A 60,948-nucleotide genomic window follows, 5' to 3' on the forward strand; every position below is an offset into this window, starting at 1 on the left:
AAGCCAGAGTCAACATAAAGTCAGCAAGATGCAGTGGTTAAGGTCTTTGGAGTTAGTTTGAATGGGTTGGAACTATGGTGCCACTAGATATAAATACCATGGGAGTCAGGCATGGTGGCCAATATCTATATTCCTAGAACTAAGGATGCTGAGGCAACAGGATTGGGAGTTCAAAACCTGTGCTGCATTGTAAGATTTTCATCTCAAAGCCAAAACACAATATAAATAAAAATGAATATGGAAGCTTTGAGCACACCAGTTTTTCCTACATGATACTGGAATAAAAACAGTAACTTAGGCTGGGAGGAGATAGTGCAGTAAGATTGCTTGCTGCCAAGCATAAGAACCTGAATTTGATCCCTAGCACCCACATAAAAAAACAGAAATGGCCACACATGCCTGTAACTAAGGGGGCAGACACAAAAGGGTCTCTGGGGCTTACTAGTGAGACAATTTAACCAAAGAATAGCAAGCTCCATGTTCTGTGGGTTATTTTATCTCAAGGAAATAATGTGTAAGATAAATAAAGGATTTTATGGTTTTAATGTAAACTGTCCTCTATGGGTTCATGTTCAGCTGATGGTGCCTTTTGGGAAGGTTAGGGAACCTTTAGAAGGTGGAGCTTTGCTTTAGAAAGTAGGTTACTGGGAGGTAGGCCTTGAGGTTTTGTACCCCAGCCACACATCCTGTTCTTCCTCTCTGCCTATCGGCAATGTGAACAGGTCTGCTCTTGTTCCTGCCTTCCCCCACCATGATGGACTGTATCCCCTCAGAACTGCAAGCTAGAATACATCCTTTCCTTCCTTAAGTTGCTTCCTATAAGGTATTTATTCCTAGAAACTAATACAGAGGAAACTACCTGATGACCTCCTTTAGACTCTGCTGATATACATTCAGTACATGTGCATCTTCACCTACATGTATACACACACACACACACCAAAAATATTCATTGAAAATCTGCTACAATGATTATATTACAAATATAAATTTATATTGCATAAAAATAACACAGTGCCTGACATTGACCCATTATTATTATTGTATAATCCTTAAAATATTCTATATCTTTTATTCAAGAAATAATCTTGCTTGACTAATGCTTCTTCAAGCTGGAAATCTATAAATTAGAGGGATCAAAGGAAATAGCAGCCAAACCAAGGATCCAGCTTTTGCTCCTCCACTCCTAGAACAAAACGGTGAGAGATGCATAGAAACCATGCTTTCCAGAACAAAATCTATCCCAGGAAGCTTCTTCTGGGGCAGTAAGTCCCAAGCATTTTCTTTGTCCTATTTCCAAAATAATTTTTAAATAATGAAAATCCAAACTCTGCCCAATCAGTCCTGGAAGGATGAAAAATAGGCAAAGAAAACTAATAATCATGAAGACTATAAGGCACCTTTCATTACAAGCTTCATAGACTAGATGAAGCCTCTTAAAAATGTGCAGAAGAGCATCAATGTCATGATAAATAAGTTCAACCTGCAATGTATTTCTGCAGTAATAAGTAGCATAGAGCCACTGCCTATTTTACAAAACCTTGGGATTTATGTCCAGTCTGGCTGCCTCAAAACTAGAGAATTAACTCATAATACTCATACATCAATACATGCAGAAAAGGGAATCACAGTATAGAAATGAAAGTTGCATGATATTAGTTAGCTGTAGGGCATAAATAGAGCTTACTGTCATTTTCCTGCATCTTCTATATCAAATATCTTTGGAGAACTCACCAAGCTTGGACTGCAGTTGATGGCCCCCATGATTTATTTCAACATTTTCTATACTAGGTAGGTTGTTTGCAAAGTCCTTCAGATCTCCTTAAGACAAATCAGGAAATAAAGATAATTCCTCAAGAAAAGAATATGATCATAGGAAGACACTGCTTATATAGAATACCCACAATATGTCACTGAAGCATCCAGATCAGTGCGCAGCTGTGTGTATTAATCCACCACAACAAAGATCTGACACCATTCTAATGAATTTTTGGCACGTTTGGAAATTCTGACAGTTGTTGCACTAGGAGCCACTTAAATCATACCCCTCCCTTTTACTGCAGTTGTCTTCTCACAGTTTTATCACAATGAGAAATGGATTACATGATCCATAGTAACTACTTTGTACAAGTACATCTCATACTATTGATGTGTATTGCATAGTGCATGAATTATAAGTGATCTACAAGATGGGTGCCAGATAATTTAAACATGAAACTGGTGATGTGTGGGACTTGTGGGAATAAAGGCAAAAGTCAAGGCCATGGGTAGGAGAAACTGGTATTTGTGGCTAACCACACAAATTTATTAGTAAGGTATACTGTGTAAGAAGATTACTATTTTACTACTAAGGTGGTGATTTTTTGTTTCTCTTTTTTTATTATTGTTTTTATACTGCTCTCTTGTCCTGTCATTCCTGCTTCTTCCCTTCGACAAGTTTTAAGAGGATATTGCAAGCAAATATGACTTAGCTCCATAAAGTCTTGCTGTGTGTCTAAGATGAAGGAAGATTATGAATTTAACTTTCTGAACACAGAGATGCACAGTGAGGAGTAAAGGACTAGGGTCTAGGGTAAATATTATTACCCACTCACTATGGGAATGGGGCAACATCATTTGATTCATGCATTAGTTCCTTTGTTGGAACTGTGACAAAAATATGTGAAAAACAACTTAAAAGGATGAAAGGTTGATTTTTGTGCATGGTTTAAGTCCTTGGATTCATTAATTCTAGGCCCAGAGACAGAACACCATGGCACCCTTGAAGGGGCAGAAGAGATTATTCATCCCATGGTGGTCAAAAACCAGAAAGCAAGAAAGTAACTGTGGACCAGTTGTAACTTTCAAAGGCTTCCCTAGTAACATACTTTCCTCACTTGCCACCCCAGTAAGGTTTCCAGAACTTCCCAAATTAACACCCTACTTTAGGTTGCAAGTGTTTAACCCAAATGTTAAAGGAACAGTCATATTCAAATCTTAAAATTAAGACTACCTTCAAGGGCTTATGTACATCTCATAATAACAAATGTATTCAGTCAACTACCAAAATTCCTAAAAGTCTTCACAGTTCCAACTTGTTCAAAAGTCTAAACTCAACAAACTTCTAAAAAATCAAAGACAAATTACGTTTTTCAAAGACACAGTGACACAATGTATCATTCCCATTCCAAAAGCAGAGAACTAGGGCATAGAAAGGCAGGATGAGATCAAAGCAAGATTTAAAGCCAGCAGGGAAAATATTAAATCTGTAAAATCTGTAATTCAAGTCCAGCATCTGGGCACATAAACTTATGAACTCAAGTGAGAGTGAGCAGCTTGACCCCTATGTACTTGTTATTTGCAATCAACATAGTCTCTTTCTTGTCCTGACTCCTCTTGTCTATGGCATTCCTTGTGAGATATACTACTTTGTAGACATTTCCAACATCTAGCCATGTCCATAATAGCTTAGGCTTCATCCTCACAATTTCATAAATCACCCCTCTTGGGCTTCCGGCAGGTACCCTGACCCTAGCACATATTGCCTGGTTTTCCAGTCATTCTCTTGAAATAAGTATGGAAGTTTCACTGACCCTGTAACTCTGGAATTCTGCATTATAGCAAAGCCAACATATGTATGACATCAAGGCCTGATACCAGTTGAAACAGTAACTGGACACTGCCCAAAAAGGCTTGCAAAGACTTCTGGGTACATGGGCAGTTGAGTACTGGGAAATGAATCTCTGAGAATTTATAGACAACCCTTTTCAGCAAAATGGATGCCCTAGAGGCTCTTTCTTATTTTCTTCTCAAGAGAAAGTCTTGAGTCTTCAATTGGTGCAGTCTGGCCCATTACTTAGATGCAGAGTGTCTTTCCTATTGCCCCAGTACAAAGTAACTAGTCTTTCAGCTCTGCTTCTTGCTTATGATTCTATCTGCAAGCCTGGCTAAAAGCATCTAGTGATAACCATGCCAAAGTCTGAAAAGTGGGTTACATTAAGTTCATATCATCTAGATTAATTAGGATGTCATCTTTTAAATTAGTCACATTCAGTGTCTGAGGGCATGAAAAATCATAGGCAAATTATTTGCCAGAATGTAATGGAAATAGATTGTAGTCCAATTCCCAAAATAGTATTCAATGCCAATGAATCTAAATGACCTTGGTTTTCACTGTGTGAATTCCTATAAGCATTCTGGTCTTCTGAGCTTCCATCAGAATCATAAGCCCTGCTAGGGTTTCTGCAGCCTGCATCCCAGAACTTTGCCAAATTTCTCGGCAAAACAGTCCCAAAAGCTTACAAATCATATGGCGAGGTTTAGTCATGCAATGGTCCCACTTTCTCTGGTACCACATAAATTTTATTTATTTATTTATTTATTTACTCATTTATTTATTTATTTATTTACTTATTTATTTATTTATTTACAGAGAGAGAGAGCATAAGTGGACTAGGGCCTTCTCCAGATGCATGCTCCACTACATGTCTGGCTTTACATGGATATGGGAAATCAAATCCAAGCTTTGCAAGCAAGTGCCTTTAGCCACTGAACTATCTTTCCAACCCCCCCCCCCATACTACTTTCTAATGTTACTTTGTGAAGGTATGACCAGAATAGCTTAGGCAACAACTTAAGTGGAGAGAGTAATTTTAGGTCATAGAATTCAAAATTTCACTCCATTGTCCTTGGCTCCTTTGGTTCTGGTATAATAACTGGAAGATGGGGTTGAAGGGGAGAAAAGGCTGTTCACCTCACGGTAAAATCAAGGGTGGACCATGGATTAGGAATAAACTTTAAAGGCCTGCTACTAGTAATCTACTTCCTCCAACTCACCCCTTACCTCAATGTTTCCAGAATCTCCCAAAACATGCTATGAGAACATCAGGAGTCAAGGGAGCAAGATCCCTTATAGTAAATCTTGAATGCCTTGTACTTGATGGTACCTCGGGCTTCCTGAAGAACTAATTTAATTCAGAAGATAGGGAGACCACGAAGAATCTCAATATTTGAAAATAGGTTGACTCCTAGCATTCTTTTCTAAATCATTATTGTCTTTAATATCATTTTAAAAATATTAGCCTATATTAATTAATTATACATAATACAGAGTTTCATTATGACATTTTCATACATGTATATATTTTGTTCAAATTCACTACCCAAAAAACTTTTCTTATTCCCTACCATTCCTGCTGATCTCCATTTTCATATCTTTCTTTCCTGTGGTGACAATGAGTTTTAGGGTTGCTTACAGGAGGATATTTTCATAATTGATGTAGCTACTAGTAAGGTGCAAGTGCTTACTAGTAGCTACATCAATTATGAAAATGTCTCTCCCTCCCAGCAAATATTAATGGCAGACAGAGCCTCCAGGAATGGTGGCTTCCTCTTCATGGCATGATGTTGGTGGACCCACTCTTGTGCAGGTCATGTCCTTATAATATAAGCTTCCCTGAGTTCATGGGTTCAACAGCCATGTCACAACAAAAAGAGAGAGTTTCACAATATTGTACATCTCCCTATCAATCTTACATTATTACTGTACTCTCTTCTGCAATAAATCTCATTTTTAAATTCTCTGAATTTTATATTATTTATACAATTTGTATAATGTTTTTATAATTGTAATTTTTTAGTATTTCTTATATGCCTGGCACCATATGAGTATAGTTACTTATTTTAACTTCTAGAATTCTCCCTTATGTAATTACTATGGTTGTCTTCATTTTATATATGGATAAATATGGGAAGATAGAGAATAAAAGTTGCCTGCACTCATGTAGTGATTAGCACAACCAGGATTTGAACCCAAGAAGTCTAGTGCTGTAGCTCCATCTAACAAGGCTAGTTTTATCCATTCATTCTGCTATGGGAATAGCAAGATAGCTCTTTTCCTCTTGGTAACACCTTTCTGATGAGGTAAACATACATAAATAAGCTGGTTTTTTATCTTTTGTGATGCTGGGGATTGAACTCAAGACCTTATGCATGCAAGGCAAGCCACTCTACCAACAATACTATATCCTCAGTACTAAATATTTTCAAACTAAAAAAATATTATGTGTAAAATATTCTTATTAAATAAAGATTTCAAAAACATTAAATATACTTTGGCTCTATGCAGTTTTGCAGACAAAAAATGTTAATTATCACCACTGTACCTCTTTCAAAGGATGTATAAATTATTTAATTTTTTTGGCCTACAGTGGCAGAATGGTCAATTAGAAAGTTATAAATTTTGGGCTGGAGAGATGGCTTAGCAGTTAAGCGCTTGCCTGTGAAGCCAAAGGACCCTGGTTCGAGGCTCCACTTCCCAGAACCCACGTTATCCAGATGCACAAGGGGGCGCACGCATCTGCAGTTTGTTTGCAGTGGCTAGAGGCCCTGGCGCGCCCATTCTCTCTCTATCTGCTTCTTTCTTTCTCTGTCACTCTCAAATAAATAAATAAAGATAATTAAAAAAAAAAGAAAGTTATAAATTTTTATGAAAAGCAAATGTGAAGGCCCTAAAATACCAATTCACACTGCTTTGTGTCTTTGGATTTTGCAAACTCTTCAATGACCAATGTAAAGGGATGTCAGAAACAGTCATAATTGAGTTAAAATTTATACTAATTCTAGGTAAAACACCACAATTTGTAAGATTCTTTTGTTGTTATTTGTTGTTCATTAGTTTATGGGTTGTTTGGTCCTGGGTATCACATTCAAATACTTATGTATACTGTGTATTTGCTCAACCAGAAAACTGGAGCCCTTGCCCCTTCTTGCAGTTCTTGAGCTTTATTTACAATTCTAAAATACACACAGACATAAGATAAATGCTTGAGAAGGGAACAGATTGTCAATCACCCTCCATAAGCAAGGCACCATTTTAAACTCCCAGATGCATAATGATTCCAAAGTATCCTGTGTGCTTTTTCTGTGAACCATAAGAACAAACTTGGAAACTAAATGTGACTACCTGCTCCAAAATCTTTTGTAATATCACATAGTATAGGAAGAAGTCAATAGTTGTATCCATTGACACTATATGGCCTACCAGCAAGTAGCAGGTATTTATGGCTCACGTGTGGTGGCTTACATATGTAATCCCAGCACTAGGGAGGCTGAAGCAGGGCTAACACAAGTTCAATGTTAGCCTGGATTACATGTTAAGTTCATAAAAGTTCAAGACTGGCATGGGCTGTAGAATGAGAGCCTGTCTCAACAAAGGGGGAGGAGGCTTGTGTATTTGTAGCCTGTTAATATGAATCAGGTGAGAATTTATCCATGTATTTTATTTTTCAAAAGGCCTCATAAGGATGAGAAAAGGGCCCTACTTATAAATAGCAATCTCTGAACTTATTTTTATCATTAAATAAAACATTGGTTCTATTTCTGGGGATTTTTGCATGTATACTTTTTACAAAAGAACATAAGTTGCTCTATAATGTTGATTTCCATCCTTCTAAAGTTGTTCAAGGTCACTGTGGCACCATACCAATCAATCATGTGTGCCTCGCAGATTTCTTCTGTCAGCAATACATTATCAGGATGATTAATGGTTCGTGCTCATATTTAGGAATCTGACTGGATAACTATCATTTTATTTGTTGTATTGCATAATTTAAGAAATCACTGACAAAGTTAGCCAGGAAAAGAGAATGATGTAAGTCAGTTTTTCTTATTATGAAACAAATCTTGGAAGTTTATATAGGCTCTAATCCAGTGTACACCGTAGGGTCTGAGCTGTGTGCAAGAAAGGGGCATTCATCAACCCCACAGCATAAAGTAGTAATGCTATCATGAGAAGACTGAATATCAGCCAGGAATGAAGGCTTCTGCTCTGTAAGAATCACAGTCTAGGGCTGGACAGATGGCTTAGCGGTTAAGCGCTCGCCTGTGAAGCCTAAGGACCCTGGTTCGAGGCTAGATTCCCACATTAGCCAGATGCGCAAGGGAGCGCACACGTCTGGAGTTCATTTGCAGTGGCTGGCGTGCCCATTTTCTCTCTCTCTCTCTCTCTCTCTGCCTCTTTCTTTCTCTGTCACTCTCAAATAAATAAAAAAATATATATAAAAAAAAAGAATCACAGTCCATGAGCTACTGATTAAGACTCTGCTTCTAATCTGTCTCTAGCAAGTATCATTTTCTTATTATAAAAGTACTGGTTCATTATTAGGTACTAACTTATTTACATATCTAAAGAGATTATTATTTTTATAAGAACAATAGTAGCTTATTATTAAAAATAAAATAGGGAACATCAAATAAGTCCTTCAAAATTCTCTCAAGTCGGGCTGGAGGGATGACTTAGAGGTTAAGGCATTTGCCTGCAAGGCCAAAAGACCCAGGTTCGATTCCCCAGGACCCATGTTAGCCAGATGCACAAGGGAGCACACACCTCTAAAGTTGAGTTCATTTGCAGTGGCTGGAGGTCCTTGCATGCCCATTCTCTCACTCTCTGTCCCTTTTTCTCTGTTTAAATATCAGAATAAAGCTAGGCATGGTAAGCCCATGACTTTAATTCCAGCACTCATAATGCTGAGGTAGAACCATCTATATGAGTTCAAGGCCAGCCTTGGTTATATACAGAGTGAGTAAGAAAAATTCAAACAAACTTAAGGTTTCTTGAAATTTAGCAAACAGTAAACAGTGCATTTCAAGTTAGGAAACATTTCGGAGTTTTGCTTTTCAGTAAATTTTGTTTATATAGCTGGGTACTACTTAGGAGCTTTGCATAAATTTCAAACACATGGAAGATTTTTTTAAATTTAATTATAAAGTAATGATAAATATTAGTGTTTTAACTTTTATTTTTAAAGGTCTTTGTAAATGTTTCAGAAACCCAGAAATTTAAAAGTAGGGTGAGAGTTAAATTTAGCTGAATAAAATTTAAAAGATTTAGTATAAATAAGTACAAATCTTCTAAAGACAAAATATGAATAAATCATATGCAATTACAAGAGAAAATGGGAAGAAATGACCACGTACAAAAATTGTAATAATCTTGAAGTATTTGCTTAATTAAAAATTATAGAAATGACAATAGGAGAATGTACAAAGATTATTTTTTCATAAGAAAAATATCTATTTTATTAGTGATGAAAGTATCAGTACTACTTCTCTCATATTTAAAGAATCTATAACATGTATTTATTATTGTTGTAAGTAATTACAATACAATAAGCAGAAGAAAAGGATTTTATTATCTATGACACTCAAGTTTCATGTTTTTAGTTTAGGTGAAGTTCAGCCTGCAAGTGGTCTTGCAGGGACAGGATATGACTATTAGTACCCCACATGATGCTGTATACAAATCCAAACATCTTAGAATGTTTTTAAATGTCATTTATAAGAGACAACAAGTTATCCATATTATGGTAAGCATTTTTATTTAATATGTAAATATATGATCAATAATTGTTCAAAATATGATTTTTGGATACTCTTGTGATTCATGCCTCAATCACCATGAAACTCAGACTGTTATTAAAAAGAACCTTCCCCTCTTTCTTCACACTAAATTCTGGCTCTTGGAGGTCTTTCATAATTTCTGCTTTGAGATCTGGTGGGGCTGTTTTGCAAAAGTTGCAGGTTTCTGTCAAAAAATCCCAAAGCAGGGCTCCATTTTCGTTGCCATTAATAAAACAGTCAGTAATGTCCATGGTGGACAGGAGGTCATAGCACTCATACTTAATCCCCAGGTTTTCCAGCATCTGAGTGAGATCAGACGATGTGACATACTGGCAGAGGTCATCCCGGGGTAGGCGCGATCCATACTTTTCCCATAGCTTCTTCCAGCTGCTACTTCCTGTGCAATAAAACAAAGTTCAGACTATTATTTACTCTTGTTTCACTTACTTTCCACCAGATGTTTGGGAAAGAGCAATGAACAAAATATTCTTACTCTTGGTGGCACTCAGCTCAAGGAGCACAGGCAGAGGTAAGATGATTAAATAAGTGAACATGATGTAAGTGACAAGCTAATCAGAGCACACGAGAGGAAGAGTCAACATGTTTGAAGCACTGCTGTCTTGTCTACAATTATAGAGTCTGTTTAATAAGGTGACCCTGGGCACAGATCTGACAGCAACCATGTAGCTATCAGAGGGAAGATTTTTCCATATGGGCAGAAGAGCAACTACAAAGAGTTTGGATGGTGTAAGAGTGACAAGGGAAATAAATCAAGTACCACATCACTTAAGGCCAGGTTGGAAACCTTGACAATGCTTTCCAATGGAAGTTTCTGAACTGACAGACCTGTTTTATACTTGCACTAATATGGTAGTACCCACTCACTACTTGTGGTTGTGGAACACTTAAAATGTAACTAAAGAACTTATTTCATATTAAATTTCAATGTCAACCTTATAAGCAAAGTGATGTTACTTTCATATTGGATAGGACAACTCTAAGGTCAATTAGTTTCTATTTTAATAAGGCTACCCTGGTCATCTAGGGTGTAACAGTAAAAGCAGGGTAAACAGCAAGACTTTTGCAATAAGCTGGGTGATATGTGCTGGTAACCTAGGCCTGCAAGGTAACACATACAAGGAAATGCTTGTATGTATGGCTTGTTTGTCTGTTTATTTGGGGGTTTTGAGACAGAGTCTTTTGTATCCCAGGTTGACCTGGGACTTGCTATGCAGCTAAAGATAACCTTGAACTTCTGATCCACTTGACTCCACCTCCTGAATACTGGGATTACAAGTAGCTGCTACCATGCCTATTCTTATGAGGTGTTGGGCACCAAACTCCAGGTTTCACACAATTAAGTAAACATCTACCTACTAACTGAGCTCTTCTATATTATGTTACTAGGTACAATGTGATGCCAACAACTTAGATATGGAGAATAGGGAAAGATAAGAGTCAAATTTCTGCTGGAGCACTTCAAACAAAAGTGTTATTATTGGAGATGGAAAGAAACATTCTTAAATATATAACAGCAATCTGGTTTGGGACATGTAAATACAAGACAACTATTGGTCATTGAGGCAGTGGTGCTACAAGTAAGGCAATGGTCTGCAGTTAAATAGTGAGGTTCCAAGAGTAAAGAATCAAATGGAAAGAAAATGCCTAGAAAATCCATGATTTATTCCAATCATATGGGTGACTCATATCTACAAACAACTTACAGTATGGCTCCTTGGACTGCCAATAATTAAATTTGACTTCTACACATTTTGTCTCATACTACAGAAGATAATTTGGCAGTATTTTACTGTATTTAATTAAAAATTCAACCCTCGGAGCTGGAGAGATGGCTTATTGATTAAGGTGCTTGCTTACGAAGCCTAAGGATTCAGGTTCTGTTCCCCGTGACCCACATAAGCCAGATGCACAAGGTGGTGCATGCATCTGTTTGCAGTGGCTGAAGGCCATGGTGCACCCATTGTCTCCCTGCCTCTTCCTCCCCCCCCCAACCTCTCTCAAATAAATAAATAAAACTATTTTTTTAATTCAACCCACCATAGAAGTTTAAAAAGACATTTAGGTTAAGATAAAGTTCCCAGATGTAGCTCAACCCAGGAGATTATCCAAAACAGGAAACGGTAAACAATAAATAGCCTACATAATTGATGTTCTGCTAATAATTCAACAGATGGTGAGAGGACTTCAATATTTACTCTAGGAAAAGGCAAAATTAGACTGAGGTAGAAAATATTACATAATCAATTGAATTAAAAAATGAGCCTTGTGAACATGTATTTTAAAATCTTTCATTTCAATCAGTGAGTTATCTTCCCAAGACAGGCCCTGTTAAACATCATCATTATTTTTAACCTGCCAGAAAAAAAAAAGAACCAAACACTAACTTCAGAAAATTTGCTGGTGTCCATGCTATGACTCAGTGTGATTTCTGAAATGAGCAGCTACACACTTTCTGACTGATGCATTACCATAATGACTCCCAGTAAGTGCAACATATGGTATCACTTTGGCTTTCAATGTGATATAAACCAGATTCTTTTTTTCCTCACTATATTACAAAGAAGCCATCATGTAGGTTAAGAATACGACAGACAGAAAACTGAGTGAATTTCTGTCCCATTTCCTTTTATTTGTTAGACTGCCTTTCCTTTAGCAACTCCCTCAACCAATGCCTGGCTATGACATTTGCAGCAATACACACCACATATTTTAGTTAGGATACTCATCATCTACAATACAATTCAAATACTTTGTTAGTATTACTGTTCCTTCCCATCACCAAATCAAATGTTTCGTTTTCATAATCAGTAACTTCTAAGTGAATATCTATGGAGTTGGACCAGTTCTATAATGGATGCTTAAAGAACACAGAAAAAAGTTTACTTTCCCCTTAACAGGATACATTCCAATACACTGACCATTGAATGTCTTCATTTAATTCTCATTTCAAATTCTTGTTCTAATTAGCTTGTCTGGCTATCACTATATGCAACAGGCACATGTATGTGCATATGTGTGTGCATTTTTAAATTTTATTTTTAGTTTGGAGGGATGGTTCTAGGTAGAGCATCACTCTAACCCAGGCTGACCTGGAAATCACTCTGTAGTTCCAGGCTGGTCTTAAACTCACAGTAATCCTCCTATCTCTGCTTTCTGAGTGCTGGGATTAAAGGCATCACTCAGCACCCCACACCTGATAATGTTTTTTTTTTTTTTTTAATATTGTATTTATTTGCAAGCAGAGAGAGAGGAGACAGAGGGAGTATACTCACCAAGGCTTGCTTTCCACTACAAACTCAAGATGCATGCAACACATTGTGCATCTGGTTTTACGTGGGTATGAGGGAATCAAACCCAGATTGTTAGGCTTTGCAGGCAAGCACCTTAACTGGTAACCCATCTCTCCAGCCCCAAGAATGTGTTTTTTATTGAAACATTTATTCTACTTTATTAAACCCATATGTAAATATTCAGAAGTTTGTGTAGTCTTAATTTTGAATCTGCATGTATCCATTCTTATGTGAAAAATATTCTCTTTCTTTTTTGGGGGGGGTAGACTTTTAAAGCTCATGATTCCTCAAGGTAGAAATAAACAACTATTCAATTTAGTTCGAGTATGTTTTGAGCATTTTCTATGTACCAAGGGCTTCATAAATGTCTATGAATAGACTGAGAGGCAAAGACCTTGCTCTCTGTGTTCCCTGGCAACTCTTCTGAGTGCCCTATGTGCCTCCAACGGAGAATATCAGGGGTCCTCATGAGTAAAGAAGTGTTGGGAGGTGGTATTAACCAAGTTTCTTGGATGAAGGCTGAGTCATTTGCTCTATGTTTTTAATTGTTACTGTGAGACAGAAAAAGTAAGGAATCTAGAAACATTTCAGGTAAACACTAAATTGACACTGAAAAACATATTTAACGGTACTATTTCCCTTTTCAGATAGCATATCTTTTTAAAAAAAATATTTGCAAGCAAAAACAGAAAGAGAGAATAGGCATGTCAGGACATAATTCTACTGCAAATGAGCTCCAGACATATGCACCACTTTGTGAATCTGGCTTTACATGGGTGCTAGGGAATCAAACCCAGGCTGTTAGGCTCCGCAAGCAAGTGCCTTTAACCAATGAGACATCTCTAACCCCTAGCATATCATTTTTAACTGCAAAGTAAGCTACGTCGAGAAAAGTGCTTTATTTTTATACTTTAAATTATGTTTAATTAATCTATTTCTGATGAATAAAAGCAAAAAACTGATTTTATTTATTTATTTATTTTTATTTATTTATTTATTTATTTTGTGAGATGCAGAGATGGCTTAGCATTTAAGGTCCCACATAAGCCAGGCCCACAAAATAATACAAGTATGCAAGGTTGCACATGCACACAAGGGGAATCACACATCTGGAGTTCAATTGCAGTGGCTGGAGACCCTAGGATGCCAATTCTGTCTCTCTCTGTGTGTCTCATAAAAAGGGCCAGTCTGTTGAGCTTGCCTCAAAGAAAAAAAAAAAGAAAAACTGAAACTTTTAAAATCTTAGTAGAAAGTATAAAATATAAATTAAAGTATCTATTTTCTCCTTTTACTCAGCGTTTTTTTTTTAAGAAGAAATGGGCGTAATATTTTTTCTACAGTGATAAAAACCTTTTGTAATATGTAATGACTGATAATAGAAAGAGGTTATCTGAGTATCAAGTTTAACAAATTGACCACAATTAATTCTGTTACTATTTCTAGGAACAATACTGTAAAAATGTTTTCCTCTTTATGACAGCAGCCTCCTGTGGTATAATTAGTTGGGAAAACTTAGGAACGGTCTACCTTAAAAGTGAATAAAATAATTCTACCATCTAAAATAAATTGAATAACTTTTGGCCCAAAATACATGTTTTTAGAAAGCTACTGGGGGCTGGGGAGACAGTTCCATGGGCCAAGTGCAGGTGGCGCAAGCATGAGGACCACGTTTGGACACCAGCACACACACAATGTGAGACATGATAGTGTTGAATTCCAGTGCTGGGCAGTAGAACAGGGAGTCCCTGAGCCTCAAGGGCTGGTGAGTCTACATAAAATGGTGAGCCCCAATGTCAGGAAGAGGACTTTGTCTCAAAAAATAAGGTGAAGAGTGACTGAAGAAATAGGGCCAACATCACCCGCTAGCCCCCAAATACAAGTGCACCCCCACACATATACATGCACACAGCACATACAAAACTTTTTTTTTTTAATAAAATATACCTGAGGCTCAGAAACAAAGTTCACACAGGACAGAAGTGCTATAGCAGCCATATATTCTGGGTCATCATACCTCTTCATTGGGTCTATTTTGGTTTTCACATTTATTGATGCCAATAAGCCAAGGACTGAATTAACTCTTCATTAAGCATCACCAGAAAACTATCTATAAGGAAATGTTTTTTCTGAAACTTAGGCTGATTTTTTTTCTTTTTTTTTTTTTTTTTTTTTGGCAGACTTGCAGAATACTGTCTTTGGCACTCAAGTATTTAACTTTTGAAAATGTCTGATTCATTCTCCAGTAAGAACATAGATCTGATGTTGACATGAAACATATCTCTTTGGATGAATTTCTTTGTGGAATACTTTTTCTGATTTATTGATGTAGACCATCAAGAGCAGATTTCCCACACTGTGGACAGTTAACTTTGCTTTTGTATGTCTAATGCAAAGTGCTTTTGCCACATGTCCTGAAACATAGGTTAATAGAAACCATCTGGTTTATATAATCCCTTCCAAATGGAAAGTCAGATCTTTCCCACTTAGGTAAGTACTTCTGACTAACTAGAGATTAAAATAGTGAGCAGAAGGTTCTCACGGGTGAGTGAGTTGTGTGCAGGAGCTCCCTGTGACCAAATCCTCACATGAAGTCAAGTATAAGGTTAAAGGCCACAACAGCACTTTCCAGTTTTAAAGCTATTCCTTATATTTGAGAATAAATTCATTTCATGACATATGGTTTTATAGTATGGTGTCTATAATTTTGTAAGGGTTATAAAAGCTGTGTATTTAGAACCAACCCATCCATAAAAGGTGAAACATCTATAATAAGTCTAAATTAAAGGGGTGCTATAGAGCTGGGCATGCATAGTGACACATACCTGTAAGCCCTCAGAAGACTGAAGCAGAACAATCATGAACCTTGAAGGCAGTCTGAGCTACACAGTTGCATTATATCTCAAAGAGAAAAAGAAAGAAAGAAAGAGGAAAGAAAGAAGGAGCAAGAAAGAAGAGGGAGGAAGGAAGAAGGGGAAGAGGGAGGAAAAGGAAGAAAGAAAAAGAGAGAGAGGGAGGGAGGGGAGGAAGGAGGGTAAGGAAGAAAATAAATATAAAATAAATAAATAAATAAAATAAATAAAAAAAATAAATAAAGATAGAAGAAAGAAACAGAGAGAGAGAAAGGAAGGAAGGAAGGAAGGAAGGAAGGAAGGAAGGAAGGAAGGAAGGAAGGAAGGAAGGAAGGCAGGAAGGCAGGGAAAAAGTGCCCTAATGAATGAATGGCCTTAATAATGTCAGTGCTTCATTTGCTAAAATTAATGCTTCCTATATGGCATTTACTATAACTCTGGATGCAACTTACAATAATCAAATGCTTTCTTTGAAAACTAAGATACCACAAATCATTTATTTACATGGACCATTTTTAATAGATATTTGAGAAAAGCTATTAATGAACAATTGTGTTAATGGATTTAGAAATGCAAATTAATGAAATATTATGGCATCACAAATATTTAAATTTTTATTTGCTTATTAGTAAATAATGACATCAAGTTCTTGATGTAGTCCATCAATTCACTGTTTACTTGCATTTTAGAGTTATTATCACTTGGATTTTTTATTCTACAAAAGAATGCATATATAAAGGACAAGGTCTTTTCTGGAGAAAAAAGTAAATACATGTATTCCACTAGAACCCTAAGCTAAGAACTGTTGTAACATTTCTAATAGTGTAAAAATTAATTGAAGATTAATTTCAATAACTTCATAAGAGAGACAAGAACATATTAGCTTTCTCTAAATACATGAGTCCATGCATACATGCACAATGTCTGTTTCAAAATTCAGGCTGAATGAAATAGCTTACCTGACACAAGAATAATGAGAATCTTAGCATTAGTAGCTAAGAGACTATGGAAGAATTTCACAGTAGCTGGGATGTCTTTTACATAATACAGCATCTAGATGGGAGGGAAAGAAAAATGAATACTCCCTGTAGAATCTTTGTTGTTTGGACTAGATGCTCACTGGAAAGTCTGATTTTCAAATTGAGTAAATTTTTATCAAAGAAAACAATTTTCTCTACTGCTAGAAATGAATAGAAAACTGGGGCTTTTTGCTTCCTAGTCAAGTGTTCTGCCACTGAACTATCCCTGCTCTAGAGCCAAATACCTTTATATTTACCTTCTGGTTTCTCTAATACAGGTGACAAACATTTATAGCTGGAAACATTTAAATTCCATTCCACAATAGGACATTGAGCCTATATGCAATTCTATATTGTGTGAGTTTTAGTGCTCCTAGAAGAAAACGGGGCTAGCATCACAAAAATAGGCCCTATTTCATGGGATGCTGCATTAAAATTAAGCCTTTTGCATGAGTTTCTCCATATGTTCACATATACTCCCCCCCCCTTTTAATCACAGAAAATGTGATAGGCTATGGTGTTGACAGAGTCTCCAGGAAATTGGGCAGGATAGTGTATGAAGTTTTGTGCTTACTCACAGGATAATAGGGGTCAGCTTTCCCAGTTTTAATAATTCCAGCCCAACCCTTGGTGAAGTGCATGCTTTCTACCCAGCATGGAGCTTGAATGCCTTGAAAGGGAGAGATTTCTCCTAATGATATACAACCTAAAGCAGCTAGAGAAACTATCCAGCAGATACATATTGATCACTGTTGAGCAAGAACTCAACATTCTGCAGGGTAACAAAATTCACTGCATAAAGTTCAAACAATTTAAGCTATGAATTTCATATGAATGAATGAAAGAAAATACCCCTGCATATGACCCATGTCACCTCAGAAACCAAGTTTAGTACCAGGTTATACCACAGGTACCTCAATACAGTTAATCCACAGAATAGCAAATAATCTAAGGCACAACCAGAGGAAAATGAGGCAATGGGCTGTAGCAGATGCCTGAACTTCTATCTAAGACACACTGAGATCTCCTGTTAATAATGAATACTAAGCTGAAAAAAAATGTCATGAGAATGTTAAGATTATAAACAGCAATGAAGAGACATAGCTTAGAAAAATACAGAGTAGATAAGGAAGGAGAGAAGGGTGAAGTGGTAGTAGAGAAGGAAGCAGTATTGTAAGAAAGAAAAGAATGAATGTGGAAGTCCTGAGAGACATCAGAAAAAGAAGTAGATATCACAGGGTATGGTGGCACATGCCTTTAATCCCAGCTCTTAGGAGGCAGAGGTAGGAGGATCACTGTGAGTTTGAGGCCAGCCTGGGAAAACAGAGCAAGTTCCAGATCAGGCTAGGCTAGAGTAAGACCTTACCTCAGGAGGGGAAAAAAATAAGAAAAACGAAAAAAAATAAAGTTTATCTTTAGGGCCATAATGTTTTATAGAAGGAGGAAGAATGGGATCCAGGAAATAAGTGAAGAAAATGACCTTTGGTAAGCAGCTTTTGTAACAAGATGAAAGGCGAGAGAAGTGCAGCAGCTATGTTTGCAAGTTTAGGGGGTAAAAGATGAATTTTCACTGGATGATTTCTTCCCTATGAAATGTATGAAGTGAAATCTTCAGTTAGGAAGGAATGATGAGAAGCAGAATACAAGAGAACTAAGGACAGGGGGACCAGGAAATAGATGTATGAGAAGAGAAAATGTCTAATACAGAAATATCCTGGGTTTTCTGGGCAATGTGAACTATTTGCCCATACACTTGTTGGCCAGGGAGGTCCCTGATGCCCCCAAAACATTATAGGTCATTGCCAAGGCCCTTGGTTTCCCACCAGGAATAAATGGTAAGACCCTATGATGAAGACTCCACATACTTGGGCTGCAAGGCCACTGAGAAATCCCATTGGAACTGAGCTGATAACCTCCTCCGTGTAGACCAGCTGACAGAAAGCTGGAAGAAGCCATTCTGCATGCAGTTCAATAGGAGAAAGAGAAATCACCAGTAAAGATACTCAACAGTGGACACTGCAAGCCTTATATTTGGCTAGACAGGCCAAATGAGCCAATGGGTGCAAAAGTGGCACGTCTATCATGGTGGAAACTAAATACCCTCTAATGGGACTGGAGGCCCGCTCCATGGGAGGGAATATATCCCTGATACTGAAAACTCAAAACAGGGATAGTAGTGAGCCCTAGGGGTATAAAGTCTGCTGCTGTCTGGCTAAATGTATATACTATGCTTATCAAACTGCCCAGTAAGCACTTCTCTTAATGTTCATACCCCTATAGTAATGCTACTCTCACTTTTGGTAGAGAATCTTCTCTTTTCAGATGACAGTGACCTTGGGATGACTCAGAAGGCATCATGGTGCTGGATAGAAGTGACCGGAGTGCTCGGCACTACTCTATCACACCTTACAAGGCTCAGGGTCTAATGCAGTAGAGATAAGGATTGCCTACATGTATCAACCTTGAAGCCACTTCCTCCTTTGGCATCGCATGAGCTTATCCTATAGGGTGACCATGGTTATGGACTACATGAAAGAAGGAGGGTCTTGTTGCTAATCAACTGCTATATCCAAAATAAGCACATCACAGATCATAGCCAATGTCTAAAACTTCTAGAGTCATTGCTACCCAGAACTCTCAGGGCTACCTGTAGCTCATTATATACAATTGTTATCACTGGCCAATCTGTTGGTGCTGAGCTAGCCATGAAAATAAAATCCTTCTGCATGACTGACTGATATAAGTAACACTTTACTGATTAAAGGAATCTGTCACATACACACTAGCTAAGCTATCAAAGGAACCAGAAGGAGGATTCAGAGTAACTCTGGGACAGTGAACCTTCCATATCATCAGAGCCACTGAGAGCTCACTAGGATATCTTGTCATTTTACTGTTTTCAAACCTATGCATGAAGTTTCCATTGCAGAAAACCAATTAAACTAACACTGAAAAAAGTTATGATGTAAAATAAAGATAGCTAGTGTTTGAATATTAAAGAGAATTAGTATTATCAACACATATTTGGACAAAGTTGCTTATAAAATTAGAAAACAGAATATATTTATTTTTAAAAATTAAAACACTATGTATTCTTCATATATATATTTCTGAAAACTCTTTATTGCTATATATTTCTTACCTGAATCATATGAATAAAGTCCCACTTTTGAATCTCTTTCTTGTCCATCATTCTATTTTGATATTCAGATGATGTCTCCTTATGCCAAGCAAACTTTATGTTCTCAAGGTTTGATGTGTTGGCTACAAGCTCTAAAATACAGAGAAGAGGAAGCACACCATCAATTTTAGTTGCAAATGTGGAACCTACTTCCATTTTGAATTTTAATGCAATCAGTGCTATGTAAAAAAACAGATATTCTTTCTTATGTGGATCAAGAAACCAGAGGGTGTTGGACCTTGAAAGGCCTGGACACAAGACCTAGTGGAATTTCCTGAGCCTAGCTAAAGTTTGGCAATCTGCTCTGGCCAGCTATGACTCAGCAAGATGCCTAATGGCCTCTGGCCTGTTACTTCTGCATAGGAGTTGGAATTCCTGCACGCGCTTGCACTTAGAACAATCATTTCAAAAGTCGTGGTATACTATCAGCCCTTACCTCCCCCCCCCCATCCTAGAATCCCCACCTTCATTTTCAACACTTTATAGGCAACCACCTGTAACAACAAAGTGAAGTCCTGCTTTGACAAGACTCCCAGCTTGGTGGTGTGTTCCTGGCCATCGACACTCATCCTCCACCTCAACCTCTTGGGAGGAACCAGTGGGCCTGGTCCTTCCTCAGCACTACCTGCTGGGGGAGCTTGGCAGTCTGGCGCCTGGCATGGGGTTACAGGAACCCAGCAGACTGGTGCCCCATGTGAGGCATCCTCATTGAGGAGGTTAAGCGGTATGTGTATGCAGGTGAGTGTACCCTCATAAATTATGAGGCAACCTTCATATTTAATGCGCTAAACTTTGCTTCTATAACCTGTACTTGCTTGCCAACCTCTCTTCGTTCCCTTTCTCTTTCCTTTCACTTTTGGTTTGCCGGCAAGCTGCACCTGCGGCTTTTGTACTTCTGAATGGGTCATACGTCCCTAGTGGACACACCATGTGGGCAGACCTGGAGAAGACTCAAGGCATATGACCCCTCATTTGAGTGAGGGCTCCATCCCAGAAGATGAAGCAAATATGCTGGGGAGACCTACCCCCATCTGCACCGTGTTTGGTATCATTGAGCCGTCCCCTAAGGACACAGACTCATCTGGCCATTACAAATCTAAAGCTGAACTTAATTCTACAGCATGTTTACCTATCTTTTGGGTCCTTGTGGTTGTATTGTACTCGTGTGTCTGTGGGTTGCTATTGCCCTAATTTTACGGACATTTCTCTCTCAACTTTACAATATGGGACAGTCTACCTCTAAATCCAATCCTGCCTTAAAATCTCTCAGGACACTCCTAAAGAGAAGAGGGCCTAATTTGACTGATAATCAGGCTCGACAAACCTGGGATTGCCTTCTTAAGCTGGTGCTATGGCTGCCGGAAGGAAACATCTTTGATTTGGACACTTGGGATAGGGTAGAGGCCCTTGTTCGTTGGGCACATGTGCAAAAGGGTCAGATACCCCCCTTAGGGGTCCTCCCTATGATCTTGGCCCTTAAGGGCTGCTTCCCTCCAAGGCCAACCAAACAAAAACAAAAGACAGAGGAAAAAGAAAAAGATAGTATACAGCCTGATCCAGCTACTCCTCCTGGAGATACAGCTTTAAAAACCCCAGAAAAGGATGGATCCTTATACCCCTCACTCGATCCCTTTGGGAGTGCTCCCTGGCCTTCCGGGGGACCTCCCCCACCTCCTCCATTGACTTATCCTTTCTAGACCCCCTTGGCCCCTCCTTCATATTTGGCTGCCAAGCTGCCAGAAATTAAAGCTACTTTTTTATTTATTTATTTGAGAGCGACAGACACAGAGAGAAAGACAGATAGAGGGAGAGAGAGAGAATGGGTATGCCAGGGCTTCCAGCCTCTGCAAACGAACTCCAGACACATACACCCCCTTGTGCATCTGGCTAACGTGGGACCTGGGGAACCGAGCCTCAAACCGGGGTCCTTAGGCTTCACAGGCAAGCACTTAACTGCTAAGCCATCTCTCTAGCCCAAAGCTACTTTTTATTTCCTATCAATCTAAATCCTGGGGGCAATCGCCCTGCTGCTTGGTATCCATGGGAAGCTCAGGACCTTAAGGACCTTAAGGAGCTTAAAAAGGCAGTCTCGGAGGATGGACCTAACTCTCCTTGGGCTGAGACCCATCAACCTTGTACAACCCAAGATTGGAAAAATCTAGTCAGGGCTTTCTTGTCAAGTCCCCTATACATTAAGTGCTGTGCCTTTTTTAAAGATGAGTGCCATACACAGGCAGAACAAAACCAAAGTAAACAGCCCCCTGTGCCGATAACTTTTGGGATGCCCTCTGGTACCTCTGATCAATATGCTACAGGCACTTAACAGGTGGCTATGCCTGATCTGTATAGGGACCAGGTCAGGACACTGGGCTTAACAGCATGGAAAAAGCTTGATGAGGGACCCTCTGAAACCCCCCTTATGGGTATTACTCAGAAACCATCTGAGGACTTGGCTACATTTATAGATAGGGTTGAAAAAAGTCTTAAAAAAAAAAAAATTCCCCCCAGGGCCATTACAGGATTAGTTTACTAGAATGTTAGTTCAGGAAGGGATGACAGCCAATTATCGCCTCACCTGTGCAGGTCTCAAGGACAACTTCACGATATATATGGATTTTAGCCACCAAGGACTTGGCACTATCTCCCATTAGGCTAGAGCTATGGCTGCCACCCTTCAGGAAAATAGACAAAGAGATTTGGCTACTATGATCTGTGCATTAAATCCTAAAAAACTAACATGTTTTGGGTGTGGGGGAGAGGGCCATTTTAAAACCCAACAAGACAAAGCCTCCCCCACCCTCTGGGGGAATGACCAACGCTCTTCACACCCGCTGCCCTAAAGGCAAGAAGGCGTTTCATTGGGCTAGGGAGTGTCGGTCAAAGTTTGACATACAGGGAAAGCCTTTAAACTCCTCCCAGGGCTCCCCCTAGCCCCATTAAATAAGGGAAAAGAGACCATCAAAGCCCATTGGACCGTCCCTCTGGTCCCCGGCCTCAGACCCAAAATTATTTAAATATTGGCAATAAAAGATTCAAACTTCTCATTGACACTGGAGCGGACCAAACAGTCCTGAGAAAGGAGGAAGTGACCCCCTCCTGGCAGCTTGTGCCCCCCCCCCCACTACTGGGAGTAGGCAGGCAGTCCACCTCCTGGGAGACTGCCATGTGGCTCCCTTGGACTGACCGAGGTGGGGGCAGGGGAGAAGTCTGCCCTCTAGTGGTGACTAGGCTCACTGCTAACTTACTGGGGCAAGACATCCTTGGAGATGCGGTTACCATCAACTGCCATTATGGCCCTCATAATTGGATGAGCGCTTTTTCCAGGTTGGAGTGGAGACCCCCCAGGATTTTCCTACCTCAACCCAACCCTGACTTCCTCACTGCCTTTACAGATGGGGGACGCCTGGGAGCTTCCCTGGTTGTGTATCCCACCTTTAAATTGGGATCAAACCTGAGCCCATCAAATTTATCTCTCAGGAAATAGAAGGATCAGCACAGTACAAAGAGCTTTTTGCAGTTTTTCTGACTCTACATACTATTCAATAGCCATTCAACTTATTTTCTGACAGCCTCTATGTGGTAAACCTACTGCCCAATCTTATTGAAGCTCACATTAGACTTGATTCCAACCCTATACCCCCTTAATGTTCCAGGCTCGCACCCTACTCAAACAAAGAGTCCACCCTATCTTCATACAACATCTTCGAGGCCATCAGAATTTACCAGGCTTCCTGTCTGAACAAAACAGCTTGGCCAATCAATTGGCCTCTGTGGCTCACTGTCACACTGTCTCAGAGGCTATCCAATTTCATTCTCTAACCCACACCAACTGGAGAGACCTTAAACAAAGATTCCCCCAAATACCAAATAAAAATCTTAAAAAGATTATTAGGACATGCAAGTCTTGCCAAACCTTCTTCCAGGTTCCCCCCCTCCAAACTTCTGGGAGTAACCCTCAGGGCCTTTGCCCCAACCATCTTTGGCAAATAGATGTTACTCATTATTCCCCCTTTGGAAAACTTAAATATATCTTCTTATCAGTTGATACTTTCTCCCATGCCTGTTGGGCATCTGCACATGCTAGGGAGAAATCTGAACATGCCATTAGTCATATGCTTCAATGTTTTGCCACTCTTGGGCTGCCTGATCAAGTAAAATCAGATAATGGTCCCTGCTTTGTAAGTAAAAACTTTACAAGTTTCCTCTAGCCATGGCAAATTACACATGCCACAGGCATTCCATATAACCCTCGAGGCCAAGCCATTGTGAAAAGATATAACCAAACACTTAAATCACAATTACAAAAACAAAAGGGGGAATCACTACCCTCCCATGATCAGCTAAAGAAAGCATTATCCACCTTAAATATTTTAAATTTTTCTAGAAATGGAAAAATGTCTCCATTCCAAAAACACTGGTCATCCTCTGTCACATACAGCTCGATTAAGGTCAGATGGAGAGACTCATTGACTGGGGCCTGGAGAGGACCAGACCCACTCCTCACAGCAGGGAGAGGGTTTGGATGTGTCTTTCCTCAAGATGAAAAAAGACCCATTTGGATACCAGTGAGGGACCAAAAATATTTACCCCAAGGGGACACTTATAATCACCCCTCTAGGGAGTGTTTCACCCCTGAGAATTTTCCTCTGTTTTTTCCACAGAAATGACTGGAGATGTGGATGCTACCACACTTCTTGATGCTGGCGATGTTCACTCTGCCCAGTGATGAAGGGTTTGGAAACCCACATGACACCAGAGTTATCTTGGCCAAACAGATGGGAAAACCTTGTGAATGTCGGGGAGGAACACATAAAACACTTCCTTTTAATGGATGCTGTTTCTACGCCAATGGATCAGGAATCATTCAAGACAAAATCAAAAGACTTCAAGAAAATCTGGAGAAGATATGGCGGGACCTCCAGGACAACCCACTATGGACAGGCCTACATGGCTTCTTACGTTACCTCCTCCCTCTACTCAGGCCCCTCCTTTTCCTTCTTCTTATCCTCACTGTCGGGCCTTGTGTAATTAACAAAATTACACAGTTCATTCACCAGCGGCTAGAGGCAATAAAAATCCATCAGGTTGAGATACATTACCACAGGCTGGCAACTCAGGAATTAAGTTCCTCAGATGACCCACTGCCACCTCCTCTGCCCTCCATGTGACCAATGATGGGTAAGATCTCAGACTTACTGAGATAACCTAAGACAGGACATGGAGTGGGTTCTCAGCAAGCTAAACACATGGTACCCAGTGACAGGTAAGATCCCCAGAGGGGGACAACCTAAGACAGGGGCCATGGTGACTAATACTCCTATAAAAACAAAAGGGGGAGATGTTGGGCCTTGAAAGGCTCAGATGAGAGGCCTAGTAGAACTTCCTGAGCCTCGCTAAAGTTTGGCAATCTGCCTCTGGCCAGCTATGACTCAGCAAGACACCTAATGGCCTCTGGCCTGTTACTTCTGCTTAGGAGTTGGAATCCCTACATGCGCACTTAGAACCAATCATTTCAAAAGTAATGGTATACTACTGGCCCTTACCTCTCCCCCCATGCTAGAATCCCCACCTTCATTCTCAACACTATATAGGCAACCGCCTGTAACAATAAAGTGAGTTCCTGCTTCAACAAGACTCCTGGCTTGGTGGTGTGTTCCTAGCCATCGACACCCACCCTCCTCCTCAACCCCTTGGGAGGAACCAGTGGGCCTGGTCCTTCCTCAGCACTACCTGCCAGGGGAGCCCAGCAAGAGGGTTCATCATAATTTTTATCTAGGATTAAACAAAATTAGGCATGAAAGTAGTTAGTAAGTAAATTTAGGGACCTGAATTGACATAGGTTATATTATCTTAGTATTAATAGGGAATAAAGGTGAATTTTATTAATGGAAAGCAAATGTGAAACAGGTGATAAGATTGTGTGACCAAAGAGTAAACAAACTATGGCCCACAACCTATTTTGCATGGAATGTTGACTTAAAATATATACTATTCTACTTTCTGACTTTGTTTCTGTCATTCATGTGTCATCCCATTACATTAAGTAGTTGAAAAAAATCAAAATGAGGTTAATATTTGTAAAGAGTGATATGAAATTCAACTGTTGATATTTAGACATAAATTTTTTTAGAGCACACTCATGCTCAGTTTACATAGTGCCTATGACTGCTTTTGTGCCACAAAAGTCAGCCATAACAGATTGTGACCTTCTAAATCTAAGACATTTATTTGAACCTTTTCAGAGAGGTGGATGATTCCAACTGTAACCGATTACACATAAGTCCTTTAATGGCACATGTGCTAATGTTTTTGAGTGAATAAATGAATGTGTCCCTAAAAATAAACATTAGTAACAATAGATAAATTATGAAGAGTCAAGAAAAGAATATAAAATGTACACAGTCCCAAACATTCATTCATGTCTGCCAAGAGTTAATTATGTTTTTCTCCCAGTAAATGTACCAAGAGCATACTACAGTCAATCTACTGTTAATTATTCAAGGTAAGAATGAGATGATCAGCTTTTGGAGACAGGATTCAGAATGTACCTTTGTACTTGGCAATTTGTTCAGCACTTGGTTCAACAATTTCGTTGTTGATACAAACACCTGGGAATTGAGCTTGGACTTTGGAAAGGATTTGAAGATCAATTTCACCTAGAAGACAAACACATAGAACAGGCTGCATCAAGTGTGATTAGAACAAGGTGAACTGATTTATTTTCTGCGCTACATTTATAAAGGCTAGCATAAAGATTAACACTCACATGTAGCTCTGGCAAAGTCCTGTGATGCCTAAAAGCTAGGCTTTAAGTAGAAAAATAAATTGATTTGAGGAGGAATATAAATGCTATTCATTCATTTTTATAATCTTTATGTAATATCAGTCACTGTATTTCACCAAGTAAAAGATGTCATTGACTGTGGGAAGTATTCAATCTTTAGTTTTGTTTCAGTTAAAAAAAATTTTAAAAGCCGGGGATGGTGGTATGTGCCTTTAATCTCAGCACTCGGGAGGCAGAGATAGGAGGATCACTGTGAGTTCAAGGCCACCCTATGACAAATTCCAAGTCAGTCTGAGCTAGAATGAGACCCTACCTCAAAAAGAAAAAAAACTTTAGCCAGGCATGGTGGCACATGCCTTTAATCCCAGCACTCAGGATACAGAGGTAGGAGGATCGCCATGAGTTCGAGGCCACCCTGAGACTCCTTAGTGAATTCCAGGTCAGCTTGGGCTACAGTGAGACCCTACCTCAAAAAAACAAAAAAAAAATTCTTTAATATTTTTTATCTTAGATATATCTTAGATCAGAGATATCAAGATATAATAAAATATATATTAGAGCTGATTAACTAGTCAAAAGGATAGAAAAAAAGATTTTAAAAATGCAAACATGTTTGGTAAAAGTTACAGGACACAAAAATATATCAGATATCTTTCATCACAGTCATGGTTGTCTAGTGGAAGGGACACACCAGGAAACAAGCCTGCTGTGGTGGGCCAGGGGAGGATGAGAGGAGTAAACATGAAGGAAAGGACAGGAGAGGAGGCCAAGGTAATCCAAAGCTTTGTAGAAAGAGGTCACTCTCCAGCTCTGCCTTTTTAGAAAAGGAGCATGGCCCAAACGGACTTCAGGCCAGTGAAGGGGTACAGACTGTGTGACAGAAGCACAACGTGAGAACATAAAGTATGTACATGGCTGTACTCGCAGTTCAGAGTCTCAGAGTGTGGGTCAAGATAGGACATGAATTCCAAACCTATTTTAACATATGTATGATACATATGATCTTGGTCAATTTTCTTACCTGTCCAAACTTGGATTTCCTCATAAGAAAATACAAGGGAGGGAATTACCATGGGATATTTTTTTATAATTATGGAAAATGCTAATAAAAATTAAATTAAAAAAGAAGAAAAAAAAGAAAATAATAATATCTAACTTATGAGAATAAATGAGGACATGTATAGAAAGTACAGTGCAAAGTAAAGTTGCCAGTGAATAAATGTTAGTTATATATTAATGCTATCTTTGAGCCTCTCTCTTTAAAAATGTTCCCTCTCTCCCCATTGCCAATGCTTCCAAATTAAGTTTCACACTTTTATTCAATTAAGTTACAATGACGACCTTCATTAAAATGGAAATGCCTCTTGGCAAAATTAGCATATGAAAATTATGTTAGTCTTTAACATTTTTGGTACAAATGACATTAAAAGAACCTTTCCAAGGTTAGACATGGCAAACAGCAAACACATATATCATAAGACTGGGAGATGTTGGAGGAAAAAGATGAGCCAGGCATAGAAGATGCCAGGCTAGAAAAGAAGACAGCCAGTGCCATGAAGCCTCTAATAGTATTAATGGGACTTGGACTGGGACTTGGACTGAGACCATGTGTGGATGGTTAAAATATGAATGGAAGTAAATATGAAGTGGGAGAGGAAGGAGCTTATTTCTCTAAAACTGACACTATCTATATGAAACATTGTTTTCTTTCCCTAAAAAAAAAAAAAAATCTAGAACTATAATTTATTTACCACTTATTATTTGCAAAACACTCAGCTAGGCATTTTCCCTAAAACTTCTAACTAGCTTTTGGGAGCAAGCTTGACCATATTATCCCCTAGCAGATAAGATGATTTGAAAACATGGACACTTGGGATATGGACACGCCCAGTTTAAGACACACCTGTCTAAATCTAGTGTCTAAATTAATTCTTCTAACTAGGTCATACTAAGCTATCAAATACTTAAAGGTCATCAAAAATATTTTCTTCTCTATAACAAATGTTTTTTGAATACAAGTAAAAAAGAAGATAAAAAGCTAACTAGAGGAACTGGGGGCTAGTGAAAAAGAGAGATACCAGCTTTCCCCAAAGGACTAGAAGATGAAAGTTTGGTTCTTACCTCTCTCAATCAAGTTATTACCTTACATTTTAAAAGGTCATCAATTTGGAGAAATAAATGACTGATATACAATCCTCTCCCCTCTGAGCCATAATGAATCTTCTCTCAGATGTTCCTGGGCATTTTGTGGTTATTCTAATGACAGATCATATCTAGGCATATTCAGAGCCAGAGAGTCCCTCTTCCTGGGCCTCTGAGAGAGAATATATTTCTTGAACTACAGCTACAACACGGAGACCTGGAACACTGGACAGCACTGTCTGTTGTGAGCCCAAGTATGTCTGATCCCTTGCAAAAATGAATCCATAACAAGAGTAGACAATGCATCTGTTTCTTTAGGAGTAAGCACAAAGAATTTATCTCTGTCTTTACAATTAGATCAATTAGATGACTATACTCTCTACTTGCCGAGGACACTGTAACTTTTTGCCTTGTTCTATTGTCTCATCTGTCAACTTGTTTTTCTTATCACAAGTTTTTCATTTTTAACAAAATAATATAGTTTTATTTTTGATAATAGTTTTTTTTATTTTTAAATTTTTTATTTATTTATTTGAGAGCGACAGACACAGAGAGAAAGACAGATAGAGAGAGAGAGAATGGGCACGCCAGGGCTTCCAGCCTCTGCAAACGAACTCCAGACGTGTGCGCCCCCTTGTGCATCTGGCTAACGTGGGACCTGGGGAACCGAGCCTTGAACCGGGGTCTTTAGGCTTCACAGGCAAGCACCTAACCGCTAAGCCATCTCTCCAGCCCGATAATAGTTTTCTTAAAAAGAGCCTGTTGCAGTCCGGTTCACATTGCTGGTAGAAATCACCCAACCAAGAGCAGCTTCTGGGATAAAGAGATTTATTTTGGCTTACAGGCTCGAGGGGAAGCTCCACGATGGCAGGGGAAAATGATGGCATGAGCAGAAAGTGGACTCCACCCACTGGCCAACAGAAGGTGGACCACAGCAACAGGAGGGTGTGCCAAACACTGGCATGGGGAAACTGGCTATAAAGCCCATAAGCCCGCCCCCAACAATACACTCCCTCCAGGAGGCATTAATTCCCAAATATCCATCAGCTGTGAACCTAGCATTCAGAACACCTAGGTTTATGGGGGACACCTGAATCAAACCACCACAGAGCTACTTCATAAATTGACCAATCTAATAAAAATTAAACAGTTGAAAACACACTAAGATTTCAAAAATTATATTTCAATTGTCATCTATTTTCTCTACCACTCAATATCAAAACTACCTTATTTTGGACAATAAATAATACGAGAACCTGGTTCCTCAGAGATGGTATCATTTAGGTGTTGTCATAAATTGGTAGGGGATATCTAGCTCCCTGGAGCCCTTTTAAAAGGTCACTAATCCCCTAAAGACCTATTTTTTTTTCTGCCACTTGTTGGGATGGAACCCAAGACCTTGAGCATACTAGGCAAGTTACTTATCACTGAGCTTCTTGTAGTCTTCTTGCATTAAGGATTAGGTTTCAGCATAAACTTTGAAGGAATACAAACAATTAAACTATGTCAGAAAGAGTGAACCTGAATGTAAACCATCGATACCTATAATGTGTCAATAAAGGATGATGAATTTTTAACAAATGTATAACTTTGTTGTTTGCATTAACTAAAGTCATGTTAAGAAATGATATTGTTTTCTCCTTAAAAAAAAAAAAAAAAAACCTCCAGTGCTGAAAAAAGACAGTGGATCACTGGAGCTCCCTGGTTAGCCAGTCTAATAAGCAGGGAGCTCTAGGTTCAATGAAAGAGTTTGTATCAAGGAAATAAGATTGAGGAATGACAAAGGAAGACACCTGGTATTATCATCAAGGTTTTGCACATGTATGCATTGGGGGGGCACATCTGCACACACTGCACATACACACACACCAATTCTACAAAATCTCTCGTGATAAATGGAGATAATTAAGCAGCTATGTATAAATATATCAAACTTTTCTATTCTTTTTTTCCTCTATTTGTGAACAGCAAAGCAAACTAATGATTTTGTAGTCTAGCCAAATGTTATGATGACTTAAGAAATGATTTTTTTCTATTGATCAATCTGTGAGATTTGAGTAGTTAAGCAAATCCAAGCATGTGTCAGTATAAATCAATGAGTTGTAGAGAACTTCCTATCAATACAAAGTGTTTACAGATATGCACTGAATTACAACCAGTGGTTATCTCTGGCTACTGGCTCTTTATATTAAGGAGAATTTAAAATGTCCCCACAAAAAATTTAAATTCTTTTTGAAGTGTTATTCCCAATTTTTAAAAAAGGGGAAAACAACTTGATGATTAATTATATATATCAACTCTACCAGAAAATTGGGTGTCGAAAAATTATCAAATGATATTCTAGGTGTGGCCATGAGAATGTATCTGGATGAGATAAACATTTGAATCATTAACTTGGTAAAGCATGTTGCTTATTCACATTCAACAACATGCAGGTTCAAAAAGAAAACTCCAAGCTGGGACATGGGGGTTTTCAGGCCTTTTGTGGTTCTCCGCATTGCCAGCTGGAAATTATAACCAAAGCTACCCTGGGTTCCTAGAGCCTGTAGACCACAGGTCTTGGACTTTCTGTCTTTGTCATCCTGCAACCCATTTTTTTTTAATATTTATTTTATTTATTTATTTATTTATTTATTTATTTATTTATTTATTTATTTAAAAAAGAGAGAGAGAGATAGGAAGAGTCAGAGAGGAAGACAATGGGAGTGTCAAGGCCTCCAGCCACTGCAAACAAACTCCAGATGCATGTGCCCCCTTGTGCATCTGGCTTATGTGGGTCCTGGGGAATCAAACCAGGGTCCTTAGGCTTCACAGGCAAACGCCTTAACTGCTAAGCCATTTCCCCAGACCCCTGCAATCCATTATTATTGTGCATACATATATTACTGGTTCTATTTGTCTAGAGAACCCTATTGTACTTTCTTATCATCATCTCACCCAAAAAAGAAACCCCCTCTTTGATAAAAGAGGTACATGTCTGAATTGATTATGTTTATTATTTTATATGCATATGACTATCCTAAGGTAGATAAAACTAAGTATGGAATAGCTTACATTAGCAACAATTTAGCATGTAGTTTAATGCCACTATTTATGTCTTTATAGTAATTACATTTTAACATTATCATTGCCTTTATTACTAAGCTTTTAATTAACCATTTTAAATAAGGATACTTTATAATGTATTAATTTTTCTCTCACATATTTGATGCATATTTGATTTTATAAAAATACAAAAATTATGGCTAGAGAGATTGTTCAATGGTTAAAGGTGCTTGCTTGCAATGCATGATGGCCCAGGTTCAAGGTTCAATTCCACAGTACCCATATAAAACTAGATACACAAGAGTTTGTTTGCAGTGGCAAGAGGCCCTGGCATGCGCCCTCTCTCTCTCTCTCTCTCTCTCTCTCTCTCTCTCTCTCTCTCTCTCTCACTGTACTCACTGTATATCTTCCTTTCCTTCTCTATCTCAAATAAATAGCTTTTATAAGGTATGGCTATATCATAATAAATGCTAATACATGAAAGAAGTGGATATCCCTTATATCATACACGATCTTTAAGTAGTAAATCAGCATATGTATTTTGTTTTTGTTTTTGTTTGGTTTGGTTTTTTGAAGTAGGGTCTCACTCTAGCCCAGGCTGACCTAGAATTCACTATGGAATCTCAGAGTGGCCTTGAACTCATGGTGATCCTCCTACCTCTGCCTCCTGAGTGCTGGGATTAAAGGTGTGTGTCACCATGCCTGGCTATGTCTTTTGAGTTAGAGTCTTTCTGTTTTGGATGATTATACTGGTAAAGGATGCTATAAAGTTGAATATTGACCACTATAAAATATAAGTAATTTGTTAGCCGATTAGGTAGATGTGTAAACAGTCTGACAGCTGATAGATGCCATATGGATGATTAGAGAAAAGAAAGTAGTTGAGAGATAAATTACAAATTGGAAAAAGATTTCCTAAGTACTATGGCCAAAAGGAAAAACTAATATTTAAATGATGAAAATAAGTCTCTTCTTGACTGACACCCTGTGTGACATCCTACTCTTAGCTAAAACCTTTAAGTTGAATATACACTTCCACTTACATCATGGATGGCCACATGTCTTGGCTCTCTGGGATTCCAGACAAGGGTGGAATGTAGAGTGATTTCATAAATTCCTATGGTGCTACATCTAGTCAAGCACATACCCACTGTGTCTAAGCACATTGTACACAGATAATGAAAGGGTGAGAGGCATACCCATTGTTTCTTCTATCTTCAACTATGCTCTTTGTTCCTGTAAAATGATAACTGCTACTGATTTGGAAATAGACAGGAACTTCATAACCTAATTGCTGAAATAGCACCTCCTCCATCCTGTAATGGCTATGATTAACTCATGATAATGGCTCTAGCAAAATAAATAAAAACTTCATTTTTCCTTATAATGCTACTAGCCTGTCATATAACTTTAAAAGAGTATTTAAACCTCTTCTGACTTCATTTCTACACTTATGAAACAAGAAAATATTACTCACATTAACTTCCTTAAAACATAGAGTAACCCAGAAGCAAATATATTAACAAGATATAAATACCAGTGCAATAGTGACACATAGCCTAGGTGGGTAACCAATAATTGTATGGTTAGCTAAGAGATTGGCTCAGTGTAAAGGAACCCATATCTGGAATTGGGAACAAGATCAGAATCCTATGGAACCAGATTATGCTCTCAATGTCAAGTTCTCACTATTCCTTGGATAAAAGAGGTGGTACATACATCAAATTCTCCCTAAATTAAAAATGCTTATCCCATTTAAACTATGCTAACTTCTAACTTCTATGTTAGAGAAGCTGTTTTTCTTTTTCAGAAGATGTGAAACCCGAGGAGATAAACTATACCTCGCGCTTCAGCAAAGCCACAGCTGAATCCACAAAGGAACTGGGGAGAGGAGCAAGAGTGCTGCTTCCATGCTGAACCTGATAATCAGCACCAGGGTGAAGGAGACAGACCCTGAGGATACTCAGGTACCCTGAGGATAACAAAGCAGAGATCCAGAGGCTCCTAAGAGCTCATCACTGAAGTAGACTTAAAACTCACCCACCTCGGCTCAGGGCATTTTGAGGAAGAGACAATGGAAAGATTCAAGAGCCATAGGTAGAGACATCATGCCCAGAGGCATTTCCCTCCCTGCAAAAGCAACTGACTGCTGCTCCCACAATGTACAACCCACACCTCCATAGGGAATACCTGCAACCCCACTGAGGAGGTTTCCCAGAGGAATGGGGGCAGGGATGAGGGAAAAAAGAGTACAACACATGTTGTATCCACACAAAAAATGTTAATAATAAAAAATCCAAAAAAACACATAGAGTAAGAAGCTTTTAAAAATTCATCTGTGGAGCTGGAGAGATGGCTCAGTAGGTAAGGTGCTTGGCTGCAAAGCTAATGACTCAGGTTTACTTCCCCAGTACCCAGGTAAAGCCAGATGTACAAAGTTGCACATTCATCCAGAATTCATTTGTAGCAGCTGGAAGCCCTGGTGTGCCCATTCTCTATCTCTGTCACTCTGTGTTTCTTTCTCTCTCTCTCTTTCCCCACTTGCAAATAAATATATGAAATATTTTTAAAAATTCATCTTTGTAGATTTCTTTAATTTTCTTCTGTTAAGCCTACAATCTTCAACAATAAAAATTGAGGCAACTAATTAATATAGTTAACTAGCTCAAAAATTTAGTTTCCAATGTTATTTATTGTTCCAATTTTTTTATTTATTTTTATTTATTTATTTGAGAGCAACAGACAGAGAAAGAGGCAGAGAGAGAGAGAGAGAGACAGAGAGAGAGAGAGAGAGAGAATGGGCGTGCGAGGGCCTCCAGCCACTGCAAACGAACTCCAGATGCGTGCGCCCTCTTGTGCATCTGGCTAACATGGGTCCTGGGGAACCGAGCCTTGAATCGGAGTTCTTAGGCTTCACAGGCAAGCGCTTAACCACTAAGCCATCTCTGCAGACCTATTGTTCCAATTTTGAGTAAGAAAAAGTATCAAAATTTAGGTTACAGGTCAGCCTGGGCTAAAGTGAAACCCTACCTCAAAAAAAAAAAAAAATACTAAAATATTTAGTTTAATGAAATCAAAAGACTAGTTTAAGACTTTTACATGCTATAATGCTTCTTTTAACCATGCTTTCACTAATGGTCTACTTATTATATGCTAGAAAATTCCCAATACATTGAGTTTATAAAGATAATTTCTAAACATTAATGGGCACATTGAGACTTCCATAAACTCATTAATACTCACAGATATTAAAATAAATCATAATACATTTGCCTTTATGCTTATTGGACTTAATAACATTAGAAAGTTGGAGACTGATGCCTTTAATTCCAGCACTTGGGAGGCAGAGGTAGGAGGATTGCCATTAGTCCGAGGCTACCCTGAGACTACATAGTGAATTTCAGGCCAGCCTAAGACCCTACCTTGAAAAAGAAAAACAGAATGTTGGAGACTGCTAAGAGCTATCAGAAATACAGAGACAAGAAATCTCACCTAGGCTGGTGAGAATATTATGGTTGTTGTGGCTATAATATATGATGATTTATTCAAATTCAGTGTATGCATAACTTACAAACCAACAGTTCTGGATCTAGAATATAATATAAATATATAGTCCAAAGAAATTCTCACACAGGTCTATAAGGAATTATGATGTTCACTATAGCATTAACTTCTGATAAAATGGAATCAGAGACAAATGAGAAAAACTGGGCAGAATGAGTAGATGAACAAAACACTCAGTATTCTGTAACAGCCAGAATCCATGAATTAAATAAGTACCTAGAAGTATAGGTAAATCTTCAAAGTAGAATAGTGAATGAGGGGAAAAACATAAAACTTGGTAATATATTGACAAAACCAGAATATGTCAACCAAACACATATCTCTCTGATACACAAAAAATTATTTTGTACTAAAGGTAATTAAGATGCTGAAAAGAATGGAAAACTTCCCCTTTCCTCCTATTTTTTGGGGAGTTTTTTGTTGTTATTGTTGTTTTTGCCTAGTGGTAGGTTATAAATTATTCTTTGTTAGAGACGGTGATGGTCTTATCAGCTAGAGACAGAGCCAAAGGAATCTGCAAATAGATCCTTCCACTTAGCTTCTGCTTGAAGTATCTGCCTTCTCATTTATTTAGGTTTCCCACTGTTGCAAACCCAAAACTACTTCATTTCCTTTGTCCTATCATTTCCCCACACATGCATTGTTCTCTGTCAAAGTTGTTTTATAAGCATAAACATTAGGCCTTTGCTTTGAGTTACTTTTAATGCAAGTTTTTCTCACATAATGATCACTGCATACATTAATAAACACTAACAAGTGTTTCTCTCTCATAATCTATCTTTCTTTACAGGGGCACATCCCAGTAAGAATCAAGAGAGCTGAAGGAAACTAATACTTTTCATCCCCTACAATGCATTATCACACAAATACAATAACATTTTGAAATGTAAAGATTGGCAGTGAGAGACTCATAACACATTAAGTGCAATAAATCATTATAATACTTTAAATTGTGTAGGGCAAACAATGAAAGTCCAAAACCAAGTTTACAGGCTATGGGAGAAAGGGGTAAAAAGTGCACACAGGGGCCCTGTCTACATGTTTACCTACTGTCAGCTCTCTTCCAGTGTATGAACACATACTAGAACTGTGTGGTAATTATGAGTGATTGGCAGGTTCTACATGTAGTTTATGGTTGAGGTTTCCAGATAGAAGTAGAAACCCATAGCCTTTTGGGAAAATCAGACTAAGGCTTGAACTAATGATAAATATCATAAACACTCTCAACTCCCAAGCATCTATACATTAGCATCATTTTAAAAATTAAACCCCACAGAACTGGTAAGATAAAATATGGCAACACCTAGTAATGTGGATGTACCTAGAGGATGAATCTTGTTTAACATTCAAAGTCATTTAGTTAAATAAGAAGCCTGAAACACAGCTTAACTTCTCAATAATTCCCCTTCTACAATACATAGCAGATAAGTAGGTTATATATTACAGCATATAAAGGAGAAAAATAACTTTAAAATATACTGATTGCTTGTTAATTGTATAGTGCATGCCTGAAATCCTACCACTCAGGAGGTTTAAGGTAGCAAGGCCATGAGTTCAAGGCCAGCCTAGGCTATAGAGAGACCTTATCTCAAACAACAAACAAAAAAACAATCAACAAAAATATTGGTGAATTTTGGAAAGCTATCTGGCCACAATTGGTATAACAGTTAATTCATTTTAATTTAATCAAAATGTTTCCCATATCTGTATATAACACAGTAACTTGAACATATATAATGAAAATAAATTTTAAGTTGCTTTCTAGTAGACTAGATTGTAGATATTTTTCTGGTTTTTTTTTTTTTCACTGCTTTATATTTTATTTATTTATCTACAAGCAGAGAGAGATTCAGAGAGGCAGAGAGAATGTGCATACCAGAGCCTCTAGCCACTGCAAACCAACTCCAGATGCATGTGCCACTTTGTGCATCTGCCTTTACATGGGTATTAGGGAATAAAACTTAGGTCATTAAGATCTGCAGGCAAGTGCCCTAACTCCTGAGCCATCTCTCCAGCCTCTTTTCTTCACTCATGAATTATTTTATACCAAACAGAATGTACTGACTTATGAGAAAAGCTATGTTTAAAAAAAATCTCTTTCTGCTAAGTTTCTATCTGCCACAATTATAAAATGAATTCTCATGTTTTCTCTGTGGGTTACATTGATGGTTTGCTTACTTTAACTTTTTAATTTATAAAAATAGAGTGAGAAAATGGGTATGCCAGTGCCTCTTGCTGCTGCAAACTCCTGATGCATGTACCACTTTGCATGTCTAACTTTATGTGGATACAGGGGAATTGAACCCAGGGGAGAAGAAGAGGAGAGGAGAGGAGAGGAGAGGAGAGGAGAGGAGAGGAGAGGAGAGGAGAGGAGAGGAGAGGAGAGGAGAGGAGAGGAGAGGAGAGGAGAGGAGAGGAGAGGAGAGGAGAGGAGAGGAGAGGAGAGGAGAGGAGAGGAGAGGAGAGGAGAGGAGAGGAGAGGAGAGGAGAGGGGGGAGGGGAGGGGCGGGGCGGGGAGGGGCGGGGAGGGGAGGGGAGGGGCGGGGAGGGGAGGGGAGGGGCGGGGAGGGGAGGGGAGGGGAGGGGAGAAGAGAAAAGAAGGAAAAGAAAAGAAAAGAAAAGAAAAGAAAAGAAAAGAAAAGAAAAGAAAAGAAAAGAAAAGAAAAGAAAAGAAAAGGAGCATAGGCATGCTGACACAGCACCTATAATCTCAGTGCTACAGACAGGAGGATCTCTGGGGCTCAGTGGCCAACCAGTTTAGCCTATTTGATGAACTCCTGGCCAATGAAAGACTACCTCAAAAAAAAAAAGTTTTTAAAAAAAGGTGGAAGGCACCTGAGGAATGACATCTGTATGTGCACATGTACCTGCACACATACACACATACACACATACAGAGAGTGATGGAGGGTTAAAGTCTTGGCAACATCCCCTGCATGTGTTCTCAGACTATTCTTGCTGCATCTCTGACATCAAAACACATGTGAATTCCTTAGATTATCAGCAGGAAAATTGTACTATGTTACATGTTACAATAAGATTATTATCATCTTTATTCCCTCTACTAAAATATCAAGCAATTTTTTTCTAGAAAGAAAGATTGCCCAGATAACTGCACTCTTGATGTTGAAAAATAATTTAAGTTATGGGTTTGCAACCACAGCAAGCACAATCTCATTGTGCATTACAGTGTGAAAGATGGATTCTAAACAACATCCCCTTTTCTTTCCTTCACTATTGCCTGCACCCCCTAGCGTCTCAGTATTGAAGCAGTTCTGTCAATAGAGAAGGATGAGAGCAGAATATCAAAATAGCTACAGGGTCTCAGGAAGTGCAGTATAAATGCAAAAACTAAGTCAAAAGGGCATTTCCATTTGCTTTCTTCTGACTATTGGACTAGGAAATCTAATGCCTGAATGTTGCACTGTTACTTAACACCTAAGAAAAGCCAAGCTACCAAAAATGTTCTATGAAATAACAACTTAAAGAAAGTGCCCCACAGAGTACTGAGCGCTGAAGAGTAGAAATATTTGACAGACAACTCAGAAAGGAAAGACCTTAATTTCAATATACATATTTTAAACACAGCACTTGAATACTACTTTGACATATAAAAGAAAGGGCTGGAGAGATGGCTTAGCGGTTCAGCGCTTGCCTGTGAAGCCTAAGGACTCCGGTTCGAGGCTCAATTCCCCAGGACCCACATTAGCCAGATGTACAAGGGGGTGCACGCGTGTGGAGTTTGTTTGCAGTGGCTAGAAGCCCTGGCGCAACCATTCTCTCCCTCCCTCCCTCACTCTCTCTCTCTGCCTCTTTCTCTCTGTTGCTCTCAAATAAATAAATAAATAAACAAAAAAAATTTTAAAAAATAAAAAGAGGTGAATTTGAAGTTCTAAATATGCAATATTGTAAAGTTATAGTCATTTTTTTTTCTTTTTGAGGCAGAGCCCATGCTGGCTTTAAACTCACAATTTGCCTACTTGGCCTTTCAAGTGCTAGGATTACAATTTCTGTGCCACCAGGCTTGGGTTATTCAGTTATTCTTAATGAAGTGCTTCCTCCTACCTTTATTATGACCAAAAACTGCATTTATAAAATGAGACTACTTGTACTGGAAAGACTAGGTCCAGATAATGTTTTCACTAATACCAGTTTTCTTTCCTCTCTCAAGTTCTGGAGGAAGGCCTTGCTAATCCACAATGTATTTGGAATTGGCCTTAACACATACAATACTGTTTCTAGTAAATCGAAAGTATTAAAATTGTCACAAACACGTCAAAGCAGTGCTTTGAGCTTCTGCCACTTAGCTGAAAAAGACAAGAGTAAATCTAGAAGTCCAGTCCTTACCATCATCATGTATGTGTAAAATTATAGTTGAATTAGGGCTCCCCCATCCCTAGTTATAAAATCCATATCTATATAATATTAAACATTCATGACACAGAGAAAGGTATGACAGAAAAATAAAACATTACTACAGAAAGCCAAAGTTATCATTTTGGTTTATTTCTTCCTATTATATTTCCTGCCTTAGGCCATCCAAGTAAGACATTTATGTACATGAAAAAGTCTGCTTTTCTTACTTGGGAATTAAATCATGAATACATCAAAGTGTACTTAAGTGTGCTATTTGCAATGACTACATTATACTCTCTTAAACAGATATGTAGAATAATTGATTTATTAACCTTTTATATATAACAAAACATACCAAAAGTACATAAAGCATATTTATCTACATATTCATATGTATAATACATGAAAATATATATAAGTATTTATGTTAATATATAAATATACTTATACAGTGAGTTGTATATATACATACATATAAACTAAGTCTATAATCATGGATTGCTTAGTAATATTTCAGCCAACCACAGTGCATATATTGCCTAGCAATTTCATAGTTGTTTAAATTTTAATATATATACTCCATGCTATTCATATGGCAATAAAATTACTTAAAAAGATCATATCTTAGACTATGTTTTCATCATTAAATGATATATTGCTGTACTATATATGCTTACATAACTAATTATATAAAATAACAAAATATTTCATTATAATAAAACAAGTAATAAATTGGGACTGGGATGTAATTCAGTGGTAGAGTCCCAGCATAGCATACATATGTCCTAGATGCAATAACTAGCACTGAAAAATAACACATAAAGGCTAGGGAAATGGCTCAACAGTTAAGTGTGCTTCCTGTGCAAGCATGAGGGCCTGAAGGGACATGAGACTATCTGATTTTTAATCTTTAGAACAGATGTAAACAGCTGGATGTGGCCTTACATGTCTGTAACCCTACTCCTGTGGGTAGCCCTGGTTCACAAAAGTCAAGCTCCAGAATCAGTAAGAGACTCTGAGACTCTATTACAAGGAAGGTAAAAGCAGATGAATGATAGAAGGGGACATCTGATTTTTTTTTTCCAGTTATCAAGACAAACCCACAGGGTACTACATTAGCATATATATGTGCACAAACAATACAGACACACCACACATTGCAAAAAAAAAATAATGCATATATAGTTTTAGATACTTTGTTGTCATAAGAAACTGACCTATTATGAACCACAAATTTTGTGCAAAAAAAAAAAAAAAAAAAACTTACTTTTCTTGGTTTAATTCCAAGAACTAGAATTAAGGCTTACAATGAGACTTTTGATCTGTCATGATACTTAAAACAAAATCAGGCTGGAGAGATGGATTAGCAGTTAAGTCATTTGCCTGTGAAGCCAAAGGACCTAGGTTTGATTCCCCAAGACCCACATAAACCAGATGCAGAAGGGGCACATGCATCTGGAATTCGTTTGCAGTGGCTAGAAGCTCTGGCATGCCCAGTCTCTCTGTCTGTTCTCTTCTCTCTATCTCTCGCTCTGCTTGCAAATAAATAAACTGATTTTTTTTTAATTTTGTTTTGCTTATTTTTTATTTATTTACTTGAGAGTGAGAGAGAGAGAGGGGGGGGGGAGGAGGGAGGGAGGCAGAGAGCGAGAGAGAGAATGGGCGCGCCAGGGCTTCCAGCCACTGAAAATGAACTCCAGACGCATGTGCCCCCTTGTGCAGCTGGCTAACTTGGGTCCTGGGGAATCAAGTCTTGAACTGGGGCCCTTAGGCTTCACAGGCAAGTGCTTAACCACTAAGCCACTTCTCCAGCCCAAAACTAATTTTTTTTAAAAAGACTAAGAACCAGAGCAGGTGCTGCTTAGAAAAGATGCAGGCTGAAGAAGAACAGCAGCGGTACACAGGTAGAGATCCTCCTATGTGAGTACCACAGTGCTGGAGAGTGGAGGAGGGGATGGGGGTGGGCATGGCATGTCTAGTCGTAGGTCCTGAAGCACTATCAGGAGCTATAATGTGATGGCAAGGAAGTGGCTAATAGCAAATATTTCAGCACTTTAGCAAACAGCATGCCCAGGCCACTGTGAATTACATGAAAATCAACACTGTTCTTGATACCAAATGCCACATCCTATCCTTGCCTTTTATTTATGAAAGATTTCACATTGCCATAAAAATTGGTTGTTCATATCTTCTTGCATCATTTTCAGTGAAATGTGGACTTTTCCTTCACAGCAGTCTTATGTATTTGGTACTAAATATATAATCAATAGGTAACCAAATTTTTATCATTTCTTTTGTTACCATTAATGTAAAGTTACATGAGTGCTCGCTTCAGCAACACATATGCTAAAATTGGAACAATACAGAGAAGATTAGCATGGTCCATGCACAAGGATGACCCAAAATTCCTGAAACATTCCATATTTTTTTTTAAATAAAGAAAAAAAGTTTATAGGAGGGCTGGAGAGATGGCTTTGCAGTTAAGGCACTTGTCTGCGAAGCCCAAGATTCCACCTTAGCCAGAAGCACAAAGGTGAGGCAAGCACAAAGTGAGGCATGGGCACAGTTGCACATGCCCACCAAGTGGCACAAACTTCTGGAGTTCAATTGTACTGGCTGAGGCCTTGACATGCCAGTTTTTTCTCTCTCTCTCTCTCCCTCTTTCTCTAAAATAAAAACATAAAATAGGTCTGGGGAGATGGCTTAGTGGTTAAGCACTTGCCTGTGAAGCCTAAGGACCCCGGTTTGAGGCTCAATCCCCCAGGACTCACATTAGCCAGATGCACAAGGGGGCGCACGTGTCTGGAGTTCGTTTGCAGTGGCTGGAAGCCTTGGTGCACCCATTCTTTCTCCCTCTCTCTCTCTCTCTCTCTCTCTCTCTCTCTCTCTTAAATAAATAAATAAAAATAAACAAAAAAAATTTTAAAGAAACATAAAATAAAATAATTCATAAAAAAAGAAAGAAAGTTACAGGAGACCCAGGGTATTGATCCCAGCACCTGCAGTCCTAAAGCCCCTTGAGGCTCATACTTACTCCACCATTATAAAATGAATATGACAACTGAGCACCAACTCCTGAGCTCCCTGTCTGTGAACTCAATTACATAGTTTTATTTAATAATGATAGCCGAATAGAAACTTGTTCCACTAATTAAGAGTCTGTATCCCAAACAGGCACAAAAGCCAGAAAGTTACAAATCTGTCCTTTAGGAAAACTGTAATAACCACATCAGGAATTTTCAAGTAGATAACTGATCAGCAGTGAGTGACAAATATGCAAATGACAACAGAAGTGGGGACATACCACACTGTTTTATCTTTATCTGACTATTGCTGTATTCTTATTAATTCTAAGACTTTACATTTGAGTTTATTTGCTTTTCGAAGTATATAGCCATTTGGTCAGAAATAACGATTGTTTCATCTCTACTCTGCTCTGAACAATATTCCTTGTTCTTTTTCTGTTTCAAGCTTTATTAAATTAGCTCCAAAAATCTTGTTCGCTCTGCTTTTAATGATAATAGCTCCAATGTACAACAACCCTTTTGTTCCATTATCTCAAACCTGTAATGTACTTGTTTGTAAGTAATACTTTTATATACTCTGGATTTTCTCTTGATACTATAACTCTTGTGTCCTTTTGAAACAATACTCTTGCTCAGTAAAAACTTTAAATACAACATAATGAGGTAAACTCTGTTGGTTAAAATTATATATACAGGATTGTTTGCTTTTAAATTATGTTATAAATGCCTTGAACAATATGTTATCTCCAAGGTCCTCATGCTGTGATTATCTGACATAGATAGTCACAAATCTTATAAATTTGATTACTACAGTATATGTCCTAATAATGGAATAAATGCTATTATGTTAAAATAATTAAATTTTTAATCATTTTAAGTTATAAGCAATTAGAACCTTCGCTAAAAGTTGAGTATATATCTAGACCCCCACACACACTAAAATTTCATATCCTCAACAGAACCAATGTGGTGATAGCCACATGAGTGGGAAAAGGTTTCCCTCTTTCCAAAGACACTACTCATAAAACCACCAATCTTTAGGACTAAAAGCACCTTTCATGGCCTAAATACTCAACAGAGCAGTGCCCAAGTCTGTTTCATAACATATCTGAAAGGTATTGTTCCAGCCTATGTTGACACCCACAAAGTGACAGATTATCCTTTATGTGTCTCCAAATGTATGCTTCCCATTCCTAGACAGGCTTGGTCATTAGCAATGTCTTATGCCAAACAAAGACATCATTCTGGAGCTTTCATATTCTGGGAGCTAATAGTTTCCAGTTTATTTTATAGGAAATATCTGAAGATTATGTGTTCAAGTTATTTTTCTTGTCTTTCTATTGAACCCATCCAAAATTATTTACTTCCCTAATCACTCCCAATTAATTGATCTAGACTATTAGCTTGTTGTCATTGTTGAAAAACATGAACTTCTACTTCCTGCCACCTCCTGGTTTTTAAACCTGACACACTAGCCTTCTAGTTCCTACTCTAATAATATTCATTCTGCTGCTGTCTGTCTGGGTTAAAACATTAATCTTCTATGTTGCCTTAATATTTTATTTATGAAGGAAAATATTATTAAAAATCTGCTAAGTTAATATTTTCAAATAGTTGGTCATTACTAAATACCTAATCTCTTCACTGCTAGTTTAATAATTTTTGCCTCCATTTTCATAATTTGTTGGGCCCTGGGTATTTTTTTTTTCTGTCTTAATAGGTTTCTCACTTATAAGGGGAGGGTGTTAATGGGCTCTAAATTTTCCCTTTTTTTGTTCTGTATAATAATACTGGTGTCTTTGTATTGCAGAACAAGAAAGCCATCTATCTAATAGCTCTCAATTGATACAGTAAAATTATTATTAAAAAGATACCATGTAAGAATTTATACCACCTGCAAATAAAATAATAGGCTAATGAATGTAGAAATACAAAGCTAAACAAAATGATATTTGAACTTGAGTTCTTTCTAACCCCTATAAATACTTTCTGACATTTGAATATGAGAATTGAACAGTAGAAACAGAAAATAAAATGCTTCTCATATATGCAGTGCCCAGAGCAAGGAGAACAAATTGCCCATTACTGCTTTCCAGAACATTTTTCCAGGCATAAATGTATGCACTATAAATTAGTAGCATTCTTCCCTACCAAATAAGCTATGGGTTTCTTATTTTCTGTGTGCCACCTACCACAAAGACAACACTCATTAAAAGTTAAAATGATAATGAAGCTCCAGTAGGTAGCTTATTTTAAGAAAGCATCAACATTCAAAATGGACCAAAAAGCAAATTCTACCAGATTTACAATACAATGAAATTACTCTACAAAACTGAAAACAATTACTGAAATGGATGTGCTATGAAGATGTGGAAACCCTTACAAACACACTTCTGTTCACTAAGTTTCATTAAAATGTACAAACTCCCATATGCATGTACCAGCAACTTCCCTGTTTGAGCTCTGGAAAAGTTACATAGTCTGTATTTCTATTTGTGATTTGTTTTCTTTCTTCTTTTTCTCCATTTCATATATTTCCCCAATAGTTCAGTTGCATTTTGTTTATGAGGAAGATTGCTTAAGAACTATCCAAAGGAATTTACCAACAGTTTTCTTTCTTTTTTTTTAAATAAATAAATATTTATTTGCAAGGGAAGAGAGAGAGGGAGGGAGAGAGAGAAGCATGCCAGGGCCTCCTGCCACTGCAAAAAAAAAAAAAAAAAAAAAACCCTTCATATACACGTGTCACTTTGTGCATCTAGCTTTACATGAGTACTGGATACTGGGAAAGAGAACTCAGCCATCAGGCTTTGCAGACAAGTGCCTTTAACTGCTAAGCCATCTCTCCAGTCGCAGTTACCTTCCTTTTGAACTGTGTAGAGCCCTAATAATTGCTTGGCTTCTGAAGTAATTGCCAAACACCTGTTTTGGAAATCTTATATTTTTCATAAACTACAGAAAGTCTCTCAGTGCAGAAACTAGCCCCTAAAGAAAAAAAGGTGCATGTTTGTGAACAAGCCCTTTAACCCAATGAGCCATCTATCTGCTTCCTGCTTATTTCTCTCAAAATAGCATCACATAAGACCCTAAAGAATATGGGCATGTTGTAGCACAGAAACAGCAATTTCCTCTAGGGACCATTTTAGTTTGTTTACTAAGGGTATATTTCTCAATTGAGTTTAGAGAAATGGCCAAACCATTACAAATACAGGGAAAGCATTTGCACCAGCTATGAAGAAAATCATTGTCAGATGCAGCACAACTAAGGATATCAAGGAAAGGGAACCAGAGGTCATTGAGCTAAGACCACAGTGGGGCACTGGGAGATGTACTATGGGGACAAAAGTATAAGACAAAGAAAAGGGCTTCATTTGCAAAGATTAGAGTTCAGAGACTAATTTGGAAAGACAATCAAGGACAAAATAATGTGAAATTCTTCACTATAGGCAGTTAACCATATGGGACAGGACACTATTTCTACAAGGCAAAGATTTGTGGTTCCTTGATGCATAATGATTGTAGTTAGGTGATTAGATAAGCATTCTCCCTGCTGCCAGTTGCCAATGAGCACTCAAGTTAAGGGAATGAAGTATCTTCTCCTTGCAAAGTGCTGCTTTTTCATGACAGGGAAATCTAGTCTGAGGGATTTTAAATATTTTGTTTTTGATAACATGCAACCAACTTGGGTAGTGAAAGCTAAGTTTCTATAATTTGAATTTTTCTTTAAGTTCTTATGTTTTTGGTCAATTTCCCAGGAAACTGATCCACAAAGCATCACCCCTTATTAATACAATGGTCAGCCTCCATCAGAAGAACTCCAAGTATTGTTACTTTTATTTTGACAAGATCTTATCTTAGCACATAGGTGCATCTTGATATAAAGAATCAGTGTGCAGACCAAATGCTCTAAAAACAAGATAGCTCAAAAGCATCTGGATAAATTTGCATTAGAAATTCAATTAACTTTATATTAAAAGGTCAATTAACTGATCCATGATAGAAATTGTTTTTAATTACTTTTCCTTGCAAGTCTTCTTTTATTCTCCAAGCACAAGTGACACTATGAAATCATAGTCTTATTACCTGTCATATGCCTGAAATTCATATGCAAAACACACTAGAAATGACTCTTTTATTTAAGTGAATTAATAGCATCTTCTTTTTTTTTAATTTTTTTATTTATTTGAGAGCGACAGACACAGAGAGAAAGACAGATAGAGGGAGAGAGAGAATGGGCGCGCCAGGGCTTCCAGCCTCTGCAAACAAACTCCAGACGCGTGCGCCCCCTTGTGCATCTGGCTAACGTGGGACCTGGGGAACCGAGCCTCGAACCGGGGTCCTTAGGCTTCACAGGCAAGCGCTTAACCGCTAAGCCATCTCTCCAGCCCTAATAGCATCTTCTTTAGATAATTCATCACTATTACAATCCTGTGGGCTTATAAAATCAGTAATAGAGTATCTCAGCTTAAACACTCTCTGTAGTATTACCCATGACAATATACTTCTGCATTTGTCTCTGTTACCCCAACATTTCTGCTTTCTTGGTGAAAGATAACAATAAAGTACAAGGATCCTAATAATTAGTTCTTATTACATTATACTGTAGTATATTTCATGAAAAATGGACAAATAATCCCATCATGAACTAGTCATCTCAGAGGGCTCTTGATTTTCTTTCTGTGAGTCTGGGCCACTAATTCAATTCATGTGGCACTCAATACTTGTACAAAAGAGGCTAACAGGGTTATCATTTGGCAGTAAATAACAAGTAACAGTGTTAGTATACACATTATCATATGGTGACCATAACTAAGTTAGCAATGAAACAAAAGAGAATAATATAAAAACAAAAATATAAATACATAAATACATGTTGGCATATTTTGTGTATTAACATATTAACTCAAAGATGACTAGTATACTTAAAAATAAAACAAGCACTAAGCCTTAAGATCAAAGTTTTGCTTTGCTTTTGGGGGAGTGTGTAGTATAAAGTAGTGGTAGAGTGTATTGTATGCGGTGTGTATGTACATGTATGTGCAGATGTGCATACCCCATATAAACATATTTTGTGGCCAGCAGAAAATGTCAGGTGCCATCCTGTATTGCATATCTATGTTATTTCATTGAGATGGAGTATCCCACTGAACCTGGAGTCTTTACTTCTACTCAGACTGCCTGACCAATGAGCAACAACAATTTTATGGTCTCTGCTCCCCCGCTGAACTGGGTTACAAGTGTGCATGACTACACTCAGCTTTGCAACATGGGTGCTGGGGATCAAACTCAGGCTGTCTTGGATTCTCATGCTTGTGCACAAGCACTATAATCCAATGAGCCATTTCCCCCAAAACTTGTTTTGTTTTTACAGAAAGGTATAGCCTTTGCCATATAGAAACAACGACAATGTTCTCAGTACTTTATAAACACTACCTACATGATTCTCACTTCAATTCTGTGAGAAGATTCAGAATTTCCATTTTACTGACAAGAAAACCTCAGTTTGCTGGGCGTGGTGGCGCACGCCTTTAATCCCAGCACTCAGGAGGCAGAGGTAGGAGGATTGCCGTGAGTTCGAGGCCACCCTGAGACTCCATAGTGAATTCCAGGTCAGCCTGGGCTGGAGTAAGACCCTACCTCGAAAAACCAAAAAAAAAAAAAAGAAAACCTCAGTTTATATATCATCCAAGGTCATACCATTCACTAGGAGTAGTTAGAAATGATATCCACAGGTGACGTTTTTTTTTTCCCCTTAGGATTAAAAGTTCTAAAAGTAATGACACTATGAGATGCTTTTAAAAAGAGGATAGTGGAATAATTTGAATGCATATAAGATACTTTTAGAGCAAAATTAAAAGGAATGGAATTGTTTAGGTCAATTCAGCTGAGGTAGTGGAATTATAATAGTGTAAATTAACATCATTAGTAAGCCTATTTCCACCAAAGGCCTTCTCAATGAAGGGAACTATTGATCAATTTAAGTTCTGGTGAGTATATCCTAAATTGGATCAGTAACAGGTAGTAAACAAGTAACCAGTCCATGGAACATGCTTTAAATGGCACAGGCTCAAATAATTTGAAACTTTATTTTTCTGTAAATATGAAAAGCATTTTGGATAAGAAATAATCTTCAAGGTTGAGGAAATATAAAGTACTTGCCTCACATACATAAGGACCTGAGGTCAATCTCCAGTAACCACGTAAAAATGTTGGATGAGGTGGCATGAGTTTATAATCCTAGTGCTGGGAAGGTGGAGACAGGAAAAGGATCCCTCAGGCTCACTGGCCAGTTAGACTAGGGTTTTAGTAATTGCTGTTATAGGCCAATTAGAGACACTGCTTCCAAATGAAGTGGACAGCATACCTAAGGAACTACACCCAAAGTTGTTCTCTGACCTCCACATGGATGCATACACTCATGAGTGTCCATATACACATGCACACCACGCACACACACACACACACATACACACATCACAAAACAAAGGAAATAATCTTCAAAGTTATTCTGGTTTTCCATTTACAAAAGGAATAAGAGAGTTATATCTCTTATCCACTCTGAAACAGTAATGAAAGCTAATATCCATACCTTATAAATCTATTGGTAAATTAATTTGAGTTGCAGTGATATCGCTTGTTTTAATAAAGTGATCTTTTCCAGAAGCAGAGGAAAGTAGCTCTCCTACAGAATGAGCAATATGGCTATCAAATAGCACAATATTTACAGTGAAATAAAAATGTTTGATGAATTATTCATACCTGCACCTCCGCCTATGCTTAGAATCTTAATTTCTGATTTTGCATCTCCAATCCTGAAAAAAGAAAATATATAGTTTAAGACAAATACATTAGATGATTTGCAAAATCTGATTATCAAGTTTACTTGAAAAGAACAGACTAAAGTTACAATGAACAGACAGTATGCCAGTGTAAAAGCTTGCATTTATTCAAGTGGAAATGTGAGATGATAAAATCCTGAATTGTAGGTCCAGCACTACAACAGGGTGAGAAAGAGGGAAGGGGAGGGAATTAGTAGGACTTCTTCAGATGCATATTAAAAGTACAGATAAAATGTGGATGTACATTGACTTCCAAGTTTCTAGTTCAGATGATTGGGCAAAAGATAGGGCCAAAAGTAAGGCTGAAAAAAAGTCTAACAGCAAGTTTACATTTTGTTGTTTAAAAAAAAAAAAATGGTGCTGGAAAAATATCTTAGTGGTTAAGACACTTGCCTGTGAAGCCTAAGGACCCAGGTTTGATTTGTACCCATACAAGCCATATATACATGGTGGTACACATGTCTAGAGTTCCTTTGCAGTGACTAGAGGCCCTGGTGCACCCATTCTCACTTGCTCTCTCTCTCTCTCCCTCTCTAATAAATAAATAAAAATAAATTGAATCCAGTAGGCATTTTTATATGTGAGACTTAAGCTGGAAATGAGAAACACCAGGGTCAATGATGAATTCCAAAGAATTATAATCCTAACAAGATAGTGCACACTCCATCACCCAACCATATAGCCATTTAAGAGCACAGTAGAGGATGCTGCAACACCAGTTTGTAAAAGTACTTAGATTGTAAGTCTCATGCAAAGGAGGCAGAGAAGGGAAATAATTTGCTCAGAGCACTGCTAAGAGAATGAAAGGCAGCCATCAGTGCTACCCAAGTCAGCAGACTGTGCCACTCAACAAATAAAAAAGGAAAAGTCACCCCTGTATTTGGCAATATAAATGTCTTTGATTACAGAAGGTTTTAAAGAAGGTTAAGAACAGATGGAAGTAGAATTAAAAGGACTCAATAAAGAGAAACAGATCTAGAGACCATTGGAACAGAATAAAAGAGAAGGGAGGAGGTGAGGGTAGAAGGGAAGCAGGAACTCAAAGAATGATGTCCTCTGGTTTCATTGTATTTTGGCTGAAGTGAAAGCTTCTATGCAGAGTGGCAGCAAGAAGACAAAGGTTGTAACCTAGTTCTGAGGGCAACTGGGAGGGTGAGAATCAAGTGAATGAATGGTTGCTCACCATGATAATTACCTTCCAATTCATACCCTTTAGGCTTAGTAGGTCCATCCCTTTTATTCATTCTTAAAATGGCTCATCTCTGTGGATATCATAGGAAATATAGAGCAGGGCATTCAAGCTAAAATTCCAGCTTACATATATGTTACCTTGAGCAAATAATGTTGTCTCTTCATAAAAGAAATTAATAATAATATCCACCTTGCAGGGTTATTAATGTCATGGAGACACTGTAAGTATTAAATAAGGTAATTCCTCTCAAGTTCTTAAAAATATCTATGCATATATAAGCCTTAGGAAGAAAGCTACTAATATTGTTTGGCTAAATTAATATTCTATGCCCATCAAACTATTCTCTAAATATTCATATTTAAGCCTACAGACTAGTACTGCTCTCCCCTTTAATCAAGAGAAGCTTCTATATGCAATTGGCAATGGCTTCTGGAGAGACTCCAAATTCATCAAAGTACTGAAAATAAGTGACTGTTGAGTGCTCAGCACTAAATGAAACATTTCTACCACACTCTCCATGGTGCAAGGAACATTGTGGAAAAGTAGGCAAAAAGAATGTAAGAGCCAGAGGATGAAGAGGAGTGCTTTGGACACTGTCGTCTGGACATGATGTGACCATTTCATTCACTCATGACCTCACAATACTGTGTTACATGCACAAGACCTGCACAATATTGGGCCCATCAACAGTGGGGAAAAAGAAGAGGTGCAGTGGAATAGGAAAAGAGGCAAGAGATGGTAATGTGAGGGGTTGTGATCAAAATATACAACGTACATATATGAAAATTATGAATAAAAGGGTTTTAAAAAGAACAAATATATTTGCATGATACACGCACTCAAAATTTGCTTGCAATTATGATTTGAGGTATAGCTATGTTATGTATACAAACTAACTCTGAATCTTTAAAACTCCTGAGTAAGATACTATAATCATCCCACTTCATACACCATAATGATGACAAATAATTACTGGACACTTAACTGTTTTTCAGGCAAAGATCTAAATGCTTTTCATGTAGTAACACCACAAAAAGCAAACTTTATTTCCATAGCCTTACCCTTCTTTAGCCTTCTACTCTTCTGTAGCCCTTTCCCATCCTTCATCCCCAGATAATAGAATTAAAGAATCCATCTCTGGAAAAGCCTACTCAGTACAAAAGCTTATATGTATCGATGCCAGAAGACCTCCCAGGGAAAAAGGCACATTCAATTACCACAGTGAGCTATTCACTCCCTAAAACCTACCCTAACCTATACAAACAGAATCCCAACCAATTTTAAGTGCCTCATTATTTAATTAAATAGATACCAAGACCCCTTAGGTACTTGGATATATCCCCAAATATGAGAGAGAATGAAACATACAGAAAAAAATAACTAAGAAAATGCATGCAGAGATCACAGGAAACCTTTTCACTATATAAGAAAAGTATCACCTCTATAAATGATAAAAAAAAAGAGGCTATTAAAAGGAATTAGGGCTGGAGAGATGGCTTAGCAGTTAAGGTACTTGCCTGCAAAGACAAAGGACCCAAGTCTGATTCCCCAGGACCTACATAAGCCAGATGCACAAGGTGGTGCATGCATCTGGAGTTCATTTGCAGTTGCTGGAGGCCCTGGCATATGCATTCTCTCTATATATTCCTCTTTCTCTGTCTCTCTCTCAAGTAAATAAGTAAAATTTTAAAAAGGGAATTAAAAGATAATGACAAAAATTGGATGAACAGAAATATAAAGCTGTAGAGCACTGGAATCATTAAAAATAGAAAACTTACACAGAAAAAATAAAGAAGCAATCTAAGTGGTCTGGTGTGTGATTTTAAAAAAGGTCTGAAAACAGAAAGTAGAGGAAAATGATAATCATTAAAATCAAAGTTTCCCAGTACTCAAGGTCCTAAAACTCAGTTGAAATGGCCCAGAGAACACGCACAAAATTGGGTGGAAAAGACTTAATTCATAACTCAGTACCTGTAAATTTCAAGATACTATAATTTTCCAAAAAGAATAAAGAGAAAGAAAAAGAAGAAAAGATCACATGCCAAAAATGAATGGCTTTGAATGGCGTTGGATTTCTTAACAGAAGCTATAGTAGCTAAAAGACAATGGAAAAATACCTTTACATTTGTAATATAAAATCATTTTCATTACTGTGTTTTACACCCAAGCTATCTAACAAGAATGCATATACAGTGAAGGCACACAAAGTCTCAAAAAGTTTACTGTACATTCATTCAGCCAGAGCTCTTAACAGCATTAGCTCAAGTAAACAAAATGAACAGAAGAAACTCAGGGAAGCATGCTGTCTACCATAAGGAAATCCAATATTGGAAAGAAGAGAAGAAAGTTTCTAGAAAATAAAATAAATTTTCCTGTCAACAACTATATCACTAGCCAAAAGCAAATCTTTCTAGGCTGAAAAAAGAATAGAAAAGATGTTTTCATGAAGGAAAATACTCAGATTACTTGATAAGTTTGCACATATTGAGAAGAGATGAATGCTTCTACTTAGGATATGCACATAGAAAACATAAACACAGAATGAAATCAGGACAATGAAATAGGATTTCTAGTGAACACAAAGCTATCCATGAAAGGAATATAGGTATTTTACTAAAGAAATAAGAATAATGTACAAAAGAAAATGTATGAACACTGAAATCATTTAAACTTTCTGAGATTAACATTAACATGAGAGGGAAAATGTATATGTTTACTTAACTAATTTAATATAGCAAAATTAAGAAATAGAAGAAAAGCTCTTGAAAATGAATGCATCTGGAGAGAAGGAGTCAGAGATTGAGTAGGTGAGGCAAGGGACCCCTATTTGGTGATATTATTGTTGTAATAAACTTTTTACAATCCTATATATCTTATTAGAATTACCATTTGATTTTTTTTTTAATTTATGCCTTCCTTTAATCCCAGAATTTAGGAGGCAGAGGTAGGGAGATCCCCATGAGTTCAAGGCCACCCTGAGACTACATAGTGAATTCAAATCAGCCTGGGCTAGAGATACCCTACCTCAAAAAAAAAAAAAAAAGTGCCTTTAATCCCAGCACTAGGGAGGCTGAGGTAGGAGGACTGCTGTGAGTTCAAGGGCAGCCTGACATGGTGAAGTCCAGGTCAGCCAGGGCTAGAGTGAAATCCTACCTTGAAAAATCAAAAAATCTAAAAATAAAAAATAAGCATATTTTGTTTTAATGAAATTTTAAAGTAGGCCTTCTAAGCAATTACCACAGTCTAATTTTAAATATTCATTTCAGAGGGAAAATGCTTTCTTTTCTTTATTTTCAGAGAGGGTCTCCTTGACCTTTTAGCCAACCTGGCCTGGAACTTGGGGTAATCCTCCTGCCTGAACTCCAGTACCAAGATTACAGGCATGAACCACCATACCCTACAAAATTTGCTTTAATGTATGATATTTTAATTCAAGTATTCCTAATTATGTATTATCATCATAACATTGAGTTATGACTGAAAATTCATCAGTCTTGCACAAATTTCATACCTAACATTTCCTTAGCTTGAATACACTGTAAAGACACAGAAAGGATGATCCCATCCTTCATTATGTTATAACCACCATGGTACCAAGGACCTGGATAAATGAATACATACTCTAAGGCCTGGAATGGCATGAAGAAATTATTACATGTGATTTCCAAAATTTGCAGCAAAAGTCAAAGGAGTAAATTATAATTAGTTTCTTGATAAAAAGTTGTCTATTTTCTATCTGCTTGGATTTTTATGTGTTATCCTACTGCACACCATCTATAAATATGCAATACTTTGTTGTTGTTTTTTTAGAAACTAACATTTTTTTTTAATGTATCATGTATGGTTGAAAACACTAAGCATGTCAGAATTTTTTATTCATCCAACAATACCTAGTGTGATCAGGCAGATTGAGGTACAGCAGTGGAGAATGAATTCCAGGCCTACAATAGAGAAATTCACCAGAAGATAAAACATCAGGTTCCTTGCTGTTTGCAAAGTAGACCCACACTCAGTCATGTCTTCCTGGTTTTCCATCATTATTTCAAGAAGCAGAGCAAGCATAGCTATTCATCCCAAGATCGGTGATTTGATTATCACGAGCATGTGGAATCTGTTACTCTCAGAATGCTTATCAGCTCCGGCACAAATTGAACACATTAATCAAAAATAAATAAATAACAAATAAAGGAGTCTGCAAGGATAGAAATTAGTGCCTCGCTGATAATAGGAAAATGCTCTTTTAAGGGCCACATTAGAACTGTTAAGTTGAAAAGAAAACAGAATTTTTTGAGAGTGATAACTATAATAGCAGATAAAGAAATATGAATTTAAATGAATATTATATGAATTGAGAGGCCCATTCAGTGCTCCAGGGCAGACAGTAGTCAACAATTATTGAAATTTGCTTTTAGTGAGAGAAAAAGAAAATTACCAGATTTCATGTGGAACTTTATTTTGAAACGTAAATTTTGCGGGGGGGGGGGGAATAGAAAAAAATCGGCATCTGAAGATATTTATCTTTTCTCCAATAAACGTGGGCTTGTGCCTTTAAAACCTTCCAATGGCTAACACTTCGCTCTGCGCCGCTGGCAACGCTGCACGAAGCGGCGGCGCCTCTGGGCGTCTGCAGCTGGGAGCAGCCGGCGCGGGCCGGGGAGGGCGCGGGCCGGGGGCTCGGCCGCCGGGGCTGCTCGGCTCAGCCGCCCGCTCCCCACTCCAGCCTCCCGGGCAGGGCTCGGCCGCTCCATCACAGGCTTGTCCCACGGACAGAAGAAAAAGCAAAAGTCCCTGTGTGTTACCTTGCTATTATGTCGGGAAGCTTCGTGTCCATGAATTCCTGCATGCACTGGTGTTCCGTGGAATTACCGAGAAAACTCCGAAAAGCCTCTACGTATCGGCCATGGTCGGTGAACAGGCTTCTCAGGGAAGATGCCATATTGGCTTTCCTGAGGAAGGCAGGGAAGGGATCGACGTTGAACTTCCTCCCCTCTTCCCAGTTCCCTCTTTTCTCTCCCCACCCCCACCAGCTTCTAAACGCTAAGCTTGCCGGTGGCCTTGAACTTTAGGCTCTCAAGGCTGGCGTGCGGAGCTCAGCGAGCCAGGGCTTGGGCAGGACTTCGTGCTTTACCCCTCACTTAAAGCGGTAGGAAGGCAGCGCGGTGAATCCGTCCCTAAAGCTTGCTAAACTCCCGAAGTTCTGGAAGGCCACAGAGCAGAGTGCGCTCAAATCACTTCCTGTTTTGTAATGCCTGCCACAAGTTAAGTTCCCAGTTGGAAAGTGACTTTTTAAGGCGACAAAATGCACCACTTAGCCAGACTAGGACCGCTACAAGGCTACACCCCTCTGTCAGAAACCTGCCGCTGCTGTCCTCTCTGACAAGACCCTCAGCTGCTCCAGGTCCCTCAGCTGGGGACCCTTCAACTCGCCTCCAGCATTTCTTCAAATGCTCGTGATCTGTGGGAACCCAGGAAGTCTTAAGGAAAAACAGAAGTAGAAGCGAAAAGGTAGCATGAACCCTTCCATATTTCTCTCATGAAGATTAGCACATTGCTGAGCCATTTGCAACTTTGAGAGGTTATATCCTTGGTCACTTGATGTTGGCCTTTACTCTCAGGTTTAACCCCATGTGACCATTCATAAAGACAAGCACAGAGGCACAGAAGTTTCTCCCTGTTAAGTGACCCATAGTAGGCTTCCAATTTTAAAATGATTGAAATTGAGCTTAACACATTTCCATTACTATTAACAGCTAACATTAAAAAGTCCACAAGTGAGATGTTCTCTGTAACCACATGTTCTTCACCCTTTTCATTTTGAGGTAATTAAGTGTATTACTAACCCTAATAATTCCATTTTTTAAATATTCTGTGTTTTATTTATTTATTTATGAGAGAGAGGCAGAGAGAATGAGTGTACCAGGGCCTCTAGCCACTGTAAATAACTCCAGATGCATGCTTTACTTTGTACAACTGGCTTACATGGGTACTAGGGAATCAAACCCGGGTCCTTAGGGTTCATAGGCAAGTGCCTTAACAGCTAGGCCATCTCTCCCACCTTAATTCCATTCATTAAGTAATTATTATGTACAGGAAATACTGTGGTTCATTTCACATTTAGTTTAATCTTTAATGCCCCTCCATGAGCCACCCCACCCACCCAGCACTGTTGAGGACAGAGTTTCTAAGAACAGGCTTGCTTTGCTCAAGGGTTCCCCACTGAGCAGGGGCAGAGCTGAAAAATGCTTACAGGCTGTTAAGCCCTAGCACACAAGTTCTCACAAACATCTTTATATTTAGCCTAAATCTGCCTCCTTATACTTACTAGATAGAATCCCTATTTCAGTTTGCCAAAACCAAACAAAATACATCGAACTCCTCTATTATGACACTCATTGAAACACTTAACACCAGGCTGCAGATATTGCTCAGTGGTTAAGGCTTTTGCCTGCAAAGCCTAATGACCTGGGTTCAGTTCCCCAGTACCCACATAAAGCCAGATATCAAAGTGGCACATGCATCTTGAACTCATTTGCAGTGGCTAGAGGCCCTGGTGTGTGCACTCTCTGTCTGTCTGTCTATCTATCTATCTATCATCTAGCTATCTATCTATCTCTATCTCTCTGTCTCTCTCTGCTTGCAAATAAACAATAATAAGAATAATAATAATAAACTTAATGTCAACTCTTAGAACAACCTCACTCCTTCTGGTATCTCTTCCAAAGCAGCTGATTATTTATTTTATAGTAATTCGATATATAATTCACTACTGTGTTCTCCTTGGTTGGAAAGACTATAGTTTGTATGTCCCTTTAAAAAAAAAAAAGATGTATGAAAGTAAATACAGTATGCCAAAGGCTGCCTGCCTAAGTAATAGGGACTATGCTGTTGTTTCACAATGTTCTTCCCAGTCCAAGTTCTTTGAAATTTTATTAGTTTCTCTACATAAAATGGACTCCAAGTTTGAGTAATTTAAAAAAGGATGTACTAGTATGTTCCTCTGGGTATTCATGCTATACAGCAGCATATTAAAAGTTCATGTAGCCAGTGTTGCATGCCCTCTTGAAATGCAGATATACTGTATATCTGTGGCATTTTTCATTAATTTTGCAAGCTCTTGAAAAATCTTTGTGTGTGGGGGGGGGGTCTGTATCCCAGGCTGACCTGAAATGTACTTTGTATTCCAGGCTGGCCTGAAAATCATGGCAATCCTACCTCAGCCTCCAGAGTGCTGGGATTAAAAGCAGAGTTCTAAAAAAAAAAAAAAAAAATTGAAGAAAGAAATCTTGGGGCTGGGGAGATTTCTCAGTGGTGAAAGACACTTGGTTACAAAGCTTGGCAGCCATGGTTCAATTCCTCACCTATCTACATGTAAAGCTAGATGGGCACTGTTTTGCAGTACCAAGAAACCCTGGCACACCCATACACACACACACACACACACACACACACACACACACACAAACATACACACAGATGTGCAAATAAATTTTTTAAAATAGAGGAAATCTGGTTGCTTTCAGCATGACTTGCATTCTATTATGTTCTGCTTTCAGTAATCACAACTTTTAATATTTCACATAGAATATGTTTCATAATCCATCTGAAATTTTCCTGGGTATTGAAACATCTAGCTCACTGCTCCAATTAGCTGGTTGGAATTACCAAATCTTGAGAACCTTCTTCCCTCTATTTTAAAAATTGGATTAACCCCAGCTACCACTTCTATCATTATTGCCTTTATAGGTCAGAATGTGGATTCTATAAAACCTGAAAAATGAGCTTAAATTCTTATTTATTTTCTTCAATCTCTGGCTTTTGTCTTTCATTAAATTCTTTGTATTAAGCAGTCATCCTCTTGCTATTTTGGCACATTAAAAGAAACAAGACATTTTTTACTACATGTGATAATTGTCAAATGAAATTTATTTTGTGAATGTTTTAAAAGAAAGGATTGAGTAGTTCTGTCATCTTCCTATAATATCTTTTGTATTAAGTTAAGAAAAACTATTGGGCTGGAAAGATAGCTTAGTAGTTAAAGGTACTGCTTGCAAAGCCTGATAGCCGGGATTTGATTCCTCAGTTCCCACATAAGGCTAGATGTACAGGGTGTCATCCACAGGATATTTTGTTAAGTTCCTTTTAAGTATAGAAATAAGCCAAGATGGAAGAAAACTGAGTGCTACATCAGCCAGGGCCCAGTTGAAGTCACAGAGGAATTGGCAAGATGAGCAACAGTGCTGCTTCCATAGTGAGCCTGACAACCTCTTCTAGGGTGATGGAGACAGACACTAAAGATAGTCAAAATGTACCCACGCAGAAATCTAGAAGCTGCTGAGAGCACAACACTGAACACCCACCATGGTTCATGGTTCAGGAAATTTGCAGAAGACAGGGCAGAAATATTGTAAGAGCCACAGGGTGGGAGGGAAAATCCAGAGGCATCGCCCCATACAATTGCTAACTGCTGCTCTCACAACTCATAACCCACAACCCCATGGGGAATACCAGCAATTCCATTGAGGGGGACCCTTAATGGAATGAGGGCAGGGAGGAAGGAAATAATGGTACAAACACATGATGTTTCCACACAAAGTTTCTACTTAATAAAAAGAAAGAAAGAAAGAAAGAGAGAGAGAGAGAGAGAAGAAAACTAAGTGCTATAGTAGTTTAGCTTCCGACTAAGCGAGCAATGTAACTATTCTCTACTGCTTTGTTCCTTTCCACCTTTGGTGGCATGATTCAGGTGTCCCCCATAAATAAACTTAATTGTCCTGAATGCTGATGGAGATTTGGGAATTAAGGCCTCCTGGAGGTGGTATATTGTTGGGGGCAGGCACATATATATATGATGTATGTATGTATAACCAGTAACCCCTTGCCAGTGTTTGGCACACTCTCCTGTTCCTGTTGTCTACCTTATGTTGGCCAGGGGGTGATATATACCCTCTTTTCATGCCATTGTTTTTCCCTGCCACCATGGAGCTTCCCCTCAAGTCTGTAAGCCAAAATAAACCTTTTCTCCCACAAGCTGCTCTTGGTCAGGTGATTTCTGCCAGCATTGTGAACCTGACTGCAACACCAACACATAAAGCTTTACAAAGAAGATAGACTAGAGGATCTTTAAGTTTTCTTGAAGCTTTAATTAGAAATCTTTATATTTTAAAAAAATTTATTGTGAATTCATGCAATTATAAGTGAATGTGCATTTATTCTGAGCTGGTAAAGACACAGTATCCAAAGACTATCAACAAATCATAAATAATACCTAAATGTAGTCAATAGGTAAGTGGCTCCTTGGATTTATATAAAATATGATTAACCAGATTTTATGAGTATGAATTTCTGTGGGTGAAACAGCTGTTAACAATGTCATGCATCTCAATTTTTTTTATTAATTGTGAACTTTACTATATGAACAAATCATGTATTAAATTATCCTCATGTCATTCTCTTATATTCCTTCTTCCCTACCCTCATTCCACTGAGGGCCCTCCTCAGTGGGGTTGTTTATTCATCATGGGGTAAGAATTCAGTCAGTCTCAATATTTTTAATGACATTGTTATTTCAATTGCAGTTCATTAATGTAGTGTTAAGAATGGTCTTGACAAAATTAACTCAAAATACATGGGAAAAAAGATCTAAAACACCTAATCAGGAAAAAAATAAATAAACCAAAAAACAAAGAAGAAATAATTGGAGGATAATTAAGTGAGAAGGAAGAGAGTGAATATGTAGACAAATTGTATTATAAGCTATATATGGGCAAGGAACATTAGGATGGTAATTTAGAAGACTCCATAGAGCTTACATGAATGTTCAAGGATGGGAATAAAGAATGAGATAAAAGATGAAATAGCAGGAAAGTTGTTCCTATTTATTAATCCAAAAAAGGTCACCTAGAAAGCTCTAGATCCCCTTCCAGGTAAGTGTTTAGGCCCTGGTAGTAAGAGAAGATGGACGAATATTGAAACACGCAAACATGCCATGTATATATATTACAAACTTTGCCTATGATCCTATGATACAAATCATGTAAATGTCTTGGGCTGAAACTATCTTGAAAAGTAGATTTCAGCTGGGTATGGTGGTGCACACCTTTAATCCCAGCAGTTGGGAGGCAGAGGTAGGAGGATGCCTTGAGTTTGAGACTACACAGTGAATTCCAGGTCAGCCTGGGCTAAAGCAAGACCCTAGCTCAAAACACCAAAAACAAAAGCAAACAAAAAAACAGAATAGTGACCAGTATTACTGGGCACAAAGG

The 60,948-nt window shown here is 38.2% G+C and overlaps 1 protein-coding gene and 1 non-coding gene across 3 annotated transcripts; one reads left to right on the forward strand and one right to left on the reverse strand.

Annotated features, from left to right (window-relative positions):
* Positions 1–9,147: 9,147 nt before the first annotated feature.
* Positions 9,148–55,937, reverse strand: Hnmt (histamine N-methyltransferase). Of its 2 annotated transcripts, XM_045147556.1 has the most exons (7): positions 55,815–55,937; positions 55,486–55,632; positions 49,415–49,467; positions 26,287–26,394; positions 19,700–19,830; positions 16,498–16,591; positions 9,148–9,775 (listed from the first exon to the last, which is right to left on the reverse strand). In XM_045147556.1, the coding sequence occupies exons 2-7, from the start codon at positions 55,620–55,622 to the stop codon at positions 9,420–9,422; spliced, it is 879 nt and encodes a 292-aa protein (XP_045003491.1). In that variant the 5' UTR covers positions 55,623–55,632; positions 55,815–55,937; the 3' UTR covers positions 9,148–9,419. The 2 variants fall into 2 exon arrangements, with proteins under 2 accessions (XP_045003491.1, XP_004651868.1); XM_004651811.2 differs by having other exon boundaries at positions 55,486–55,925.
* On the forward strand, positions 41,952–42,057 carry LOC123460397. The gene has a single exon (XR_006636962.1). It is a non-coding gene; the product is annotated as a U6 spliceosomal RNA (small nuclear RNA).
* Positions 55,938–60,948: the final 5,011 nt, after the last annotated feature.

Source organism: Jaculus jaculus, chromosome 4 (assembly GCF_020740685.1).
Source record: "Jaculus jaculus isolate mJacJac1 chromosome 4, mJacJac1.mat.Y.cur, whole genome shotgun sequence".
NCBI lineage: Eukaryota > Metazoa > Chordata > Mammalia > Rodentia > Dipodidae > Jaculus > Jaculus jaculus.

What these genes read in the sequence shown, in the direction of transcription:
- Hnmt (XM_045147556.1), bottom strand. Translation starts at nt 55,622, where the DNA reads ATGGCATCTTCCCTGAGAAGCCTGTTCACCGACCATGGCCGATACGTA. An exon ending in AAGCATAGGCGGAGGTGCAG is followed by an intron (nt 26,395 to 49,414) that starts GTATGAATAATT and finishes TTTGTCTTCTAG; the next exon opens with GTGAAATTGATCTTCAAATC. An exon ending in ACTTTATTCATATGATTCAG is followed by an intron (nt 16,592 to 19,699) that starts GTAAGAAATATA and finishes CCTCCCATCTAG; the next exon opens with ATGCTGTATTATGTAAAAGA.